General features: G+C 42.4%; 1 protein-coding gene across 4 annotated transcripts; it reads left to right on the top strand.

Moving 5' to 3' along the window:
- The first annotated feature begins 22,818 nt into the window (after positions 1-22,818).
- LOC122557116 (2-Hydroxyacid oxidase 2-like) lies at positions 22,819-69,840 on the top strand. Of its 4 annotated transcripts, XM_087992172.1 has the most exons (9): positions 22,819-22,943; positions 26,989-27,137; positions 45,339-45,490; positions 51,192-51,469; positions 54,676-54,897; positions 56,155-56,313; positions 62,160-62,229; positions 62,344-62,443; positions 67,764-69,840. In XM_087992172.1, exons 1-8 carry the CDS (start codon positions 22,851-22,853, stop codon positions 62,397-62,399), a joined length of 1,179 nt encoding a protein of 392 aa, XP_087848298.1. In that variant the 5' UTR covers positions 22,819-22,850; the 3' UTR covers positions 62,400-62,443; positions 67,764-69,840. The 4 variants fall into 4 exon arrangements, with proteins under 4 accessions (XP_087848298.1, XP_043560375.2, XP_087848299.1 ...); XM_043704440.2 differs by lacking the exon at positions 67,764-69,840 and having other exon boundaries at positions 62,344-62,519; XM_043704439.2 differs by lacking the exons at positions 22,819-22,943; positions 67,764-69,840 and adding an exon at positions 24,544-24,621 and having other exon boundaries at positions 62,344-62,519.
- Positions 69,841-72,089: the final 2,249 nt, after the last annotated feature.

The raw sequence follows: 72,089 nt of genomic DNA, 5'->3' as shown, positions 1-72,089 counted from the left end.
GAAGGATTCTTCTTCTCAACCTTCCCCCTTGCGTGAAGTATGACGACCTTGGGTTAAGTCACTACATGTTGCCTTTCTCTAATGTGAGAGCAGCCATGTGGTGAAATAACTCCACAGAGGCCAGTATCCCAATACATGTGCACAGTCCTTGACACTGATCCAGCTCCCTCAGAGCCAGCTCTCAGAATGAACAGAACCCGACATTTCTGTTTATATCTGTCAGCCAGGCCGCCCTAACTGGACCAGACTAACAGCCACAATTAGGGAACTCATATTCTGTGAGGTCCATCTGGCTGACCTCATTACAATCACTACATATGGTCTGCGAGAACTATGGCAACTTTACTTTTTACTGATATTACACTGCATTTTTCCACTTTCGACTTTGCTGCCAAGGTTATGAAGAGAGCAACATATGGCTATCGAGCCACTTGATAAAAGAAATTTGTGCAATTTTAATTCAAGACACAGTCAAGAACAGGCTCTTGGAAAACACACTCTGTAATGCCTCACCAGTTGGCACTGCTGAAGGAAGTAAACACAGAAAAAACCAGTAGGAAAATGTACTGTGATTCCTCGGAATAAAAAGCAGCATGAAAGGGTTAAAAATGTATGCTGTCTGTCTAAATATTTATGCTCCAGCTTAAAAGGTAATGTTTCAACTAGCAATGAGCCTTCAGCGGTGCCTACCACATGCATTTGATTTCCTTTCTTTCTTTGTTTAGTTTCAATAGGGCTGCACTTTAATTGCCAATGTCCTTTAGATTCCACTGCTTTTCAGATACAGTAGAGCCCTCCTAAGGGACCATTCAGCCTGAGTCAATAATAATTACCCTACCCCTGCGCTACTGTTAGCATTCAGCATGGTTTAACTGGGTGACGTGTGCAGAGTTTTGATTGTATCGTATTCACTGAGGGTAACCACTCAGATTGACCATAAAAAGGAATGGATGTGGAGGACCAGGCTATCCTCACTGACCCACAATACCAAGTAAACTAGTGAAAGAAATAAACTTTTCTGTAAACATATTGTCTTTGTATCATCTCCTTATTCTATGTTGTTCAGATCCTGCAAAATGTTCCACACATTTTTTGAGGCGAGCTATGTTGACACACTTGCTCAGTCCAATGCTACCTGTTGCTGCCTTCCTTCATTTTCCTGATATTGTTATGACTGGGCGAGGAGGTGTGATCAACTCCCTTTTCTTCAATCACCTTCTCCAAGTTGATTGCAACAAATGATTTTTGTTTTTTCTTCTGGAAATAGTTATCAGGCTTTAATTGCATGTAGTTAGTCAAGTCACAAATGAGGAAAGCCAATTCCAAACATTTCTTGAATGAAAGAGGCTGGAGTTCCATTATCTATTAAACTTGTGAAAAATAAGAAAATGCAACATCTAACGGATATCCGTAAATACAGATAGTAAGCTTAAAAAAACGATAGGAGAGGAGGGTGTGTATACAGACTGGGAGGCAAAGACAATATCAGTTTTAAGTTTTTAAAGTCCTTGAGTTGTGAATAAAACTTAAGTTTCAACTATTTAACTGTTTCCTCAGGAGTGATAAAGGTTTGCAAATATCCTAAAACTCTCAGAATGTGGTTTGTTTTTTTTAACCCCAGGCACTGTCATTTTAGTGTGATGTGAGAGGGAGAGAGAGAGAGAGAGAGAGACAGGAAGAAGCAGTGTCTTCCAGTTCTTTCTAACAACTCTTTTTCCTTTTCTCTGCCCTGCTACTTAGACCAGCTCATGTTATAGGACCATCTTCATATTCTTCAATCTGGTCATTGTTCTTCCAAGCTGAATACTCTATTGATAACATTTTATTTCAATGAGTAACTTCCACAAACGTGTAAATCACCTGAGATGTACAGAAAAAAAATTCTGTAATTTTCTTTCATAACAACATTAATTTCAGCTCTGACCAATTTGCTTTTCCCGATCGTTTCATGAGTCAGGTGATCACAGCAGCTATTATAGATCAGCATTTGTCCACATAAAACTATTTATGTCCACAACAGGTTTCAAGTACTAGATTCAGATGATGGAAGTTGAATATTTAACTAAGACTGTAACAATATGGACAACTACAGCAGGGATCCTTGATTAACATCCCTCAGAGCATGACGAAATAAAGAGACACTCTAAATTCTCATTTCAATGAGAGAGATGTTGGGAAAACAAATCAGCAATCTTAAAACCAAGTGTCAATCTGCACAACTTGTTTAGCTACAAGGCAAAAATGATATTAGATTAGATTACTTACAGTGTGGAAACAGGCCCTTCGGCCCAACAAGTCCACACCGCCCCGCCGAAGCGCAACCCACCCATACCCCTACGTTTACCCCTTACCTAACACTACGGGCAATTTAGCATGGCCAATTCACCTGACCTGCACATCTTTGGATTATGGGAGGAAACCGGAGCACCCAGAGGAAACCCATGCAGACACGGGGAGAATGTGCAAACTCCACACAGTCAGTCGCCTGAGGTGGGAATTGAACCCGGGTCTCTGGCGCTGTGAGGCAGCAGTGCTAACCACTGTGCCACCGTGCCGCCCCAAAGCATAGGCTAAAAGCAAATGAATCCAAATAAGCTGAAGAATTAAAATAAAAACTGAAAGAACTGCAGTAAATCAGAAACAAAAACAGAAATTGCTGGAAAAACCTCAACAGCTCCAACAGCATCTGTGAAGAGAAATCAGAGTTAACGTTTTGTGTCCGATGACCCTTGCTCAGAACTAAGAAAGTTTTTTCTTCACAAAGATTTCTGATTTCTCTTCACAGACGCTGCCAGACCTGTTGAGTTTTTCCTGCAACTTCTCTTTCTGCAAGCTGAAGAAACATTAGGTAAGTTCAAAACCTTTTTAATAGCTGCTGAATTAGTTAAAATTTCACACAATATTTCACTGAGTGAGTGGGTCAATATATAATATAAACAGATTCCTAGAGGCGAGAGTGGACATAGTTACGACAGGAGAAAGTCAAGACTGCAGATGCTGGAGGTCAGAGTCGAAAAGTGTGGAGCTGGAACAGCACAGCAGGTCCGGTAGCATCTGAGGAGCAGGAGAGTTGACATTTCAGAGATAAACCTTTCATCAGGAATATAAAGGGGGAAAGGGGGCTGAGCGATAAATAGGAGGGTGGGGGTGGGGCTGGGGGGGGAGGTAGCTGGGAAGATGATAGGTAGATGCAGGTGGGGGTGATGGTGATAGGTCAGAGGGAAGGGTGGAGGGGATAGGTGGGAAAGAAGACAGACACTTAGGCAGTTCAAGAGGGTGGTGCCAAGTTGGAGGATTGGATCTGGAATGAGGTGGGGGGAGGGGAGATGAGGAAACTACTGAAGTCGATGCTGATGCCACGTGGTTGAAAGGTCCCAAGATGGAAGATGAGGCATTTTTCCTCCAGGTTTCAAGTGGCTTGAATTTGGCGGTGGGGAAGGCCCAGGACCTGCATGTCCTTAGTGGAATGTGAGAGGGGGTTGAAGTGGTTGGCCACAGGATGGTCCCAGAGATGCGGAAATCAGGCACCAACTCACGGACACCTCCTCTTACTGCTCCCTCAACCACAGCCTCACCTCCATCATCTCCCAGACCATCCACAACTTTATCACCTCAGGGACCTCCCATTCACAGCCTCCAACCTCATTGTCCCAGAATCCTGCATCACCCGGTGCTACTTCCTACCCAAAATCCAAAAAACAGACTGCCCTGGTCAACCCTGCTCCTGCCCCACCCAACGTATCTCGTCATATCTTTGATACCGTCCTGTTCCCCCTTGGTCCATGAACTCCCCACATACTTCAAGGATTCCACTCATGCCCTCCACCTCCTCCATGACTTGCGCTTCCTCGGCCCTCAACATCTCATCTTCACCAGGGACATCCAGTCCCTGTATACATCCATCCACCATGGCAAAGGCCTCCAAGCCCTCCCTTTCATCCTGTCCTGCTGACCCAATCAGTACCTCTCCACCGACACACTCAGTTGATTGGTGGAACTGGTTCTCACCCTCAACAAATTCTCCTTTGAATCCTCCCACTTCGTCAGACCAAAGGGGTAGCCATGGACACATGCATGGACCCCAGCTATGCCTGCCTCTTCGTAGCATACATGGAACAGTCCATCTTCCGCAGTTACACTGGCACCATCCCTTTCCTGGACTTCTCCGTCTCCATCTTCAGCGACCGACTCAACACAGACATCTATTTCAAACCCAACGATTCCCACAGCTACCTGGTCTACACCTCCTCCAACACTTCCTCCCCCCCACCCCCACCTCCACCCCCAGTAAAAATCCGATCCCTTACACCCAATCTCTCTGCCTCCACCGTATCTGATCCCAGGAGGAGCAATTCTGTTCCAGAACATCCCAGATGGTCTCCTCTTCAAAGACGGCAATTTCCCTGCCCACATGGTCAGCAATGCCCTCCAGCGCATCTCCTCCACTTCCCGCACCTCCATCCTTGAACCCCACCCCTCCAATCACAACAAGGCTAGAATCCCCCTGGTCCTCATTTTCCACTCCACTAATCTCTGGATACACTGCATTATCCTCCACCATTTCCACCACATACTATAAGACCCCACCATTCAGAGATTATTTCTCTCCCCAACCCTATCTGCGTTCTGCTGAGACCATTCCCTCCATGATTCCCTCGTTAGGTCCATGCCCCCATCAAGCCACCCTCCACAACCAACACCTTCTCTTGCCATTGCAAGAAGTATAAAACTTGCACCCACCCCTCCCCTTTACACATCCAGCAGAGAGTTTCCTGCACATCCACCCACCACATCTACTGCTCTCAATGTGGTCTCCTCTACACTGGGGAATGTTTCAGGGAATATCTCTGGGACACGTGCATCAACAACCCCACCACCCTGTGGCCGAACATTACAACTCCCCCTCCCACTCCACCAAGGACATGTAAGTCCTGGGCTACTCCACCAACAAATCCAAACCTCATCTTCTGCCTTGGGACCATTCGACCACACGGTATCAATGTTGACTTCAAAAGTTTCCTCATCTCCCCCCCCCCACCCCATCCACCCCCCATCCCAGATCTGACCCTCCAACTCGGCACAGCCCTGTTAACCTGTTCTACCTATCCATCCTTGTTCCCACCTATCCATTCCACCCTCCACTCCGACCTATTACTGTCACCCCCAACTACACCTACCCAGGGCAGCATGGTGGCTCAGTGGTTAGCACTACTGCCTCACAGTGCTAGAGACCCAGGTTCAATTCCTACCTTGGGTGACTGTGTGGAGCTTGTACATTTACTCTGTGTCTGTGTGGGTTTCCTCTCACTCTCCAAAGATGTGCAGGTTAGGTGAATTGGCCATGCTAAATTGCCCACAGTCAGGGGTAAATGTAGGGGAATGGGTCTGGGTGGGTTAATCTTTAGAGGGTCAGTGTGGACTTGTTGGGCCTGTTTCCGTACTGTAGAGAATCTAATCTATTGTCTTCCTGACTCCCTTTCCCCAGCCTCACTCTCAGCCCCCCTTCTAGCCCCCCCAACATTCCTGATGAAGGGCTTATGTCCGAAACACCGACTCTCCTGATCCTCGGATGCTGCCTGATCTGCTGTGCCTTTCTTTTCGACACAGTTAAGACGTACTAACAAATCACAAGGGTAGGCCATTTGGCCCTTTGAGCTTGCTCTGCCACTCAAAAAGAATGTGGCTGATCTGATTTTAATCTCATCTCTGCATTCTTGCATATCCTGATAATCTCTCATTGATTCCCTACAGCACAGAAAGAGGCTATTCAGTCCACTGAGTCTGCACTAACCCTCCAAAGAGTATCCCAACCAGATCCACCACCTTATCCCTGTGTATATCATGTCCAATTCGGCTAACTAGTCTACACATCCTTGGACACTATGAGTCAATTTAGTATAGCCAATCCAGCTAACCTGTGGGAGAACTGTGAAAGCAAACTGGAGCACCCGAAGGAAACCCATACAGATACGGGGAGAATGTGCAAACTCCACACAGACAGTCACCCGAGGCTAGAATCAAACCAATGTTGCTGACACTGAGTCACCATGCCACCCATGGTAATGGATCTACTTCTGCCTGAAAAATATTTAAATATTCTGCATACATCACCTTTTGTGGAATGAAACTCCAAAGACACTCAATCCTTTGAGAGTAATGTTTTTTCCTCATTTCTGTCTTAAGTGGGTGACCCCCTAGTTCTAGATTCTCCCACCTGAGGAAACATCCTTTTAAATCCCCCCTGTCAAATCTGCTCTGGGTCTAATATATTTCAATTAAGTCCATGTTGGTTAATTCAAATACAACTTAATTTTAGGTCTTCCAGCAATAGTATATCAGGAAACAGTATCTGAATAGCATATGAATGTGGTCATGTAATGGGAGAAAGAGGTGAACATTGATCTACTTTTCTCAAAGCTCTCTACAATGGAGATTCATTTCTGGATTTGTTAAGAACTAATTGATGTACATCAATTACTACATCCTGAGTTCCTTTATTTTTGCAGCATGAAGCTAACAAAAAGTATAGATGGAACTTGGCGTTTTTTCATCTGACATTTCCTATGTTCCCATGCCAAATGCAACTATTTTCATTTAAATGCCCTCTGGGTATCAAATTCAAATATACCAACCTGAAATCTGTTTTCTCTTTTGATATTTATTCACAGTGCCAAACACCACTGGGAAATAGAAATCAGTGTCTTGGAGTAATAGAAAGTAACCTGATGTTGGAATAAAAGTAGAATAGTTTTCATGGACCAATCAACCCCTTGAAGTGGATCACAAGGTATAAGCACATCTTCGAAATCGGTGGCACATGTCTCAGGCATGCGGATATGTCCTGAAGTTAAACCACATGACATAAAGCAGGCGAGTCAAACAGGCATATAAAATCCACTGACGCCAGATTACAGTGTGCTCTACCAGAGGCAAGCCAGAGTCAATACTAGTTGACCCCAAATCCTTTCTTGACTCCCGTTTCCTTCCCCCTCACTGGCAATCAGGATTTGGGGCCTTGTCTGTCCCTCCCCAACTCTTTTTCTTACCTGAAAAGACAAAAAACATTTTTTATTAACTAGATCTGCTCCTTGGTACATTTCAATGGTCATTTGCGTTAATTACTCTTCCAAATTATCAGTTTTTACATTTTGGAATTTTTTTTGTCTGAAATTCATGGTCCCTGTTGTGGTAAAACTTATCTTTACCAAACTTGTTCACAATTATCCTGAGTGAGAGAAAGATTGAAATGTACCTTTCCCCACCACCCCTCCACTCGCTACCAGACAATATCCCTCACCCCCTGCCCCACCCCTCACGATCACATAACACCCCTCACCCCCTGCCCGATCCCTCATGACCACACAATACCCCTCACCCCCCTGCCCACGCCTCACGACCACAAAACACCCCTCACCCCCTGCCCTATCCCTCATGACCATACAACACCCCTTACCCACTGCCCCACCCCTCACGACCACACAACACCCCTCATCCACTGCCCCACTTATCACAACCACACAACGCCCCTCACCCCCTGGCCCACTCCTCACGACCACACAACACCCCTCACTCCTCGCCCCACCCCTTGTGACCACACAACACCCCTCACACCCTGCCTCACCCCTCATGACCATACAACACCCCTCAACCCCGTCCCACCCCTCGCGACCATACAACACCTCTCACCCCCTACCCCACCCCTCGCGACCACACATCCCTCACCCCTGCACCACCCCTCGTGACCACACAGCACCCCTCACCCCCTGCCCCAGCTCTTGTGACTACATGGCACCCCTCACCCCCTGCCCCACCCCTCGCGACTATACAACACCCCTCACCCCTTGCCCCACCCCTCGTGATCACACAGCACCCCTCACCCCTGTCCCACCCCTCGTGACCACACAGCACCCCTCACCCCTGCCCCACCCCTCGTGACCATACAACACCCCTCACCCCTGCCCCACCCCTCGTGACCATACAACACCCCTCACCCCTGTCCCACCCCTCGTGACCACACAGCACCCCTCACCCCCTGCCCCACCTCTTGTGACTACACGGCACCCCTCACCCCCTGCCCCACCCCTCGCGACCATACAACGCCCCTCACCCCCTGCCCCACCCCTCGTGATCACACAGCACCCCTCACCCCTGTCCCACCCCTCGTGACCATACAACATCCCTCACCCCTGTCCCACCCCTCATGATCTCACAACACCCCTCACCCCCTGCCCCACCTCTCGCGACCATACAACGCCCCTCACCCCCTGCCCCACCCCTCGTGATCACACAGCACCCCTCACCCCTGTCCCAGCCCTCGTGACCATACAACGCCCCTCACCCCCTGCCCCACCCCTCGTGATCACACAGCACCCCTCACCCCTGCCCCACCCCTCGTGACCATACAACACCCCTCACCCCTGTCCCACCCCTCGTGACCACACGGCACCCCTCACCCCTGCCCCACCCCTCATGACCATACAACAACCCTCACCCCTGCCCCACCCCTCGTGACCATACAACACCCCTCACCCCTGTCCCACCCCTCGTGAGCACACGGCACCCCTCACCCCTGCCCCACCCCTCGTGACCATACAACACCCCTCACCCCCTGCCCCACCCCTCGTGACCACACGGCACCCCTCACCCCTGCCCCACCCCTCATGACCATACAACAACCCTCACCCCTGCCCCACCCCTCGTGACCATACAACACCCCTCACCCCTGTCCCACCTCTCGTGACCATACAACACCCCTCACCCCCTGCCCCACCCCTCGTGACCACACGGCACCCCTCACCCCTGCCCCACCCCTCGTGACCATACAACACCCCTCACCCCCTGCCCCACCCCTCGTGACCATACAACGCCCCTCACCCCTGCCACACCCCTCGTGACCATACAACACCCCTCACCCGTGCCCCACCCCTCGTGACCACACAGCATCCCTCACCCCTGCCCCACCCCTCGTGACCATACAACACCCCTCACCCCTGTCCCACCCCTCGTGACCACACAGCATCCCTCACCCCCCTGCCCCACCCCTTGCGACTACTCACGAACACGTGGCGCTTTTCAGTTTCTAAATAAATAATTTAGAGTGAAAGGCTACGTTTCAGAAGAAAATGCAGCAAATGAACAATAGTAATTGGAGTGAGCCAATTTTTCAATCTACTGGCAATATTAAGATACAAACACAAAGTCAATGGGCAGTTATTGTCAAAGCTGTTTTTGAGAGGTGTTAGTGGAACTGGGATACACTGAGGTGGTGGGGGTAGCGGCTGGGGAATGTGGTGATATGATGGCCATGTAATTGGGCTAGTAACCGCGAGGTCCAGGATAATGCTTTTCGAGACATGAGTCATATCCCACCATAGCAGTGGGTAGGTTTTAATTAATAAATATTTGATTAAAAAGTAACCTAATAGTTCCATGAAGTCCTTAACATCTTTACTTGCTCCGGACTATATATAACACCCCAACTCCAGCAATGTAGCTACCTCAGAAATGACTAAGTCACTGAGTTGTAACAAATCACTATGAGCCTAAAGAAAAGCATGAAACTAATTGGACTACCCAGCATTGACCTATCACCAATAATATTGAAGATTTGTGCTCAAAGCCAAACTGTTCCAGTTGATTTTGACCTGAGCATTTACCGAGGAGTATGGAAAATTGACCAGGTATGGCTTGGCCTCAAGAAGTAAGACAAAGCCAATTGTAATGCCAACTATAACCAATTATAAAAGTAATGGATGGGCTCATTGATGGTCTCAACAAATTATCCTTTCTCGGTCATAACCTAGTCACTGTTGCTTAGTTTGGGTTTTTCCAGGATCATTCAGCTCCTGGTCCCATTACAACCTCATTCCAAACATGGACAACAAAGCTGAACTAGTGAGGAGAGGGTGACTGCTCTTGATCTTAACGTGGCTTGTGACTCAGTGATGCATCAAAGTGGCCTATCTCTGAACAGTAGACTGAGTACAAGCACTTACTGTGTATATGAAAGCATTTATTTTGTGATTTGCCGTTAATTGAATGGATGTCAATCCTTTCTACACTTTCAATGATTTTTAATCAGCCTATTCAGACATGCCTCAAAGCACCACAACAGTTCTGTTGTGACATAATAATAGCGTGTTAACCTCTAAGCCAGCAAGACACAGCCCATTTGTCAAGAAGATGCATCATATTAAAGTTAATTAATCTTGAGGGCTCTTGTGATACAGACATAGCATCACTACTTATCAGGCTATCTGTGGACCTGGTGAGACACCAACTCTGACCTTCTCGTCCAGAAGGGTGTCATAAAATATCTACAGAACTGAAGTAATTGCAAACTTTGGTTTACTTTGGATGGTTGAGCTCTTGCGGTGCTTTGGGTGTATCCCTGTTTCTAAGCCAAACAGCTTAGTTTCAAATCTGAACAGGTGGATATAAAACTATCTTTAAAAAGCAACTGTGAAGAAAAGCCAGTTAATTTTGGGGGGTTGTAGTGTCCCTGCGTTTGCTTTTTGACTTTTAGTCAAGCAGCAATTCATGCCTAATGTGTAAAATGTACATTCCTGCATTGCATTCATTTCTCTGATTTAAATCTGGTGATGAAACAGGGAGCTGGCAGTCTTCCATTGGTCAGCAGGAATTGCTGAAAGAGGAGGCCTCTGGTAAACTCACACCAAATCTATTCTAGTGTTAGTTAACAAGGAAAGAGCCAACAATAGCAGGACACAATTTGGCTGAATCCTTGAGGATCAATGTCACAACACATTGTTCTCACAGGGCTCCATACAATCTTAGGCAGTGAGTACAGCAACATGCATTTACGGTACATCCTTAACATAGTAAAAACATCTTGTTAGAACAGGTGACCAGAATCTTGGTCAAAAAGATTGCTTTTGAGATACTTCTTAAAAGAAGGAAAGAGTGGTAGAAAATTAAAAATTACAAGGAAGGAATTCCAGAGTCAGAACCTTGGTTTATGAAAGCACCTGGTTTAGAAACGATGTGAAGAAAATGGAGGAAGAGTAAAGGGTAGAATTGAAGGAGCGCGATGCTTTTGATAAATTATAGGGTTGGATATGGTTAATAAGGTAGAGACAGACAAAGACGTGCAGAGATTTCAAAGCCATGTTGTGATATTACTCTGTTTGGGAGATAGTAAAATAAGTGTTGAATGATTTAGAGGGAAAAAAGAAAGCACTCTAATGGGATATTTTAATAAAACAGACAAGTATCAGTTGCTTGGAAATTATTTTCTGCTTTTGATTTCTGTGGTTATAAACATATTATATTATTAAAGCAGATTATCATGATGGTTAATGGACTCCTTTTGTGCCATAATCTGTTCCAGGTGTGATAGTGGTTACGATGGAGCTGGGAGGCAATAATGGTCTTACAGAAACCTAACTATACCAGATGTATAGAAAAAGCATAAGCATTCAGTAGAGTTCAAGAATGTAGTGCTTTAGAATCGAAAAGTTTTTAGACACACAGAAATGCCAATGCATAGCATTTCTGTGTGTTTCCAGCATCTCTTCTCCCGTAGTACATCATCTCAAAATTACTTTTTGCAATATAAATACACAACTTCATAGCGTCACCCTTCCCTACCTCATTTAGCTCCTGCAGTGTGACAATTCTCTGTGAGCCCTGGATTCCTTTAACACTGGCCTCTAGTACTTTGCTGTCATTCTAGCAGTTCTGTCTTCAGATATTTAGGTGTTGAATGTTGGAAATCACTCCCTACAACTCTCTACCTCTTTCTTTTCCTTTTAAGATGCTACTCATAACCAATTTTTTTACAAAAGTGTTGGTAACTGATCCAAATGCTTCTTTCTTACTGTGAATTCCTACCTGATTATGTTCATTTGAGGCAAGTTGGAATTACATTAAAGGCACTCTGTAAGTACAACGTTGTTAAATAATCACATTCTTATGATGCTCCTCTGAGTATCATAATGTCTTACTTTCAATAAAAAAAACGAAGACAGAGTGTATCATATGATAACATTAGCAATGTACTCATATCGCACACAGATAATTTCTGGAAAGCTATTACCACTATGTTATGACTGGTCCATGGGCAAGTGTCCCCAATTTGTCACAATCCCAGGTGAGGAAGGATGAATGGCTTCCCTTCTTTATTCAACTCCTCCTTTATTTAAGAAAAACTTCCCTCATGGAAAGCTTTTCTTGGCACAACATATTTATGTTTAAAAGGTACTGAATTAAACAGGTTTCCTTGAGCTGAGGAATAAAATGAGTTTATTAGCTTCTAAAACATGAGAAAATAAAACATAATGTGACACACCTACACTCAGATCGGGAAATGAGACATGAGTCCAAAAAGTAAAAGTATAAAAGACCAAACAACCTTTAGTTGTCCATGACAAATAGGTTGTGAAACTTTGTGGCTATTGTGACGATGCTGCTCCTTTAACAAGATTATGTTGTCCTTGGCTTTTTTTTCAGAGAGAGAGAGTAAAAGACACAGACTCCAAAAAGTCTAAGTTGAAGGGTTTTTGGGCCAGTTTGATTATAACTAACAGGTCAGTGCCTCAGGCAACACGCTTTCAAGTTTAAAAATAACACTTGTACAATGAAGAGGGAGTGGCCAGTTCTCCCAGCTCAGTTTTTCTCTGGTTTGGTTTGGTTTTAGTAGTCTGGCTGTTCAGAGCTGCTGGGTTAGGTATTAGCTGGGAATCCAATAGAAACAGCTGCATGGAAGAAGGTGTTCCATGCTGAATCTCTCTATCATTTCTCTCTCCCGTAAGAACCTGTGTTTGATTTTACCTTTTTTGCCAAGGGGAGTTTATGGGGATTGTTGCAGGAATTTGGACCAACATCATTAATTTGGGATAGTCTGTTGGGTTTTGAGATAGGTTAAGTTATTCTGTAATCTGTTTTCTTTTGTTTGTGTTTTATTCAATGCTCTATAAATAAATTCTGTTTTGTTTGAAACTAAGTGGTTTGACCAGCTACATCACTCCTGGAATATCCACTGTATATCTGCTTGAAACAACCAGCAAAGCTATGGGCCGAGCTACTTTCTTGAAATGTTTTGAGGGGATCTGGCCTGGTCCATAACACTATTAAGGTGGATGGTTCTAATAACACTGTCTTTGGCAAGTGAACGGTGATTTGGAGATAAAAATAGAGATTGATGAACAAGCTCAGCAGGTCTGGCAGCATCTGTGGAGAGAGCTCAGAGTTAACGTTTCGGATTGTGTGATCCTTCCTCAGAATGGTTTTGTTTCTGATTTTTGTGCATTAAAAACCGAAAGAACTGTGGATGCTGTAAGTAAGAAACAAAAACTTTTGAAATTGCTGGAAAGGCTCAGCAGGTCTGGAAGCATCTGTGCAGAGAAATCAGAGTCCATGTTTCTGGTCAAATGACCTTTTCTTGGAATGATTCTGAGGAAGGGTCACTGGACCCGAAACATTCACCCTGGTTTCTCTCCACAGATGCTGCCAGACCTGCTGAGCCTTTCCAGCAATTTGTGTTTATGTTACATATTTGTGATGTTTCTCTCAAATGATTCAGCCTAATTTTAAATATGAATCGGGGGAGACATAAGGTTGCAACTGAGCACAATTAGCAGGAACACCTCAGGGATGATAAATTCATCTTGGAGACTGAATCAGTTTTGTGGAGGGAACTTATGTATAGAATGTTTTATTAACATTAGTACAAAAGAGCATAGAATCTCTATTTGCCACAGACGATATTTGTGCTTAAAATTTCGTAACCTTTTGCAGCAGTTATGACAATTTCAGATGAGTCATGCTGAGAGAAATAGGTAAATCCAGCAAAATTTCTGGAGTTTTACTGATGTACTTTTCCTTTAACATTCTGTTCTGCAGTATAACAAGAATCATTCCTTCACTGTTGCTTCTCAAACTTTTGGAACATCCTCTCTCACAGCATTGTGGATGTGCATGCACAAAATGGATTGCAGTGATCCTAGAAGGCAGCTCATCACTACATCCTCAAAGGCAATTAGGGAACTGCAATAATTACTGGCCCAGCCAATGAAGATTACAGCTCATGAATTTATAAAAAGAAAAATGACACCCTCAAAAGTTAATATTATTGTGTACAACATGCTTCCGGACATTTCTGGTTAGCAATAAAACACCAAAGTGTACAAGGCTTTTATTTTGTCTTTTTCTATTTTTCCTCTTTCGTGTAAGCAGGAAAAGAACCAAAGATATTTGCTAAGTATATGGGAGTAGAGTGTGATTATAATCTGGGAATGGTAAATTTCTGAGCAAATGAAATTATCTCACAAGTTACAGGATATTTGGGGAAATTAAAGTATTTCAACTTAGCCCACACATATTCAAGCAGAAAGAAGAACTAACTGACATAAGCTAATGTTTATAGAGTAACCGACCTTCAAACTGCAGATAACATTACAGGAATTGTTTTTGTTTCATCCGGATGTGATTGAGCACTTTCTTATGATATTCCAACAAGTTAATGTTTGATGTCGTATTGCTATGACATAGGAGAGGAATTTCAAAACACTCGGATGGCAAGCACCCCCAGTCAACGTTCAGTGTATCCCAGAAGGTCTGCATTTACATGGTGAAAGTGCTTTAATCAAAATTAATTTTCTCCCTTACTGAGAAACTGGAGCATTTCCTGAGACTCTCTCAGTTCTTTCATGGGGTGAATCACCAAATTACATGGAAGTTTCGGGAAAAGAGTCCAATCATTGTGAATCATTACAATAAGTTATCTTTGACCCTTTTGCTGCTGTGCACAGATGTTAGCAAATTCCATTATTTTCCTTGAGACTTCAGAACCAATATATCCACTTCCAGTGAGTGTAAGATGGTAAATGAGGGAATGAGAAAGCAAAACACATTTTACATTAGAAATGAAAACCAACGTTAGTTGCACCTTATATTAGTGTCCCGAGACCATAGGATCATGAAGTAATGCTGACATACCTATTGTTTTTCATAGATCCAGAGATATTACTACAATCTCATAGAAAGGAAGCACTCTAGCTTGGGAGTCAGTTTATTGGCAAAATTAAAGGAAGCGAGGACACAAAGCCTGAGGAAATTCAGGGCAACGTTCCTATGCCAATTTTCCTGTGATCAAGCTGAAGGGAAATTAGCCAAAATACATCAAATGTTAGAGCTGTGCAGATAATTTAGTTTAAATTTAGTGACCTAGATCTGCTCAGCATATAGTAAAGTTTCATGTCAATTGGTCCATCAATTTGATCAAATTAAATTAAATCATTGCCTGTTTGAACAAACATCTTGGATTCATTAGAATAAGTCTATCCAAATATTTCTTCTCTGTCAAAAATGAAGATCATAGAAGTAATTTTCCAAGTTGATGCTGATGGCTGGTGCACCTGGGAAATCTTTCTTCTCACATACCTTAAAACTTTTAAACATCATTATTTATAGATGACATATGTAACTAGAATGGTCATGTCCACAGTAGTCTTGCTATGTAAGACCACACTGAGCATGTGTGATTTGATATGGTCACCGTTTTGCAAGAAGGATAGAATATACCCAGCAGGAGGCATGTATTATCTAGAAAAAGAAGATCCACAAACTTCAAAGAGCTCTAACATCCTCAGGGAAGGCTGAGCAGGAGACTGAGAACAATAGTTTTGAAAGGATTAGGACAGAGATGGTAATGGCTATGGAGCTGAGTTGTGAGAGGAGGGGGCCGAAGGGGCCTTCATAAATAAGAAAAAACTGAGCTGAGGGAGCGATAAATATAATGCTGGGAAATGATTAAGTAGAGAAATCCTCTCCTCCTGTAACTCGTCACTTCATTCTTATATTTGTTACCATTGTGAATCTGCTACTCCATCCACCCCTTTCAAGAATTGTTGTTGCAACCCCTGTTCTCAATAAATGAAGCCTAAGCCCTTCATGCTTTCCAGTTATGGCCCATATCTAACATTGTCTTCTAGTCCAACATTCTGGCATGGGTGGTGCCTTGCAATTACACATTCACCCAATTTTATTTTTCATTCAAGTCCTCTAACCTTACTCCTCCTTGTCATCTTGACTGGGACCATGCTGGCCAAAGCCAAAAGGAATCCAGTGTAACTTTGACCAGTATGGTCTCACAATTCCTCATTATCTCTCTCAGTCTCCTTACTGCTTTTTGCCCAGTAACCATTATTTCTCCTTCATAACCCCTGTCACTCCATTACAATCAATCTCCAAGGCAGTGCTCTCTTCTCATTTCTGTCTTACTTTTGTCAAGACAAACATTATATTGTATCCAGTAGCCTGTCCCCTTCCACTTACTTATATTTTAATGTTCCTCACTGATTCATCCTTAACCCTTTTTCTTCCTGTTACTGTGATGTTCTTCATTGACATAATCCAGGAGTGGCAATTAAGCTTTCATATGTTACACTGACAGTACGAAGTGTTCTGATCCAAGTTAATACTGGCTAAGTCAGATCCTAGCTGAAACCTGGCTTGATAGATCATATTTGATTTGCTTTGGTTTTAACAAAGTATTAGCTTATTAAAATTAAACATGCAATGCTACAGAGTTTGCTTTAACAATAAAACAGAAGTTTATTGACAAATAAAAGATAAAATAGAACAAATCAAACTATCTATTTATGACTAAATTAAAAGATTTTTAAACATACAGTAGAAGTATAATCCCAAAACACTCCTTTATAATTTGAAAAGGGAAGAAATAGATTTGTATCATGCCAAAGACACATCCCAGGTGCAGTTCCTCAAAATACAGCTTACACAGCACCCAAAAACACTACTGACACATTATTCACATCAGAGTCCCTGTTTCTAACATCTTAGTAGATTTAAGTCACTTGTGACTTTAGTTTATAGACAGGTACTACAGATAGCTACTTCTGGGAACTATTCACACACCTGAGCTTAAATGCGCTCAGCTTCCGGTAACCTCTTCAGAGTTTATTCCTAACAATTCTGGTCTGGGAAAAACATTAACATTTGACTCTAAGGTAATCTAGTTTCAATTCCTTCTCAGGAGCACAAGTCTATACAAAGATTTTACAGGATGAAAACTCAAAATAAAACACAATAAAAATTTTCTTTCTCAAGAAAACTCTTAAGAAAATAAACATATAACAGGATATGTAATCAACATGCTCTATCTTTTGTTTTGCAAAAAAAACCTTGAACTTGTGGAAGTCACATGATGAGGAAGCCATTTTGATGTCTGTTTTTAAATGAGCAAGCAACTCTTGCAGACGGAGTTCCTTGAGAAAGCTAACAAACCAATTGCCAGTCATCCAAGCATGAATACATTAAAAGTAGAAGATCCTGAGAGAAAGGAAATGCTAAAACTCTGTTCCAATGTCAAGTTCCAAGAATTAACATGCCAAAATTTAACTACAATGACTGTCACAGCCTGCTCAGTGTTTTGCTTTACAAGAGTCTTACCTTAACCTTAAAGGATTGAAACCATCTAAGAAACTACAGGCCTGAATAATAAAGATTGAGTTAATTATAAGCTGTAACAGAATATCTTCATCATTTGTATCTAGTCTTCCTCTGCATGTTGTGTTATTTTCAGAAAAAGTGAGTAAGATTAAGTACACTTTTTTGTTTTTAAACTCACAAAAGCTTGCTGGTAAAATATTTTGAATCCATATTCTGATAGTAGTTAGATGCATCTGCCTTTACCAATGAGTGTACTGATCATGGGTATTAAAGTGAATGTATAATTTCTATAATTTTATGAACAATTTTCATCAATGATAAAATAACAACTTACGAGCCACTAATTAAATTATGCAAATATATTATTTTGAAGCACTTGTCTCTGGAGAATGTGGTTTTACTAATGGTACAGATGAACAATTTATCATAACTGTCACATAATTGCTCAGAGCAAATTATGCACCTCAATGCATTTAAATGTTAGGATGTTGATTGATCTGACTGTGAAGGTACAATTATTTTAATGAGAAATAGCTTGAGGAAAACTGAGAAAAATCAGTTGTTTTCAGAATGATCGGATCATTGAAAACAGCTATATGCATGATCTAAACCCTATTCGCGCTTTCTGGTGACATGATTATACTTTTTACCCACTATTACATTTTTATTAAATTTACTGATTATAGCAAAATCAGACGTTATGGGGGTTAAATTTAAGGTGAAACTGGGGAGGGGTTGGGGGGTGCTGTACATGCCTGCTGGTGATTATGAGGAATAATCTAACAGAGGACCAAATGATATCATAAATCATGAAAGATAAGAGACCTGAAATCTGTTGTTACTTATGATTTGTTTGGTTACAATTTTGTTGTAATGGAGAAGCTGGGGGGGGGGGGGTTGGGGGTTGGGGGTTGGTGGGGGTGCGGGGGTGTGGTGGTATGTAGGCAAGATGCTCTTAGCCAATTCCTTTCCTGACTGCAGCTTTCCTGAAGTGATTACTATTATTGCTGCCATATTATTACTGCTTTATCTTGTTAACCTTGGCACTAATTACCAGAAAATCTCTACCAAATGACTACTGTATTCTCTACTGAACAACGTTCTGAACTTTTCAAAAGTAATTCATTCTACATTTCAGGATATGTCTGAAAGATGTGATAAGAGACTGCATAGATTTAAGTTATTCTTTCTTATTATATAAACAACAACAGATGCTTGGGAGTGTGCTTTTTGGGCTCCAAATGACTTTCAAATTCAAATGCGAAACAATTGAGTCTCTTTCTTTTTACAGACTTTTTCAGGTTGTACCAAGTATGTAAAAAATGTTGACTCACTCTTTAAGGATTGAAAGGCTTTGATCATTCACTGTCATATTCTAAAGCACTAACTTTATGAAAGCAGGAGAGTTAAGGTAGTCCACACATGCTGGTTCCTCTGAATTAGAAATGAGAATTTACAAATGCCAGTCTGCAACCGTTCTCTCAGTGAGCAGAATTAAACCTCTCACCCAGTTACAGTAACTAGGACTGTAGGGTGTAATCTTAAAGGGGTCTGAATCAATTTCCATCCTGCCTTCACCTTCATGTGGTCTATCTCTGACTCCTCCCCTTCTTTGATATCTCTGTTTCCATTTCTGGGGATAGGTTGGCCTATCCACTACAAACCGACTGATTCCCACAGTTACCCTGACTATTCATTGTCACATCCCGCTTCTGAAAAATACTCCATTTCATTCTCCCAGTTTCTCTGACTCCCTCTCATCTGTTCTGAAGATGGTACCTTCTGCAGGGGGACCCAGCATGTTCACTTTTTTCTACAACTGGAAATTCCTGCCACCATGGTTGACAGAGGCCTTAGCCTTGTCTGAGCCATCTCCTGAGCTTTTGCCCTCACCCCTTTCTCTTCCATCCAACAACATTAATAGACTTCTTTGGATCTCACTTATCGATCCTCATCTGCATCCATACCCAAGTGAGATGCCATAGACATATATTCCCCTCCCACCACATTTTCAGTCATCTGCAGGAACCATTTCCTCCATTGGTCCATTCCTCCATTCCCAACAGCTCCCCACACCCATAATCGCAGAAGATGTAAACCTGCCCATTTTACCTCCTCCTCCTCACTATCCAAGGCCCCAGACACACTTTCGAGGTGAAACAGTAATTCGTCTACACTCAATTTAGTCTATTGTATTCACCACTCAGTGAGGTGAGATGAATATATGCTGTCCATCTACTGTGTTCATTTTTTACCCTCACTCACTCTCATTGTCTCCCTCTCTCCAAGACACAATGGGGCTGGTTGCAACCGATTCCCCTTGAGCCTTTGTAACCTGTTTGATATCGGTTTCCACTGTTCTCTGTCACCCATAGCTACCGGCTGCTGTTTAATTTCTGTCGGGCTTGATTGTGGTCACTTGACCACACTCCCTTCATTCTCCCATGCTGCCTTGCTGCCTACCTGGATGCTCACAGTATCAGATTCCTGATGAAGGACTTTTGTCCAAAACATCGATTTTCCTGCTCCTCGTATACTGCTTGACCTGCTGTGCTTTTCCAGCACCACTTGGCCCCACTGCTCACAGCATCAGTGCAGTCACACAGCCAGGCAGCTTGCTTTGCTGCTCAGCGGTCAACAGTCAAGGGAACGATGTACAGTGTGCTGCATCAATCTCATAACTGCACCATCCGACAGCTAATGGGTAAGTATACCTCACATGCAGCAAGCAAGCAGCCATGTCTCAGAGTCTTCGGGGAGTAATCCTCACCAAAATCCAAGGAGGCATCAGTCAGTCAGGTGTCCTTGGCACAATAAGTTAAGGGCAGCTTCCCGCACCAGTCCAGGGGATTGGCCATGATTTGGGTGTCCTTGGTCAGGGATCCATGCTTCCACAGTGTAAGGAGTGTTCACAGTCAGTTCTGTGGCTCAAAAGTGGCCATTTTGTGGGGGATGGGCTAGTGAGGTCAGGGATATATGCAGCCACCAGTCAGGGGTCTTGAAATTTCTTTTCGGAGTCTGTTTGGTTAGCTGGTGGGCCCCAGTCAGTTTATTTGGTCCATCCACAGAAACCAAGGCAGTGGTGGTGGGGGATTGGGAGGTTTACTGCTACAAAAAGGAGACTTGGGAACTGTTCTTCGTGATTGGGCTCTGAAGCTGGACGGAAGACAGATAACAATTGTGAAGGGAACAGCTGTTATTATAGGTGGGGTACAGTAAAGCATGGATGGGCATAGGGTAAAGTGGGAGGAGGGACCATCCACTGTCAGGAGTACTCTGGCTTCAAAGATTGGGGGCAGTGAAGGATTACACTTGGCATGGTTACCTCAGATGTCAGGAGCAGGGGAGGATAGATGGTCTGGTGCAGGTTCATGTAGATGGTTGTCCGTGGACGTGAGGAGGCATGAAGCCTAAGGGTAGCAGGAAGGGGATCTGGATGTTGGGGGCCCAGGCAACATGCAGAGGTGGAGGTTGTAAACCCATGCGGAAGGTCATTGATTTTCTTGAGGCAATACTGGCCATTCCTGTGCAGACTACACTGATCCAGGTAGCAACCTTGGATCACAACGCCAAGGTCTGTTGGCAAGGCCTCCTTGGGAATGAGTATTTCTCTTCATTACGACCTCGACCAGGACCTCCAGGTTCCTGTCGGTGAATCATGGCTTCAACTTCCCTTTCTCCCTAGTCTTTGTCACTGAGCAGGACAACTTCAGAATGCAATTGCACGTCTGAGCACACAACGCGCTTGTAATTATACTGCGGGACACCAGGGCTGCTGGTCTTTCAGTGGATATCTGTTGATTGGTGAGTTGTTCCAGAATGACACATGGCAAAATGGGGCTAGAATTGGATGAAAGGGATGCAGTAGGAGCAGGGCAGGTAGTTGATCTGGCGAGTTTGGTACGACATCATGGTGAGACACACTGCACAGCCTCAGATTAAAATACCCCAAAAACATGACACGACTGGCATTTATCCACAAGAAAATCAGCTTCAGTGCATAGGAACAGGAGTAAGCCATTCATTCCCTCAATCTGTTCCATTCAGTAGGATATAAATACAGTCAGTGCTGGAGAAACTTAACAGGTTTGGCAGCATCTGTGTTGATGTTGTGAGTCCTGTGACCTTTCTTCTGAAAAACCCATCCGTGTAACTGCTTGCCTAGCAGAATTCTGCTCATCATGATAAGTGAGACATACAGCAGGGATCAGACATGTCATATGGAAAACTGACTGTTCATTAACAGGAGATCAATTATTTTTACCCAATACTAGAAAATTGGTGAGCCTTGATTCAATACATCCTTGCACCGCTGTAGAGAGGGCTGGTTTCCAATTCTCAGGTGTTCACATTAGCTCTCACAGCTGAGGACAGCTGATGTCAAGTAACTTCTTATCAATGGTGAACTTTGTCCTCTTTATTTCTAACTGAGACACAGCGATAACTCCAGGTGTTACACATATCAAGGAATGATGATTTCAACATTGGGTTAAGCATTAATAAATGACCTCATGCATTACTGACAACTTGCATGAATAACCAGGCTGACTGAAAGATTCCAGTCCTTGCGTAATCTTGCTAATGCTGGTGAATAATGTACAAAAACTGTACCTGGTGGCATGGAAGTCAACCTTTGTAACATTCTTCCCAAAATGAGTTGATTTGTAGAGTGTAAAATGTGAACTGTTGAAATAGGGGCAGGAGAAGTTACTTTGTGCAACAGTCACCACACTTGGCTGTAGTGAATAGATGTGACTTAAACCCATGTACGTTGTCTTGGTAACATGGGCCTAATGACCTGCTTGATTCCCTGTGTCAACTTATGAGGCCTATATAACTGCAAATTTGCATCTCTGAGCTGCAAAATTGAGACTGATTCCTAATGAAAGCTTTGCCCTAAACACGCATTTGTTAACTGAAACATCAGCATCAATTTATTAGTGGAACATAGCCCTCAAGGTGCAATTTGGCACCAAAACAAATTGGGTCATCTTTAGTGTCGGGTCACCACGTACAATAGTTGAAGTATTTGAAGCATTATCCTGTCTACAATGAATCTGTTAATACAATATTTAAAACAGCACAGCAAACAGATAAAGACAAACAAGTCATTTATAATTTGAAGGTGAAGTCATTTATAGGACTGGAACATTCAAAGTCACTGTTGAGTCTGTACACTATACAGCCAATAGCATAGCTGATGAAGGAATTAAAGATATTTCAAATTCTCATCACGTCTGTCTTTTGGCATCTCAAACATTGTGTACATCATTTGCTTGCTCCTAAATGTTAAATATTACTGAATTGGAAACTGTTCATTGGTTAGAAATGAAAAATTCAGTCCTTTGCAGCAAATGTTTATTTTAGGAATGGTATTATTTAACTACTAACTCAATCTATAACTCAGTTCTAAATTAATGAGTAACTTCCTGGTAAAGATATCAGACCGTTGCAACATTCACATTTACAGCAAAACTGATAATTGTGAAAGAACACACTGGTTTTTTGAGGTAAGAATTTTCACTGTTTAATCATGGATCTGCTGCAGATAAGTCAGAGAATGTATTATCCTAGCCTGTATAATGTAGAATATAAAATAAGGGGCACCAATTTGCAATAATTCAATAAGGCAAAGCTTAGTTGTATGATCAAATGCAAAACATGCGTGAAATTCAGACCTCCAGATTCATGTATATTTTCAGAGAAAAAGATGTCAATCAGTGGTTTTTCCCTCATAATATTGTTTAATTATAATATTGTTCTTAAAGGCTTAGAACAGAGAGGTAGATGATGCGGAAGCTCTTTCTGATTTCATAAGGGAAGTAGAGAGTTAAACTTGGATAGCATCTTTACTTCCTTTCTTTCCTATGTTCTAAAGGGCTTCAAGTTCAATGAAGTACAGTACTTCTGAAATGTCATCTTAGTTGTAATGCTGGCAAACACAAGAATGAATATATATTCAGCAAGCTGTCGTGTGTAAAAAGGTTGGATATTCTGGCCATGATTTACCATTTTGAAGTTGTAGTAAGGCAACAAGCATCGTTGATGGCATCATATCCACTACTGTTCAGGATGAGTGATCACAGACGATCGCACAATTCTCAGCTGATTACCTATGCAAACGAGATCACCACACCTTGGTACCTCTCTCATAATCAGCAAAGTGGTGACTGGAGATCCCCTCATCTATCAGGGGACCACACACCTATAAGCTGTGGATTGCAGTCAAGGTGCTATTGATAAATCTCTGGGACAGTGAGGGTGACAGTTAGGACAGTTGAGGGTGGTGGAGGTGTCCAATTTGCCAATTGTCCTGATGAATGCAAGGCAAAAAGCTTCGGCAAAACCTGTCTCTTTTCAGCAATACTCAAGTTCTGTGTTACCAAACAACTATTTGTCTAATCAAGCCTTAAGGCAGAGGATTGAAAAGGTCAACAACTGATCTCATGCCATGATTGTATGGTTGAGGGACCACATAGGGAAACTAAGTTTAACCAATGAGTGTCGTGCTGGAAAAGCACAGCCGGTCAGGCAGCATCCAAGGAGCAGGAGATTTGACATTTCAAGCACAAGCTTTCCATCAGGAATCATTCTTGATGAAGACCTTATGTTTGAAACGTCGAGTCCCCTGCTCCTCGGATGCTGCCTGACTGGCTGTGCTTTTCCAGCACCACACTCCTTGACTCTGATCGCCAGCATCTGCAGTCCTCACTTTCTCCTAAGTTTATCCAAACCTCAAAAATTATTTTATGTGCTGTATGCAAAGGAATCTTAACAATGAATATTCAGGTCATGCAGTAGGTTGTAATTGAGGACAACATTCTGATCCAAACACCTGGTTAGCAGTCTAGTGCTTTAATCAAGATGTCTGCCTTCAATTGCATTCTAATGTACCCTCATATGTCCACTGTTATCAGCATAATTTGAAAATGGACAACAGAAATTACACCAGCAGTTTTAAATTCCACTGAAATTCAAAAGAGTAACGAAATGCAATACGATGCCTGTGTTCCTTTCTAACTGATGGAGGTTAATGTGTGTAATTGTACACAGAAAAGATTATCAATAATTGATTAAATGTTCTCTGCTGGTTGTTAACAGCAGTCTGATTTTGTCCAGACACAGCTGTAACGCTCTGTTTTTTCTATTGGATGATACATTACATTGAGGCCTGAGCTTAATTTTCAGGTGAGCATCAAAACATGCATGACGATTTGAAAAAGGGAAATTCAACAAGGTAGGGCTCTGGAACTCACTGCCTGAAAGGCATCAACCCTGGATTCCTTTAAAAAGTATCAGGAATGCTGCTCAAGTGGCATAACCTGCAGGTCTATGGACTAAATGCTGGACAGCAGGATTAGTCTGCTCGATTCATTTCAGGTTGATATAGACCTGATGGACCAAGTTGCCTTTTTCTCAGCCATAACATTTTATGATTTTATGATCAACATCTCTTAAAAAAGATTATTGATCTCTTATCATTCTTTGTGGGACTTAACTATACATAAACTGCTATTATCACAACAATAACAATGCTTTGCAGTAACCAGGCAGAGATTGGAGTCCTGCCTGCTTCATTTTGGGCTTCCCAACAGAAGAGAAAATTCAGTCCTTTGCATTTTCTTTATTTGGGTAATTTGATAGAGTCAGTTCTATTCTTTTTGACATGTCATAGCTAAACATTTCTAGTTTGTACATACTTAGTGAGTAGGTCTTATGGTATAGCAACAGTTTTCCGACCTCTGGCCAGAAATTCCTGGTTCAAGTCCTACTGCAGGCCATATTGACCACTGAAATTGTAATAAGGTCAAATAGTTTGATTTTCAGCCTGTAAATCTTTCTAATAAGACTGATGGCAAGTGATAATTGGGAAACTCTTCTGGTTTGCCAGACTTTAGATTAGATTAGATTACTTATAGTGTGGAAACAGGCCCTTTGGCCCAACAAGTCCACACCAGCCATCCGAAGAGCAACCCACACAGACCCATTCCCCTACATCTACCACCATGGGCAATTTAGCACGGCCAATTCACTGAACCTGCACATTTTTTTTTGGACTGTGAGAGGAAACTGGAGCACCCGGAGGAAACCCACGCAGACATGGGGAGAATGTGCAAACTCCACACAGTTGCCCAAGGCGGGAATTGAACCCGGGTCTCTGGCACTGTGAGGCAGCAGTGCTAACCACTGAGCCACCTTGCCACCCATTCCCTTTAGAAGGGAATGACTAATTACTGCAGTACTATGTGCATACGTGTGGATTAATCCAGTGGCACTCCGTAGTCAGACCCTCAGAAATGAGGCTTTGTTAAAGGCAAGTGGATTCAAATGGTATTCTAGAGCACCATTTCAAATTATACCACTGAAAACATACGCCTTATTGTGACTGATGTCAATAAGTTGTGTCAAGTGTTTTAAGAGCTGTTGCTGAATAAATGCATTATATGAACATTCCACCCTGCAAAAATCTCTGTAAAAGAAATGTTCAGGTTGTTCTACTCGGCCTAAACTGTCTATTCTGAGTCTCTCTCCAGACCTCCCGGATTTGCTGGATAACATTAAAGCTCTCATTATTGGCAGTAACCCAGAAAAAAAATCCTTTCAACCATGACTGATGATGTTCTGGAAACTCATAATCAAAAAAGACCTGATTTATATTCTTCTTGGATGTATGAGTCCAACTCATGAGATTATATAGTTTAGAATAGCTCCAAGGAAATCCAACACCTCATTAACTTTTCCATGGGATTTCAAATTTATTTTCCCCATGAAGCAGCTACACGTGGATGGGATACATGGTCAAACTTTGAATTATATTCTGGATATGAATACAACTTCCTAGCTTTGTTTGAATATTAACTGGGCCCAATTTTATCACAACATCAATGTGAGGAGCCTGGGTGAGCAAAAAGCCAAGGCCTAGAGAGATTTTAACTCCTTGCCCTGAATTCCATACTGAGGCCTGACTCCCGCTTGAATCCAGCAGGAATCATTGCTTAGTTAATGGGCAGGAGCAGGAATTGGCATGGAATGGTGACTCAGTGGTTAGCACTGCCGTCTGATGGTGCCAGGGACCAAGGTTCGATTCCAGCCTCAGCAGACTGTCTGTGTGGAGTTTGCACATTCTCCCCGTGTCCGCATGAGTTTCCACCGGGTGCTCCAGTTTCCTCCCACAGTGCAAAGATGTGCAGGTTAAGTGGGTTGGTCATGCTAAATTGCCCCATGATGTACAAGCTAGGTAGACTAGCCATGGGAAATGGGGGGGAGGTGCTGGGATTTGGTGGGATGGGGATGCTGTTTGGAGGGTTGGTGTGGGCTCAATGAGCCTGAGGGGCACTGTCCACATTGTAGAGATTCTATGAACCTAGCCCATTAGTTAAACCACCATATAGGTCTTATCAGAGACCAACTAACACACTGACAGAACATTGTTCCATCTTGCATTGTGTGTTCTTATAGAATTAAACAATATATTTATGAATTTGGGATGAAATTGCAGCTGTAAGTTTCTAACACTGTTTCATCAAATGAAAGATTTTATATTTTATTCTTCAGGATTCACCCCATCTAGTAATGTCTATGATTTGCTTGGATGACTTTGAGGCCTATGCTGAACGTTTTCTCCCTTCAGCAGTATGGGATTTCTATGCTGGAGGTGCAGATGACTGTGAATCAAGAGACAGGAACCTGCTAGCCTTTAAAAGGTTTGTGTAATGTTTTGCACTCTGAATATGTGCCATGTTTTATTAAAGCAGTGTACCACATTATCCTTAAACCACAAACACAATAACAACATGACTGAACACTCCTAACTTGAACAAAGACAGAGTGCTGGAGAAACTCACCAGGTCTGGCAGCATCGGCAGAGACAAAAACAGAGTAAATGTCTCAAGTCCAATGACCCTTCATCAGACTGGAAAGGATAGTAATTATTATGCTGATAATGGTGAGGGAGTGAATAGAGTAAATAAAGATAGAGGCCAGAGAGCGCGAAAGACAGAGAGAGAAAAATATAAAGGGGCAGGTAAACAAAGAGAGATCTGATGATAATCCAAGAGAGAGAGAGGAAAACTAAGCAGGGTTCTCATGCGAAGTGTGAGTCATTGAAAATGGGTCGACTATGCAGGGAACAAGGCGAAAGTAAGGACTGCACATGCTGGAGATTAGAGTCAACATTAAAGTGATGCTGAAAAAGCACAGCAGGTCAGGCAGCTTCCGAGGAGCAGGAAATTCAACGTTTCAGGCAGGAGCCCGTCATCAGGAATGAGGCTGGAAGCCTCGGGGATGGAGACATAAATGGGAGGGGGGTGGGGCTGGGGAGAAGGTAGCTGGGAGTACAATAGGTGGATGGAGAAAGGGGTAAAGGTGTTGAGGGATATATTTCCCTCCCCACCCCCATTCACTTTCTGCAAAGACCATTCCCTCCGTGACTATCTGGTCAGGTCCACGCCTCCCCAACAACCCACCCTCCCCTCCTGGCACCTTCCCCTGCCACCGCAGGAATTGCAAAACCTGCATCCACACCTCCCCCCTCACCTCCATCCAAGGCCCAAAGGAGCCTTCCACATCCATCAAAGTTTCACTTGCACATCCAACAATGTCATTTATTGCATCCATTGCTCCCGATGCGGTCTCCTCTACACAGGGGAGACTGGATGTCTTCTCGCAGAGCGCTTCAGGGAACACCTCCGGGACACCCACACCAATCAACCCCACTGCCCCATGGCCCAACATTTCAACACCCCTCCCACTCTGCCGACGACATGCAGGTTCTGGGCCTCCTCCACCGCCACTCCCTCACCACCCAACGCCCGGCGGAAGAACGCCTCATTTTCCGCCTCAGAACACTTCAACCCCAGGGCATCAATGTAGATTTCACCAGTTTCCTCATTTACCCTCCCCCCACCTTACCTCAGTTTCAAGCTTCCAGCTTAGCACCATCCTCATGTCCTGTCCCATCTGCCAATCTTCCTTCCCACCTATTCGCTCCACCCTCCTCTCCGACGTATCACCTTTACCCCCACCTCCATCCACCTATTGCACGCACAGCTACCTTCTCCCCAGCCCCACCCCCCTCTGACTTATCTATCCACCACCAAGGCTTCCAGCCTCATTCCTGATGAAGAGCTCCTGCCCGAAACATGGATTTTCCTGTTCCTCGGATGCTGCCTGACCTGCTGTGCATTTCCAGCACCACTCTAATCTATGAGAGGAACAACTCACACACAACAGGATTTAGGGATATGGGGATGGATAAATGATGTGGAGGAGAGTGATTGCATTTTGAAATTGTTAAACTTAGTACTGAGTCCTGAAGGCTGTGAGGTTCCTGGGTAGAAGATGAGATGCTGTTCTTCCAGCTTGCATTGAACCTCACTGGAACACTGTAACAGGTTTGACACACAAATGTTGGTGTGGGAATGTGGTGGTATATTGAAGGGGCAGGCAATTGGAAGCTTGGGGTCATTTTTATGGATCAAGTGGTCACCAAGTCTGCATTTCATCTTCCCATAATATAGGAGACTGTATTGCGAGCAGAAAGTACAGTCGACTTGATTAAATGAAGTGCAGGTGAATCGTTGCTGCACCTGCAAGGTGTGTCTAGAGCCTTGGATAGTGAGGAGGAGGGAGGTAAATGGGCATATGTTACACCTTCTGTGATTGCTTAGGAAGGTACCATGGGGGTGTGGGGAGGTGTTGGAAATGGAGAAGGAGTGGATCGGGTCCCAGAGGGACTATCCCGTGTAGAAGGTTGACTAGGGAGGGGAGGCGAATGTATAGCTAGTAGTGGTGGAAATGGTAGGTTGTGATTCTTTGGATACAAATGCAGGTGGGGTGGAAAGAAGGACCAAGAGACCACATCGCTGGTGTGGGAGGGAAGTGAAGGACTGAGAACAGAAGTATGGGAGATGGGTTGGACTCAGCTGAAGGTCCTGTCAACTACAGTAGCACAGAATCCTCGGTTGTGGAAAAAGGTGGACATTTCTGGGGCTCTGCTGCAAAGGTGGCGTCATCGGAATAGATGTGGCAGAGACAGCGAAACTGGGAGAATGGAAGAGAGACCTTACTGGAAGCAAGGTGTGGGAATGTATAGTCCAGGTAACTGTGGGATTCGGTGGCTTTGTAATGGAAATCAGTGGGCAGCCTATCCCCAGAAATGGAAAGAGAGGAAGGGAAGGGAGAAATCAGAGATGGACCAGGTGAAGGTGAGGGCAGAGTGGAAATTGGAAATGAAATTGATAAATTATTACAATTCCACACGAGAGAGGGAAACAGCACCAATTAACACTCCTAATTCCTCTGACAAGAAAGGGCTTTCAAAAGTTATGTTATGCATGAATCATTCTCTCTTAGAAAAAAATTCCAATATCACTTATCAAATCAGACTGTGATTGACACAATTTTTTGCCAGTTTTTAATTATTAGGTGGATCGTCAGTCGAATGGCCAGATTCTGAAATAACATGCACAGCTATTATCATTAACCTGGACTGTTCCAGTGACCATTTGGGATGTTTTCCTATTTAAGATGCTAGTATGTGAATTTCAACATTATTCACCTAAACAATAAATTTTAAAAAATACAGTTGTCTTAGTTTCCCATTGGCTAAGTTTATTCTTCAAAACGTTTCAGCTTTCCTAGCAGTGACTTGGACAATATTTTCCCGGGATGGGGAAGGTAAGAAGGATGCTGTTTATCATCCAATTAGGGGAGGTGGCAAACTCTGAAAGCTGGAGGGTACATGCAGAGGCTTTTGCAGCAGGCTGCACTAGTGGATCAATAAGGGAGAAAATTCTTCAAAGTGTCTTGTTCCTATCTCCCCCACCCCAGCATTTCAAGACAAAAAGAATTCCTTTGGCTGTATTGCCACCACTGCTGGGTTATGGCTGACCCAGGACCTGACAGTTGGATTAAATAGCCAGTAAGCAGACAACAAGGCAATGATCACAAATCCACATAGTGGGGAGACTACTGGTATAGTTAAGATAGTTAACAATCTGCAAGCTAATAAATGCAACTAATAAATGTACCATTGGTAACTCAGACAGCACAGGCTGTCAGATACCTGACAAATGAAAGTTGCTGGTGTTGCAGTGGAAATTTCAAAGCTGTGTTCCACAGAAGGATGGAAGAACTTTATAAAATTGCAGATCAGAGCATGGGCCAGCAGCCAATTACCTATTTTGTCATTTTAACCTCCGTACAGAACAAACTTGTTGACTTTGAAATCTTGGTTGAGTGAAGCACATGACAAGAGCAGCCCAATCTGGCATCACGAAATATAAGCAGTACATAATTCCTTGTCCCTGTTACTCCTTTAAAGTCTATTGCTTCTGCATTCATTAAATTAGCAAATTGGATTAACTTACCTACTTTCTGAGTCTGTGTTGGTACAAGCAATATCACTTGGATTTAAAAAAAAATGTCTTGAATAACAAGGGAATTGGAGTGCACCATAAACCTGTCTATCTACTGCTTGGGAAAATGTAATCATCATCGAATCCCTGCAGTGTGGAAACAGGCCAAACAAGTCCACACTGAACCTCCAAAGAGTACCCCACCCAGACCCATTCTGCTACTACTCATGCACTTAACCTCTACATCCCTGAACACCATGGGCAATTTAGCATGGCCAATTCACCTAACCTACACATCTTTGAACTATGTTAGGAAACTGGAGCACCCAGAGGAAACCCACGCAGAGTATGTGCAAACTCCACACGGACAGTCACCTGAGACTGTAATCAAACCTGGGTCCCTGGTGCTGTAAGGCAGCAGTGCTAACCACTGAGCCACTGTGCCAGCCCTGAATACTTATTATAAGATGCTCTTAAGACAAGGAATATTTCAGAAAAATAATTCAATTTAAACTTGCACCAAAAAAATCAGCTAGCCAGCGTATTATTCTGGAGTTAACCTGGAATAGAACAAGGTTAATGCTTATCTGTCTCTAGATAGTGTAATTAAGCCTTCATCAGTTTTCAATGAAGTTCAAGAAGTTGAATTCTTGAGCAGAGCAATGCCAAGGGAGGCGTCTGTAGGCACCAGACAAGCCATAGCATTACCAGTGACTGCAGTAAAAAGACTAGTCTTGCCACAAAATCAGACAAGGCCCATGTGCCACATTCCCTCATGATTAGCCATGGTGTGATTGCTCTTTTCCACCCCCTCAGGAATCCTGCTGACTTCCAGCTATGTTCCCATCTAAACTCCATCACAAATGCCTTTAATTAGATTGGAATACGTTAACTTTCCTTGCGTTTCTCTATTTTTTTAATGGGGTTTCTATTATTATTGATCGGTTTACTTTATAATTTTACACCCTTCCTCCACAACCTGAACAAAAAGGGGGATGGTGTTGTACCCACTCACTCCTTTTCAATGTAATGTACAGTGCCAGAATAGTGAAAACGTGATGCTTTTCTTTCTATGATGGAGAACATCCAATGTTGCTCTCCAATGCTTTTAGTGGTAGTGCTAACTCATTCGTTGAATAGGGTTGTGTCTCCTTTCAAATAATCATTTTTGCTGGTTTAATTTCAAGGTTTTGGATTTGTGAAATATCTTTAATGTATCTGAGGCCTGTGAGGCATTCACTACCATTAGATATAGGTATCCAGCCACAAGTGATCTTTACTGAAAAATGTGTTGCTGGAAAAGCGCAGCAGGTCAGGCAGCATCCAAGGAGCAGGAGAATCGACGTTTCGGGCATAAGCCCTTCTTCAGCCCGAACCCGAGAATGCAACTTTAAAAAAAAGGTTTTGTGATTTACACATAAAAGAAGTGAAACTATCATGGTTTTCTAACAGATGAAAGGCTTAACAGACAATCAACTTTTCAATGTATAATTTCAGTTACATCACACTGTAAATTTTTGCTATAAATTCTGTGTTACGATCGAGCCCTCCACTATCACCTGGTGAAGGAGCGTCGCTCCAAAAGCTAGTGTGCTTCCAATTAAACCTGTTGGACTATAACCTGGTGTTATGTCCTTTTCACAAGTGATCATTACACAAATACAGAATAAAGAAAGAAGCAAAGTCAGACCAGTTACATGAATTCATATTTTAGATAACTCACAAAAATAAAATAGGGGCATTAAGTGGCTTGTGGTTTCAAGGAATGAAGAAAATGGATCAGGAAGAATTAAACACGGAGTAGAGTGAAAAGAGCATATGAAGTTTGACATTGGGAACATCTTGAGAAAATATTATATAATAATGAAAGAAACATGGGAGGGTGGGCATCGGAAGGCTTGTATTCAGTCAGAGATTGGAGTTAATATTTTAACTGCTAGGCCAGAAAATTTATAATGTGACTAAGTAATAACGCCATTCAGTTTAAATATCAAATTTCATCCAATGCAGTAACCTAGAAAGATTCTGGCATACGGAGGCTGGATTTATGCACAATGCTTATAATAACATACATCTGGGATGTAGGTCTGACTATAATTCAAGCTATCTGATGTCAGACTCTGCATGAGTAGAGTTGAACTGTTTAAAATACCATGAGAACTTGGAATTGTAGCCTTCACCACCTGCCTTGGGAGTTTTTGTTAAATGGGTGATCAGCATCATTAAATTGCTGAGAGAGGAATTTGATACAAGTGTGTTAACTATTTATGGAATAACATTGCACAGGAATTTCCACATTTATATTTCCACTCGGCCTTGATCCAGAACAAGACTGCTTCCTTTCTTACTGCTGCTACCTTTTATGTATTGGTAATTCTGAATGTGCAGTGAGATTTACGTTTTGTTTGTTTGACAAAGTAGGACCATGTTTATTGGTCATCCCCTCATTGCCTGGAGATAATGATAGTGGGCCTTGGTCTTGAACCATTACAGCTCTTGTGTTGATGTCAGTCCCACACCAGAGCACATTCTGGGATTTTGACACAACAGAGAGAAAGGATAGCAATACATGTCCAAGTTGGGTGTCTGACTTGGGGTAATTTGATGCACCGTTATTCCCATAAATGGCCGCTGTCATTATTCTTGATGGTAAAGGATGGACAATGGACAATGCACGGTTAAAATGTTTGCTGTAATATACCCCAAAGAGAGTTTAACACAATCGTTACACGAGGAAAGGGATTCCCGCTGATTGACATCATTAATTGAGGCCTTGTCTGAGATAATGCCAAATGTGTCTTTTCATTTTTCTGTATTTTTGATGATGGACTGAAATGGGAGAACTGTTTTGAAAACCAAGGCTGTGGAAAGGATTGCTGCACTATTTTAAAGTTACTTGACACTCCTTAAAGGTGCTGTTTACAGTCTGTTCCAGCAGTGGGGGACGTTACTACAGACCAACTGCAGCCTGGGGTATGTACAAAGTGAGATTCAGATGGCAATAATTATCTGACTGGTCTTTGGAATGGTAACCAGTTGTCAATGACAAAGGCCATTTGCCTGCCAACAGCTATGTGATTTGGTTCTCAGATAACTGAATGTTTGGTCAGAAGCTATTGGCTGTTTGAAAAGGAAGGGGCTGTATTTTCCTTTGTGGTAAAAAAACACTTCAAGCCTGAAGAAAACCAACTTATTGCCTCCATTGGTTGCTGTGAGTTGTGGCCTTTAACTATAAGCCAGGGACATTCTAAATGCAAACCAGTCACCTCATACAAACAAGTGAAAGTACCTGCAGAAGGAAGATCAAGGAACAGCAAGTCCTCACAAACTAAAAGGATCATCTCAGTGAACCCTATGGACAGGGACCATCGAACTATCTTCTCAGTCTTTTCCACCACCCATAACACCCATTTCATTAGTGTCTGACTGTATGTGAGTATAGGGGAGTTTTGTAAGGAGGTTCGGGTTTTAATAAGTAGGGTTATATGTCAATAGTGCACAATGGTTTATCTGTAGTGAGAATCTATTTACAAACAGATTTGTAAGTCTGTACAAATCTGGTCTGTGCTTTCTGTCAACGTATATCAAAAAAACAGAAATAATAGGGGATTTTGTGTAGTTTTGTAAAACCATGAACTTCTGTGATGACTCTGAGAACAGCGGAGCTTCAGTTCGAGTACAGTACCCCAGTGATGCATAAGGTAATCTTCGTGAGCAACCTGCCCAGAAGGCAGCCCATTATTAGTGGAAGAGACATGGTCAGCGATTGAAGCAGTGAGAAGTGCAACACAAGTGGTTTCCCTCAACCGAGGTGCAAACTGAGCTCTCAGGTTGGAAACGGCAAAGGATTTCAGAAGAGACTGACTGGAAAGAGGGGCAGTAAAGTCAGGCTGGCATATTTGGTGGAGTTGGAAGAAGAGTTGAGGTGCTGAGGAGTTGAGTGAGGGCAGGATAAGGATCGGGCTTCTGGGGTTAGAATGAGAGTCAGTCTACTGCTTTGTGGGAATGAAAGTTGGGTCTCCTTGGGTCATGGTAGAGGAGGGGGAACGAGAGTTTCGTAAAAAGCAGCTTTTTATAATTTTACAATTAGTTGCCATTCCAAAAATGCAGCTTTGTTGCTTGACATTTCTAAATGGCAATTTTATTGGTTACTTATTTAAATTACCAACATGTTGCTTTGCAACTGTTTTTTTCAATTATTTAGAGTGTGGCAAAACCTTTTCATCTTTATTGGAATGTGCTCACTGGCCCAGTGTGTGAGAGTAATGGGGCCCTCCCTGTCTGTGAAAGGTATAGTCAATCCTGTTCTAGAGATATAAAGCTGCATTCACACATCCATTAAGTATCCATCACACTGCTGGCTTGAGTCATAGAGTCATAGAGATGTACAGCACGGAAACAGTCCCTTCGGTCCAACTTGTCCATGCTGACCAGATATTCCAACCCAATCTAGTCCTACTTGCCAGCACTTGGCCCATATCTCTCCAAACGCTTCCTATTCATATACCCATCCAAATGCCTTTTAAATGTTGCAATTGTACTAGCCTCCACCACTTCCTTTGGCAGCTCATTCCATACACGTACCACCCTCTGAGAGAAAAAGTTGCCCCGTAGGTGTCTTTTATATCTTTTCCCTCTCACCCTAAACCCCGGCCCCAGGGAAAAGACTTTGTCTATTTATTCTATCCATGCCCCCCATAATTTTGTAAACCTCCATAAGGTCACCCCTCAGCCTCCGACGCTCCAGGGAAAAAAGCCCCTGCCTGTTCAACCTCTCCCTATAGCTCAAATCCTCCAACCCTGGCAAAATCCTTGTAAATCTTTTCTGAACCCTTTCAAGTTTCACAACATCTTTCTGATATCTGGTTGAAAGTAACATTATGCATGAAAAACATTCCTTTGAGGTTCTGCTCAAAGGAATTTCAGCAGTAATATCCCAGAGCTGTGAGGACTGCCTCTGTCAATCATGATTATCTTCTTTGATACCAGCCATGGGATGGATATCCGATTGGACTAACACATCTTTAACCTTTGTTTTGCTGGACTCCCTGACTTCCTTTTGTGGTAACAAATTGTTCACTCCATTAGCTAGTTAAGAAATGCAGAATGGAATGCTCTGTTTGTGGGATGTCTGAAGTTGTCGATGGTGACTGTTCCTCAATTTGAGGATAAAGTTTACTCCTTTTCATTGGTATCTACAACAGGTGTTCATGTGACTGATACTTGACTCACAGATCCCAGCCAAATGGGACAGAATAAGATTGTGGGATCCAAGATGTGCTTTGTTTTCTTTACTTCTCTGGCAGCACTCTGCCTCGTCATTAAGACGTGGGGTGGAATCTCACAGGGGCCAGAATGTCATGGCTCTCTCTGGATCAATGCCAATGAACACAATGATTACAGCACTGTTACTGCAATCTACTTCTTTATTTATCACTCAGCCAGTGTAAAATTGCATCAAGTTATAACACAAAGCTGTCTTAGACTCACTACTGAGACTTAAGTTTTACCCACACTGATGAAGGATAGTTGGTCAGCTGAAGTCACTCAGTTGGGTCTGTCCTCTGAGCTCCAAGCTCAGGGTCCTAATTCTGTGATGGTTGTTCCTAGGTTATCAGCCCCAGATGTCTTCAATACTTTTACTTCTATTTATTTTTCTTAGTCTTCCAAAATGTTCAATCACTTCTCCTACCCAGGACACTCATGACTCTGGGATTATCCATCCAAGGGATGGGATGCATCTGTTTCATTGTCCTCTCCTCTGTCTTTGATATCGTAGCCTCCATAACCAAGAAGGTTGAGTACCCCTTCTCATCAGATGCCTGTTTAATCAGCACTGTCTGGTACCACCTTGCACAGGAAGCTTTTGTTCCTGGGAATATGGCTTCTTTTTCCATCATGTTTGTAGAGACTTAGCTGTTAACTATACTGGTACAGTATAGGAATTTAGATGCTGCCATTCAGTTAGATGGGCCATTGTGGGAATCTAGGAACATAGCATCTGACATCGAAAAAGGCCTATCTCAATGTTGGGTGAAACTAGTTTTTATATCCCAACACAATTTTGCATGTCAAGACAAGATTAGTGCGAGACAGAGACAAGATTAAAGGGAATTCTTGATTGTTGACAGCCTAATGAAGTGCAGATCTGGCTTCAATAATATGTATTCTCTTATTCACTACAAACAAGCTAGATACCAAGAAGTCGTAACATGGAGGATTGAGAGGTTGCCTGGTACTTACTAGTAAAGATCTCCATCTGGGCACTAGATACCAGCATCTCAGGCTATAATCCATGGGCACCAACAAGTCCAAGGACTTTGACATCCGAAGGTTGCCAACAGGACACATCCTAACCCACTCACAGTATGTATCTGCATATTAAAGTTGCATTTTAGGGCACACCATTAACTACTATTCAAATGCTGTTGCAAAAACCCAGCACTTATGCAGAGAGACATGAACCTAGCTCACAGATCGGAATAGGCTGCATCTCATGGCTACGCACTTGCTTCTTAGTACTCAAGTAGTACACTTTCGGCCTACTTGGATACTCACAGTATTCCTGCTTTGCCTTGACTTTGTGCGCTTTCCCTCCAGAGCCACCATGTCACTTCTATTTGCTTTGCTGTTTAGTACTAATGCAAATTCAGGGACTTGACATGGTTGTTCTCAGTCACATCTAGAGAGATAGCCTTTACTTGGTGGGTGCGAGGGGTCCCAGCACAGTAAATCAAGGACAACCTTTGATAGCAGTCCAGAGGATTGGACATAGAGATCAGCCCCCTACTTACTGTCGGGGTTGGGATCTTCTCCTTGAAGGGGGTCAGGAGCCAAATGATAGGCAGCCTACCACCTGTCTTGTCTCTTTCTGCCCTATTGGCTCCTTGGATGAGAGCAAAGGAGGATTGAGTGAGATGAAAGTGTTGGCACAGCTGTTAGTGCTGGTGCAGGTGCCGTTAAAATGGTGACATGTGAAGAGCGAATGAGTAGGTAGCGCAGAGGGATTTTTGCCTGAATTCTTGTCTTCAATATGGTTGCTCGACAGTCCTTTATTTGAATAAGAAAATGGCAAAGACATTTCAAACAGAATTTCTCTATCCCTGTGTCTTGCTGATACAATGCAATCCAGCTCTCACTGCAGTACAGGAGTGTGGTGATGACGCAACCCTGTGTATTAGACCAATAATGAGTACAGGCAGTCTTCATGGCCTGTTCCTGAGCCTGTTCACAACTGCTCGTAAGTTAGACATTCATAAATCAGTGACCCCAGTACAGTGGTTCTGCTATAACGTGTGTTTTGTCAGCATGAGTTAGCCATAACGCGAATGACAAATTGTGGCCGTTGTTTGGATAATGTGTACATTTTCTGTCAGTGATCTTCTACAGTGTGATTTTCTGTAGCAGTTTTCCATAGTATGATTTCCTATAGCACGAAGTCACATAGGAACACAACAGTCGCGTTACAGCAGAATGATCTGCAGCTAGATTTGCCATTCTAAAGTGACATGCTGGAAACACTAGGTGGCATTATACTGGCACAAACTGACAAGCTGTAAACTAGCTTCTACTACAGTCCCCTAATGTCAGGTCACAAACTACAACATTAATACACAACATTCTATTGAAAATCTTAGTGAAACTAAGGAGATAAATGACTACTCCTGATTTGAACATATAACATAGAAACGTACAGCACAGGAACAGACCTTTCAGCACACAATGTTGTGCCGAACATGACACCAAACTAATCCTTTCTGCCTGCTCTCTGATCTTTGCATATCCCTCTGATCTTTGCATATTCCTCTGCTTATCTAAAAATCTCATAGATGCCCCTATTGTATCTATATCCACTACCACCCCGGCAGTGCGTTCCAGACTCCTACCACTCTCTGTGTAAAAAACCTGCCCCTGACATCTCTTTTGAACTTTTCCTCTCTCACCTTAAATGCATGTTCCCTCATTTTAGATAATTCAGCTCTGGGAAAATGATTCTAGGAACCACTCTCCACATTGACACCAACAGGCACATGGCTGCTTGTTTAGTTATTACAAAAGCAACAACTTTTAGCAAAACCTACCAGCAAAGGTCTGTCAATACTCCTGATCCAAATGACATATGAGTATGCCAACTCCCCATCAAGATTGCTATAGCCTTGTAATTTATGGTTTTTGTAACAAACCAACAAACCTGATTTTAGTCCAGCAATTCACCGTCTTCCATTCTGATAATAGCTGAAATTCAAAATTAATACTTTTATTAAGTGACTCTTGATCAGATGTTTTTTCTATTAGAGTGGAAAGAAAGCAAATTTCACATTATATCTCTTACACACAGCATTGAACATTACATGAGGGGGCGCGCGATATGTACTGCTCTTGTCTAATGAAGGTTTTCCATTGAATTGCACATTGCTCTGGGGAACATTTAACCTTCGACTGCTCACAGCTTTTAATCCCTGTTGACTTAATTTTCAGACTTAAATATAAAATGTTCTTTTTTAACTGCTATGTAATAAGCACATTAAGGAAATTTGAGACAATCTCACTGAGAATGTTAGAGTTTAATTATTGAATAACCTGCAGGATTAAGTGTCCTGTATTATGGGAACATTTGGTGATTTTCTGCAGCTGCTATGTGCATGTGCACAAATGAGGAAATTAATGTTTGGAAAGTTAATGAGAAGTGGATTGTTCCACAAGATTATATAATAAGCAGCTTTCTGCTTTGTATTGTACATATAATTAAGGATGTATCGTTGTCCTCAGATGGCTTAACTTCTTTTTAAACCATTTGTCAGATGCAGCTATGAATGGTTCAGGTCAGCTAGAAAAAGCCTATCAAGTCTGTCATTTGCATGGTGGTTTGGTGGAAACTATCCAGGTATTCTATGGACAGACACACAACAGAATTCTACTAAAGTTGCATTTAAAGCTACCTGACTGAGATTAGCTATTAGCCAGTCCAATTCAGGCAAAATAGATATAGCCTTGAACATGGTGCTTAAGAAGAGTGTTGTGATTTCAGTTCTGACATTTGCTTTGCAATTAAAACAAAAAAAAAGTCATAAACCTTAATAATGCATGGTTCCTCATCATGCTACAGAGCAGCAAATGGAAGACATGTGACTTACTAAAGGACTGGCTTTTGTGTGGGTCTGGTTTACGTTTCGGAAACTTGCAGATAAATGATCTCCAGACTGTCACAGCCAAATCCAGACAAGTAACAAACCTCATTCGCCTGCCATCTGGGGACTGGAGTTCAGCTGTACATGGGAGAGACCACATTGCTGTTGTCTGCCCACTCCCACTCTCATTCAACACCCAACCTTGGACTTTAAGTTCTATTTATAATTCAAAAAGAAACAACCAATAGCTTTCTGCTGATGTCATTATGTTATTATATTTTACTGGCACTTAGAGTGAGACTTAACTCGTACAGTCATAGAGGTCAACTGCACAGAAAAAGGGCCTTTGCCCTATTGAGTCTGCGTCAGTCAAACCACCTAAATATATTAATCCTGTTTTCCAGCACTGGTCAACAATCAAAATCCACCCACAAATGCTGAGTTAAACGTGAATATAACCAGCCTTTAAGGAACTGCCTAAACTGCCTAAGGGTGGCACAGTGGTTCAGTGGTTAGCCCTGCTACTTCACAGCTGCAGGGACCTGGGTTCAATTTCTCTCTCGGGCGACTGTCTGTATCATAGTGTCCAGGAATGTGCAGACTAGGTGGGTTAACCATGGAAAATGCTGGGTTACAGGGATGAGGTGGGTCTGGATGGGATGTGTTTTGGAGGAGTGGACCTGATGGGCTGAATGTCAAGCTTCCATGCTGTAAGGATTCTATGAGATCAGGCAATTAATGTTATACACCCTGGACTACTGCTACACAACGATCAAAGACGCCTACTGCTCCATCCTCCATTTACACTTTGGAAAATCAGATCGCAATGCCGTGTTCCTCCTTCCAGCTTACAAGCAGAAGCGAAACAGGAGGATCCTTCACAGAAAGTAATACAGTGCTGGTCCCAGGCAGTGGAATAACATCTCTGGGACTGCTTAGAATCAGTGGACTGGACCATATTCAAGTACTCAGCAGAAACCATAGACAAGTACATCACCACTGCCACAGACTTCTTTAGCAAATGTGTGGAGGACTGTGAGACAATGAAGTCATTGTGGGTGTTTCCCAACCAGAAGCCTTGGATGAACCTGGAAATCTACTACCTACTGAAGATCACACATGCAGCATTCAAGTTGTTTGGCCCAGACCTATATAGAAATTTCACATATGACCTCTGCAAAGCCATCAGGGGTGCTAAGAGGCAGTACCAGACCAATTTAGAGGCCCAAAGCAACCACATGGACACTCGCCATCTTTGGCGAGGCCTAACCAACAAAATAGGATACAAAATGAAGCAGAGCAAGATAGCAGACAAAGACACATCCCTCCATGATGTATTCAGTGTTTTCTATGCTCGGTTCAAGCACAATGCCAGTGGTGTGGTGTCACTTGTCCCAACAGCCCCAGACACACTGGTCCCCTCCATCACCAATGCAGTTTGGTCTTCCTGAGAATCAACACAAGGAAAGTGACAGGCCTGGACAGTGTCCCCAGCTGTGCACTTAGATCCTGTGCAGACCAGCTGGCGGAGATATTCACTGACATCTTCAACCACACCTTCCTACCAGGTGAAGTCCCCAACTGCTTCAAGAAGGCCACCATCATCCCCGTACCTAAGAAAGCACATGCAGCATGCCTTAATGACTACCACCTAGTGGCTCTGACCTCCATTGTAATGAAGTGCTTCGAGAGGCTGGTCCTGGCCCACATCAACTCCAGCCTCCCAGCCTGCTTTGATCCCTACAATTGGCCCACTGGTGTAACAATTCCACAGTGGATACCATTTCCCTCGCCCTGCACTCATCCCTGGAACATCAGGACAACTCCTGCTCATCAACTATAACTCCACTTTCAACACCATTATCCCCTCCAGACTGATCTAAAGCTCCGTGACCTAGGTCTCAGCTCCACCTTATACAACTGGATCCTCAGTTTGCTGACCCATAGACTACAATCAGTGAAGATGGACAACTGCACCTCCTCCACAATAACCCTCAACACTGGAGCCTCCCCTCCCCCAAGGATGCATTCTCAGCCCCCATATTGTACTCTGTGTACAGCCACAACTGTGTAGCCAAACTCTGAATGAACACCACTTCCAAGTTTGCTGATGACAACATGGTGATAAGACAGATATCTAACAATGACAAGTCACAATACGGAAAGAAGACAGAGGGATTGGTGACCAGGTGCAATGAGAACAACCTGTCTCTCAGTGTCAGCAAAACAAAAGAACTGATTATTGACTTCAGAAAGAAAGAAGGAGAACGCACTCCCATCTACATCAATGGAGAGGGTTGAGATGGTCTAGTTTCGAGGAGTGACAATAAACAACAACCTGTCCTGCCGTCCCACGTAGATGCAACGGTCAAAACAGCACAACAAAACCTCTCCTTCCTCAGGCGGCTTACGAAATTTGGCATGTTCATAACGACCCTCACCAGCTTCTACAGAAGCACCACAGAAAGCATACTATCCAGGTCAATAACGGCCTGGTACAGTAACTGCGCTGCCCAGGACCATAAGAAACTCCAGAAGGTTGTGTGCACAGTCCAGACCATCACTGAAGCCAACTTCTCATCGCCACGGAAAGGCTGCCAACATCATCAAAGACCCCTCCCACTCCGGTAATGCCATTCTACAACCTCCTCCATCAGGCAGAAGATACAGAACACACACATCAACAACTTCCTTCCTGTTGTTATTAAACTGAGAAATGGACTCTCGAACTTCAAATAATGTTGATCTTGCTTCACACATCTCCTGTGCGGTGTAATCTGTATGCCTCACACTGTCTAAGCACCCTATGACCTGTATGTCCTTGGTTACTTTGACCTGCCTGTACTGCTCGCAAAACAAAGCTTTTCACTGTAGTTAGGTACTTGTGACTACAATAAATCAAATCAAATCAAATTCATTTACCATTCATATAGGTGTCAATATAGGACTAATTATAATAATGACACTAATAAAGAAAGATCAAGTTACAATGTTATTTATACAGGATAGGTAACACAGGCATTTTCATTGAATCCTTCTTCAAACACACTTTCTTCAGTAACTTCAGGTCATTGTTCCTCATCCTTTGATAGATTTCTAATAATTCCTTGAGTTTGTTTGGCTTCCTTTTCTCCTTTAAATATTATCCAGTACTCTCCCAATCGGTTAGGTCAAAATTCAGGGCAATAGTCCTGTGAAGGCAAATTGTTATCTGCCTCCCTTCTGTGTGTTTTATCATCTGTCACATAAATGAGCAAATAAAGTGAACTATGTGGTCATAAATGGAGGGGACTGAATTTAAAATAGTGACAATAGTAACTGAAGGAGCTGTAGCCACCAATAAATAGAGAGAAAGCTTTGTGTCACCCCGGCTTCAATTTTTGATCTCTTGCCTCTGAGCTAGCAATTATCCATTCTTACAATAAAACATAGAACTACGAATGCCAGAAATCTGAAACAAAAGCAGAAATTGGTGGAGAAACTCAGCAGGTCTGGCAACATCTGTGGAGAGGAAAAAGAGTCAACATGTTGAGTCCATCTTCAGACTAATAGTAGCTAGGAAATGGTGGTATATATGCTGAAGATGGGCAGAGATGGTGGGGAGGGTGGTGGCAGTGGGAGTGAGTGGATAGTTGGAGATGAAGTCCAGAGAAAGAGAGAGAGAGAGACAAAGACAGTTAGGCAGACAAAGAGATGGATAATAGGAAGGGATAATAGGGAGAATGAAAGCAGATAATGGGGACGATAAGTAGGTGAAAATAAGTTGAAAATACTGAAGCCAGATTTCTCCAGCGTTTCTGTTTTTGGTTGTATGTTCATGTTCCACTCCAGATCTTGAGAACGACTATCTAGGCTGACATTCCAGTGCTGCTCTAACTCAAATGCTACCTGGTTTATGAGATGTTAATCTGGGGCCATGTCTGCCCTTTCAGAATGAACATAAGAGATTTTGTCCTACTGTCAAGAAGGGCAGCTGAGTTATCCCAGTATTGTGGTCAATGTATAACCCTCTAGCAACATGACAAAAACTCAGCATTGCTATTCACAAATCAATAGTCACATTTGATGCATTGTGGCATTGACCATACTTCAAAAACACTTTATTAGTTGTGAGAACACTTTGAAACATTCAGTGATCATAAAAGGTACTCTATAAGTCTTTCTTTCTTCTCTGGAATCCTGAGTAAATGGGAACATTTGTGGATAGGTGTGTTGTCAGGTGGACGTGACAGTGTTCTTTTTCCAGGGGCCCTCAGTAAGACTGTGAGTGATGGAGAGGTCAGCAATATAACACAATAGAATTCAATACAGCAAGAAACAGACCCTTCGGTCCACCAAGCCTGTGGTGATTCCTCGTCCTTATTTAGACCCACTATTTACTGACCAGGTGCAGTTTCTATCCCTCTGTTTGCCTCCCTTTCATGTGTCAATTAAGGTGTGCCTTAAAGGTTGCTAACATGTCTTCCACCACCTCTAGTGGCATTGTATTCCAGGTACTCATCACCCACTGTGTGAAAAATGTTCCTCACACTTCTCCCCCAACCTTTCTCCTTGCCTCGAACCTGTGTAAATGACTGGCAGAGCATTTTAAGACCTAAGAGCCTGGTGCAGCACTTTATGGCCAATAAGTTACATTTGAATTATTGCCACTGCTGTAATGTAGGAAACAATGTAACTAATTTATAATTGAAATGTCCCAGGAACAACAATGAGATTAAGACCACGAGTTGATTTTTATTCTTGCTGGATGTGGCTTAAATATGGGCCGAGGATACTGGAGAGAAACCTACCATTACTTCATTTTGCAACTGAACATTGTTGTACGTTGCAAAATTTCACCAAGTGCCTCACTGTTAGAGAGGGAATTTGTCTGCAGGGAATTAATGGTGCAGAAGCTCCCCTTGAAACTGAATATCCGACAGGCAGCTAAGAGGAGAGTGAGCCTTTCTTTCATTTTACTCCTCTTGGTTTCAAGATGGATGATCCAAAGGACAAACTAGAAAATGTGATCAGACCTTTAGTTACCACTCTTAGCATCCATCCCCTCCAATCATTGCTGCATGTTGCCTGTCATGACTTCAAGGTGGACAGCAGCACATAGCGAAAGCTTCTTTGATGATGCCTTCTAAATTTAAGAGCTCTACACCCAGCAGGAGAAGGATAGTACATGCATGGAGACAGCATCATCAGGTTTCCCTCAGGGCAAACCTCACAGCTGGTTTACTGTCCACTTTTACCTGTTCTCTGACTCTATATGTTCTGTACTCAGTCATAATCATCTGCTGTGCCATACTGAATTGAATTTCTGACAATGATCTTTGTTAATTTCTTTAAAATTATCAAGTGATTCTTCTCTTCTTTTCATTCATATTAGATCCATGGTATCTTTTGGGTTTCTTTCATGTGTTTTTTTGTGCAGGATACAACTACGCCCTCGAGTCCTAAGAGGTGTTTCAGCAATAGATATGAGAACCAATATTCAGGGCACTGGGATTAGCTTTCCTGTAGGGATTGCTCCAACTGGCATTCCCAGTATGGCCTGGCCTGATGGGGAAATCTGTATTGCCAAAGGTAAGTGTTGGCAAGTTGTATCATATGGTAATTATGTTCCCTCTCTGGTACTTGCATACTTTGAGGAGAAAGTGAGGTCTGCAGATGCTGGAGATCAAAGTTGAAACTTTATTGCTGGAACAGCACAGCAGGTCAGGCAGCATCCAGGGAACAGGACATTCGACGTTTCGGGCACAGGCCCTTCTTCAGGAATGAGCAGAGAGTGTTCAGCAGGAGAAGATAAAAGGTAGGGAGGAGGGACTTGGAGGAGGGGAGTTGGAAATGTGATAGGTGGAAAGAGGTCAAGGTGAGGGTGATAGGTCGGAGTAGGGTGGAGTCGGAGAGGTCAAGAAGAAGACTGCAGGTCAGGAAGGCGGTGCCGGGCTGGAAGGATCCGGCTGAGACAAGGTGAGGGGAGGGGGGATGAAGAAACTGGTGAAGTCCAAGTTCATCCCCTGCGGTTGGAGGGTTCCCAGTCGGAAGATAAGACGCTCCTCCTCCGACCGTCGGGTTGTTGTGGTTTGGCGGTGGATGAGTCCAATGACCTGCATATCCTCGGTGGAGTGGGAGGGGGAGTTGAAATGCTGTGCCACAGGTTGGTTGGGTTGGTTCGTCCGGGTGGCCCAGAGGTGCTCCCTGAATCGCTCCGCAAGTAGGCGGCCTGTCTCCCCAATATAGAGGAGGCCACACCGGCTGCAGCGGATGCAGTAGATGATGTGGGTGGAGGTGCAGGTGCAGTACCCTTCCACCGACACCCTCCTTCGACTGACCGAACTGGTCCTCACCCTGAACAACTTTTCTTTCCAATCCTCCCACTTTCTCCAAACAAAAGGAGTAGCCATGGGCACCCGCATGGGCCCCAGCTATGCCTGCCTCTTCGTAGGGTATGTGGAACAATCCATCTTCCGCAACTACACTGGCCCCACCCCCCATCTTTTTCTTCGCTACATTGATGACTGTATCGGCGCTACCTCGTGCTCCCACGAGGAGGTTGAACAGTTTATCCACTACACCAACACCTTCCACCCCGACCTCAAATTCACCTGGACAGTCTCGGACTCCTCCCTCCCCTTCCTAGACCTTTCTGTTTCTATCTCAGGCGACCGAATCAACACGGACATCTACTACAAACCTACCGACTCCCACAGCTACCTGGACTACACCTCCTCCCATCCTGCCCCCTGTAAAAACGCCATCCCATTCTCCCAATTCCTTCGTCTCCGCCGCATCTGCTCCCAGGAGGACCAGTTCAAAATACGTACAACACAGATGGCCTCCTTCTTCAAGGACCGCAATTTCCCCCCCGACGTGGTCGACGGTGCCCTCCACCGCATCTCCTCCACTTCCCGCTCCTCCGCCCTTGAGCCCCGCCCCTCCAACCGCCACCAGGACAGAACCCCACTGGTCCTCACCTACCACCCCACCAATCTCCATGTACAGCGCATCATCCGCCGTCACTTCCGCCACCTCCAAACAGACCCCAGCACCAAGGATATATTTCCCTCCCCTCCCCTATCAGCTTTCCGTAGAGACCACTCCCTCCGCGACTCCCTTGTCAGATCCACACCCCCCACCGACCCAACCACCACTCCCGGCACCTTCCCTTGCAACCGCAGGAGGTGCAACACTTGCGCCCACACCTCCCCCCTCACTTCTCTCCAAGGCCCCAAGGGAAACTTCCATATCCGCCACAGATTCACCTGCACCTCCACCCACATCATCTACTGCATCCGCTGCAGCCGGTGTGGCCTCCTCTATATTGGGGAGACAGGCCGCCTACTTGCGGAGCGATTCAGGGAGCACCTCTGGGCCACCCGGACGAACCAACCCAACCAACCTGTGGCACAGCATTTCAACTCCCCATCCCACTCCACCGAGGATATGCAGGTCATTGGACTCATCCACCGCCAAACCACAACAACCCGACGGTCGGAGGAGGAGCGTCTTATCTTCCGACTGGGAACCCTCCAACCGCAGGGGATGAACTTGGACTTCACCAGTTTCTTCATCCCCCCTCCCCCCACCTTGTCTCAGCCGGATCCTTCCAGCCCGGCACCGCCTTCCTGACCTGCAGTCTTCTTCTTGACCTCTCCGCCTCCACCCTACTCCGACCTATCACCCTCACCTTGACCTCTTTCCACCTATCACATTTCCAACTCCCCTCCTCCAAGTCCCTCCTCCCTACCTTTTATCTTCTCCTGCTGAACACTCTCTGCTCATTCCTGAAGAAGGGCCTGTGCCCGAAACGTCGAATCTCCTGTTCCCTGGATGCTGCCTGACCTGCTGTGCTGTTCCAGCAATAAAGTTTCAACTACTTGCATACTTTCCACTTCAGATTTCAAACTTGATGAGAGGGCTTCCCAACCTTGAGATATATCAAGACATTTTCAAGCTATTTAAATACAGTACTCCTGAAATATAGTTACTATTGTAATTTATGTAGTGCAGCCAATTTGCACATCGCAAACTCCTATAACGAGTCATAATGACCAGATAGTCTATCTCTGGTGTTCATTGAAATGAATAATAATTGACTGGGACTTTAGAAATAACTCATCTGCTCTTACCTCCTGAGAGAATGTCTCATTTGACAGTGCTGCACTCTTTCAGTACTGCACTGCAATATTAATTTACATTTTGTGCCTCTTAAGTAAGACTTGAACTCACGTCTGACTCAGAAGCAGAAGTGTATCACTGAACCAAAGCTAGCACTGTCATATTTCTGGATTTTGTGTGAAGTGACTTTTTAGCAATCCCAAAGCATTGTTACATTCAGTCTTCAGCAGTCTACAAGCATGTCTGACGAATTGACAAATTTACATCTTTGGCTCTATCACTGAATATCTGTCTTAATGTGCAAAGCAGAAATCTGATCCCTTATATTGAAACCATAGAAAATACCTGAACTTGCGAAGAGGTGAACATGTAAAAACAATCAGAGGTAAAGGGCATTCCAATCTAACTAAAATGGGTGGTCATCCTTCCATGTTCTTAATTCCAGTGGTTTTGCATAAATGTTTACTTATTTCCAACCATTTTTTTTGTTTCTGTTTTATAGATTTGTCCAGTTTCCTGTCATCAAAGCACACCTTAGGCACACTACTTTAAAACCATCTGATCAAATAGCCTTATGTTACTGGGTCTACTTTGGTTTTTAATGTCTAACCTGATTCACATGTTTATAATACCATTCCTTTGAAGTTGGTGTGCTCTAGCTTCATAATACATAATGCAAATCCAGAATACTGTATTTTTCCATGAAACAATTTTTCAGATCAATTGACAACACATTTTAACCTTACTTGAGTCTGATGGCTAAAGAAATTTCCTGTCATATGATACAAAGTCCACGTGCTGTAGTTCAGGGAAAAATAAAGATATTTTTGATTTTTATTTCAGACTAGACAAAAATCAAATATCATACTGAAATCTTGAGCTAAAAACCCTGGAATCTTATTGGAGAAGACAGAATTTAGTTTAGAATGCCTACAGTTTAGAAGCAGGCCATTCAGCCCATTGAGTTCACACCACCACTCTGAAGAGCAGCCCACCCAGACCCACTGCACCCCTGTAATCCTGCATTTCCCACTTAGCCTACAGGCAATTTCACACGGCCAATCCTCCTAACTAGCACATCTTTAGACTTTGGGAGGAAACTGGAGCACCCACAGACAGTCACCCGATGCTAGAATCAAAATTGAGTCTCTGGCACTGTGAAGCAGCAGTGCTAACCACTGAGCCACTACATCAACTGTGTTTCTTTTTTGGTTATCAGAGGTGACTTGATAAAGTAGCAGTCCTTTCTGTATTGGGGCCCTACTTTTCATTGCTGGTTCTGGAGTGCAAAGCCGTAACATTTTCTTGTGCCACGTGTCCAACTCAGTGTGGGGATGAAAGTGCACCAGAAGATTGAATCTACAGGGTTCCTTGGGAGGTGAGCCAAGTGACCTCTAAGCGAGATTGGAGGCTCTGGATACAGCCTTGAATACAAGGTGGCACTGGGACTGTACTGCAGTTCGAAGTAAATAAAGAATTACACTTATAGCGTCCTCCAGCCCTCACCCTCACAACCCACCCCCATATCCATGCTATCTCTCAATGTCTTATACCCTCCATTCTACCCTGTGCCCCTTACTACCCTCATGGCTCCTCTTACCCTCATACCACCCCATGCTCCTCTGTACAACCACCCTCCAAGTTCTCATATACCCCGTGAACATGTGATCCTGTGCCCATCGCCTTTCGTCTGAGTACCTCCAATGACAATTTATTGCTAGCTTATACCAACCTAAGCCCTCCACATCACCTCCCCCCCCACCAACCTTTGGCCTGCATATCTAGTATCAAACATGGGCAATGATGTTATTGTTTTAAAAAAATCTTATTGATTAAAAATCACATTGAAAATCTTTCAAATAATTGCCTGATGAAAACAAACATTTGCATTTGAAGTTCTTTGAATACATGGACCATTCTTTTACAGTTTTGACATTTCCAATGGTTCAATCTACTATTATGCACCTTCCTATTTATTTCCACCCTTCAAAGGCATCCGACCCCTCCCTGCAAGGGCATCTGATACCCCTAAGGGTGTCTAACCCTTCACCCACTGAGCAGTCCTGAGACTATATCCAAAGTCTTACCTCTGGTGGGTTTCCATAACAGATTTGCTCTGGCCTGGACTGCTCTGCTTACTCTGGGTTAGGCATCTAGGATACCAAAGACTATTTATAATGGAGTCATGCACATATGAAGCCCAAGGCAACCAGAAACATGCCTGCTAAAGATTGGACTTAATACATGCAGGGACAGGAATTCTTATTCTTATTATCAGCATTTTCGCGGCTGGGCTTTATTTACAGTTTCAGTAGAAAGAAAAGGAACAGAATATTCACAGTTTCAGCTTTTCCCTGGACTGCAGGACAGATTTCAGGCTATGCCCCCTATTACTGCAGTAAAAGGACTGCCAGTACAATTTTCCAAGAGGTGTCCAATTGGTTGGAAAGCACTTTTGGATTTGTTCGGATATAAAAGGCCACTACATAAATTAAAGTGCTTGCTCCTGTCGCATGCTGAAAACAATGATGACCTGTGTCTTTTTTTGCTGGTCTATTCAATGCTATAACAAAATATGGGTATCTATTGCATGTGAGATAATATGCAACACAGCAACCTTCAGTTGCTGATGAAACTATAGTGTTCAGTCTCTTGATATTTCCCTTTACAATTCCCGGAAAATATAATGCGTTGCTTGTTACATTTGGTGTCAATAGAACATCTGAAGTATGAGTAGCCTAAACCATACAGCCTCCTCAGACCTGCTCCATTCAGACAGAATAGAGATGATCTTCTAGCACAGTTCCACTTTTCTGACTTTGGTGTCAATTTGATATGTTCCCAGCCAGGGATGGAATCGTGTAAGGAGAGGGCATGGTGTGGGCAGAAGGGAGGAGGTTTGGTCTTTAAATTGAACCAGGAGACTTGGCAATTCTTTTCTCACACCAATCTGACTGAGTCCAATTTTAAGGCAAGTGCACATCCAATTTGAAGTTGCAGGAGACAAGTGCACAGGTCCTAGCAGCCATAGGATTCTCTGATCATTCTCCAATATTGGGGCCCAGTCTACTGTTTTAACATCTAGCCTGTGCCACAGCAATGAGTTAAAATCAGACCCTCGCCATTTCTGCCAATGTTGAAGTTAAAATGGAACTATTCCTTACAGCTGCCGATGCCATGAAGACATGTTATATTGCTGGTACATATGCAACGTGCTCCCCGGAAGATATTGTCGCAGTCTCCTCAGGTTGCTGCTGGTTTCAGCTCTATGTTTTCAAAAGGCGTGATGTTACTGAGAGGCTGGTGCAACGGATCAAGAGCCTGGGGTACAAGGCTCTTGTGGTGACAGTTGACGTGCCTTACATAGGCAAGAGAAGAAAAGACACAGTGAATGACTTCAAGATACCTGACCATTTAAAATTGAAGAACTTTGAAATATTTAAGGCAAGTGATACAATAATGATGATATTCCATAGGTGAAACACTGGATAGCTGTTCTGAATACATAAAGTGCTAGTAGTTGTTTCAGTTTCTTAAAAGTAATTGGTTTCATTAAAAGTGTCTGTGAAGTTGTCAGATTGTTATAATGATTCATTAATGTCCTTTGGAAAGAAAACTTGCTGTCCTTATCCAGTCTGGTCTATGCATATGCCAAGGCAGTTGACACCTTTAATGTAGGCTACCAAATGCTTAATTTACCAAACTGCATCCAAGGAGGTATTCTCAGGGCAAATAAGATGGCCAATTAGTGCCAATCTTTGCAACAATGCCCTCATCCCAAGAATGACTTTTTAAAAATTCACTCATGAGAGTCAGTGGCTCAGCCAATTTCCTGAGATAATGTTGACAGTTAGCCAAAGGGCTTTAAATGAATAGGAAAATAATCAAAGGATATTGACATTACCACACTGCAGGCAGCCTAGACATCTGGAAACACTGGGACTACTGCTTGGGCTCTGACACAATTTCATAATGTGATGGGTGCTCCCAGGGTCTGAATGCACTTGGAGATGGAGCCGGGTTCTAGGTACAGATGTCAGATATTTTTCATTGGACATGGGTTCAAAGATTGTGAGGAAGTCGAGGAAAAGGACCTTGTGTTGGCCTCTTGATGTGAGTATCTGAGTTGTATACGTGCGATTCTGCTGGGTAAAGACGTCCGTTGATTGGAAAAAATTTAGATAGCCCTTTGTGGTTAAATGTTTGGATCTTTTTATGTGAGAATTTTGTGTCATGTGGACCTTGAAATATAATTCTAGATGGCTGTAATAGTGGTTTGACCCATTTCAAATGGTCAACCAAGACGATACCACCTGTACCAATGTTAAGTTTAAACTTTCTTTTTAGTTCTTTAGCATATGAATTAACTGACCAAAATCTTTGTTCTTGATTCGTCATTCCATCAAAGAAATTTGTATTCTTCTGTGTTTCTTCATTTCCAATTACTTGAACATTTTCTTGAGTTCTTCTCTTACTTACGTGTTTCAATTTGTAGAATTCTTTGAAGGGTTTGTCTATCTGAAGTAGAAACACTCCTATGCTCCCTACTCAGCACTCTCGTCTTCGATGCTACTTTCTGGCTCCATAATGGTTCCAGTTTTACTATGGTTGGCGAAATTTTGAGTGAGTCAGACATTGGTTTTACCCATCTAACAGACTCATTCAAAGTCTTGGCCTCTCCATGGATATTGGTCCATTTTTGAGTCCTCAGTTCAGTCTGCAAATTGATCTATTTGCTCGAGTGTTGTGTCTTTTCTCTGCAAATTATGTGACAGCATTTCCATTTGCACTCCAATCACAATTCAGTCATAAATGAGCCTGTCTTTTCATGCATCACATTCACAACAACTGGCTTTACTATTTGGAGCAGCAGGTTCATGTATGCACCAAATGCTGTTAGGATAGCTTCAAAATCTGCAGAGATCTCAGTAATCCCCTGGCATTTACAAAGGACCCCACAGCATTCAGAAACATCCAAACTTGATGCTTCTGCTTTTTGGCAAGCAAACCCAATGCTGTTCAGTTTTTCCAAAATTTGCTTTTTCCACAACTCTCAGCGCAGGCCTCTGTGGACCACTGAGGTTTTCAGAAGGCTGAAGAATGGCCTGATGTCACTACCAACTGTCAGTGTACTTCTCACCAAAGTCAGTCACTGATTCATTCTTTGTCAAAGTCTTCCTTCAATTTCACCTGATGATTCCCATCGACCAACATAATTTTCTTGTATTGATGTCACCACCATTGATACCTCAGCTTAGGGTTTGATTCCAAATATGGTGGGATGGGGACATGAAAGTGGAAATAGCTTCAGTGTGGAGAGCCCATTGCCTTTCTGATCAACACCCTCACCATCATTCAACTCTGGAAATAGATCTGGGGGGCCAAAAGATTTGAGAATAGTGTCCTGTCCAGATGCCAATTTAAACCCTTAGTTATCCACATAAGGAGCTTATCACTGAACAGGCTGCTAGATAACTCCTGGCTGATGTCGACAGCCTGGAGGGTTTTTTCCCTTCTCCTTGGGTATCCTGTGCATAATTATAAAAGTACTTGCAGTGCCAAGGAAGAGCTGGGGGAAAGTAATACCTTAGCATTTACAACAACTTACTCCTTCCACCTGCTTACCAGAACCACTTGAGGATGCCCCACTTACTTTGATCCAGGGATAGTCCATAGCCAGTAACGGCAAGCTGAAGTCCTGAAGAAGGGTTACACCTGAAATATCGACATCTCCACCTCCTGATGCTGCCTGGCTTGCTGTGTTCTACCTGCTTGTCTATCTAGTAGCTGCCAGCCTCCAATTAGTGAGCATATGGAGATGGATCAGGCACCACCCCTTTCTGAGGAAGAGAGTTCCACAGATTGACAACCTTCTGAGAGAAAAATAAAAATCTCCTCACCTCCTCCTTAAAAGGGAGACCTCTTATTTTGGAACTGTGTCTCCTAGCTTTACTTAGCAGGTCATAACCCATTGCAAAATAGACAAACAAATTATTGTGTAAAGGTGATACGTAAGGAATTAGTGTATGTGCATTAATTGTTGGTGAGATTTAATGGAAAATATTTCATCTTTAAAGAGTATCTGAGGGCGAGAGAGGAGGCTAGTTTGGTACATCATACAGTGTATTTATTAGCTCTATCTGAAAGAAGAACATTTAATTTTAGACAATAATATCCAAATGAAAAATAACTCTTTTTTTAAGATGTCAAACACGTATTTCAATTTTTCAAGTGGTACAATGCAGTACCTGTAGATTAGCTTTGGAGCCAGTGTCATGCTTCAAGACATGAGGAATCTGGTTTGAATTTCTTCACGTGTGGTGTAGCATTTGAGAATAATAAAAATGTCTGGGCAGCAGAGTCATAGGTAACCGTTCCCTAGGAAACTTGAGCAACTGCAGTATTGGCAAAAAAGCTAATGTTGAAATGAATTTAATTGATATATTGGTGCAATGTTTTGGTTATTGGCATCAATAACCTGCATAAACATGTGCAGATAATTATAATTTAGATTTTCAAAATAACTACCCACAATCAATGTAAATTTCTGATCACAATATTGTTGTGCTGATATTTTCACAGAATATCAGAAATAACCAATTTATTCCCATAATTAAGTAATGCATTCCTCACATCATTTTGTGATACAGAACGACCAAGATCGTGATGTCAATCTTCCTCTGTACAACGACGTCTTGGATCCAGCAATAACCTGGTCAGATATCCAATGGCTACGATCTCAGACTAATCTCCCAATCATTCTGAAGGGCATCCTGACAAAAGAGGATGCTGAGCTTGCGGTTAGGCACGGTGTCCAAGGAATCATTGTGTCCAATCATGGAGGAAGACAGCTTGATGGAGTTTCAGCAACCGTAATTATAGACACAAATCGCTTTAAGAATCCGCTTATTTCCTTCCAATTATACATCACCCAGATTAGGGAAAAGAGGCAATGATGCCTTGACCCATGGAATGACCATATTAAAACCCAAAACCTAAAATTAATAAACTCGGTTAATTTTTCAACTAAAGTAGCAAAGAGGGAAGCTTTAGAAAAAGAAAGTTTATCTCCTCATCCAAGACAACACACTATCCTGAGTCAGAAATATACTGCCATTTATCATGGCTCAGTGGTTAGCACTGCTGCCTCACAGCATCAGGTACCCAGGGTTGATTCTAGCTTTGGGCGACTGTGTGGAGTTCGAACGTTCTCCCAATGTCTATAAGAGTTCCCTCTGGGTGCTCTGATTTCCTCCCACAGTCCAAAGATGTGCAGGTTAGGTAGACTGGCCATGCTAAATTGTCTGTAGTGTCTAGGATGTGCAGACTAGGGGGATTTGCTGTGGTAAATATAGGGATAGAGTAAGGGATTTGTCTGGGTGAGATGCTCTTTGGAGAGGCGTTGAGGATTCAATGGACTGAATGACCTACTTCCAAACTGTGGGGAGGCTATGATTCTCTATTTTTGCTGGGCTAAAGGTCTAGAACACCCTCGCAGACAGCATCCATATCAGATGGACTTCACCAGTTCGGAGGCATTTCACCTGCACCTTTTGGAGAGCAATTAGAATGAGCAATAAATATTGACAAAATGATGTTTAAATAATGCACTCATATTAATTCCCAGGTTAAGTCTACACAAATATCCAACTTTCAAATGATTTTTTAAAAACTATTCAGCAGGTTAACTTTTATTCTTTCAAAAGAGATCAAGAGCTGTCTCTAGCTGGGCAGAGATCATAGTAAAAAGCGCAAAATATCATGAATAAAGTGTTTTTCAATTACCCAAATAAGTCAAACTAAATTTTCAGTTCTTTTCACTCCTGTCCCTCATAGTTGCGTGTTTGTTGCATGTATTGTCAGGTGTTGTATGGCATTTTTGTTTTAGCTGGTACCAGAAATGTTACATTTCAAAATCTTTTTCTGCTTAAAAGGGTTTTATTAAAAAAAAATCTCCAGCCTCAACATTTTTTAACTGGCATTGAAAATTAAATGCCCACTTAGTGAGGTGGTCATTATGGCACCTGAAAATTTGAAATAACACATGATACTCTTTGTTCCTTGTTATCAGTAACGTACTTGCAGAAGTGTTGATTTGACACTTAAGTAGGTGTACTGCACCATTGCAGATTGAAGTGCTGCCAGAGATTGTCGAAGCCGTGAGGAACCGTGTTGAAGTCTATGTGGATGGTGGAATTCGAAGGGGAACTGATGTCCTGAAAGCTTTAGCGCTTGGTGCCAAGTGTGTTTTCATCGGCCGTCCAGTGATTTGGGGATTAAGCTATAAGGTAAATGATCTTCAATGTGGTTTTATTTCTGTAATTCTCACTTTTAATGTTACGTATTGAGAGATAATGCTTCTACAAGCTCTTTAATGGGTTACTTAGTTTTTGCCTCTTCCTAACATACAACACAACACACACACACACCCTTTGTTAACATTTTGTCCTCAATTGTAACAGAAGCAGTGTAAACAGAAGAAGTGGGCAGTGAGCCAGATGAAACCAGGTATTCACTTAGCAAATAACTATAGGCATTCAACCCAAGTCCTGCATCCCAGTTAGGTGTTGCTGCATGGAAATAATAAAGAAGCCAGATGCTACTGCCATTTACCAATAAGCTTCTTGAATTTAATGCCTGTAAAATAACAAAATCAAGTAATTTCATACAAAGTCAATCAGTTGGAGGCTCAGGGGTGACCTTATAGAGGTTTACAAAATTATGAGTGGCATGGATAGAGTAAATAGGCAAAGTCTTTTCCCTGGGGTCGGGGAGTCCTGAACTAGAGGGCATAGGTTTAGGATGAGAGAGGAAAGATATAAAAGAGACCTAAGGGGCAACCTTTACACACAGAGGGTGGTACGGGTCTCGAGTGAGCTGCCAGAGGAAGTGGTGGAGGCTGGTACAATTACAACATTTAAGAGGCATTTGAATGGGTATATGAATAGGAAGGGTTTGGACGGATATGGGCCAGGTGCTGGCAGGTGGGACTAGATTGGGTTGGGATATCTGATTGGCATGGACAGGTTGGACTGAAGGGTCTGTTTCCATGCTGTACATCTCTATGACTCTAATATAACAGGATGTTGGGTGTTATAAGTAAACTCTCACAAGGTTAATTAAGAACTTCTCATTAAAATATATGTACAACAAATTCCTCTTTATATCAACGTCACTAAACCTATTTAACTCCTCTGAATTAGCTGCAATTGGAATCCAAAGATTCAGCTAGATTGAGATGGAGCGGGTGTGGATTACATTATCAAAATCTAGTGCAATTATGACCAGAAATCCAGGAGGTACAATTTAGAATTCAACAAAAGATAGCACAAAGATTGCTGATCAACACCACAAATACTGTTGTCAGGTTGCCTGATGGCAGTACCAATGGCAGGCAAGCATACCTTCTTCCACTTATGATATAAGTTCTGATTTTGTGGTCTTGCTATTATTCCCAAATATCACTGTCTGCAGATTCATTAGAATGTAACCTGAACATTATGGACAGAACAAGCAGAAATTGCATAAATAACTATTCTATGGAAAAGAGAGGGGGATTTATTTGAGGTATTCTGGTTTTCAAAGTAATTGATGGGGTAGATCACGAGTAACTTGCCCAGTAGTGGAGGGTTTTAAGGCAGAGCTGAACTATTCAGGAGAGAGGTTTGTAAACACATTGTGTTGGAAAGGATGCTGAGTGGTGCTGTGTCCAACAAAAAATACAGTAGTTTCTAGCTCAATTAATAATTTATAATGCAAAATTGATAGCTTTTTACAGGAATATTAAGGGATATAGATACAAGGTGTGCGAATGAAATTAAGTTACAGATTAACCATGATCTCACTGAACAGGGAAACAGATTTGAAGGGATTGAATGGCCTTTGTATTCTGGGTGATACAGTTTGGAATATCTCTCTCTGAAGTTGATTGTCTTCTATTAAAGCTCTTTTGTGAATTATGGGCCATGAATTGAGAACAATAAATACTTATTTGATACATTTTTGTTTTCATTTTGGCAGTTTGGTTTCACTTGGAATCTTGTACTTTATGAAGATTCTGCTCATCTCCTGTGCATTGTTTTGAAAAGAGAAATTTACATCTACATTCACTCAATGATTCAGAAACGAATTACAATCCAATCAAGTTGAAACAAATTTGTATTGTCATAATTTTTTTCAGCAATCCTATGAACCTTACAAATTTCAGCTGACCATTAGGAAGCAGAATTAATTTGCATAAGTGTAAATTTAATAAGCAAACAAATACATAATTGCTGAATATTTATTGAATAACTAATAATTTAATACACTTCAGCTTCAATCTTGTCCATTAGTCAATTTGAACAATTATAATACAATTATTGTATTCATAAGAGATACTAACACAATGTAATAGTTGTAAAAGTCTAAATTGAGAATGATGCACTCTGATGCTATATTGATTTTAGAGACTGAAGCATTTCTAAATTAATTCATGGGATATGAGCTTCACTGATAGGCCAGCAGTTATTGCCTATCCCTAACTGTCCTCAGAAGGTGGTGGTAAATAGCCTTCTTGAACTGCTGCAATCCTTGAGGTGTACATACACCCACAGTGCTGTTAGGGAGGGAGATCCAGGATTTTGATCCAACAACAGTGAGGAAAGTGATATTATTCCAAGTCCTGGAGCAGCTTGTAGTTGATGATGACCCCATGCATCTACGACCCATGTTGTTCTCGTTTATAGTCACGCAATTGGAAGGTGCTGATCAAGGGTGATTTGCTGCTGTGTTGAGTCTCAATATTAGTAATTTAGGGTGGCTGTGTATAAATACTTAACAAGCTGCAGAGTCCATTAATCAATCATGCACTTCATGACCAAATTTTAAGGGAATAAAGGAAATACTTATGAACTGATATTGTGAAACAATGCAGTGTAATATATTACGACACGTGTAAACCCTCCTGCTTAATTTAAACCAGCAACACAGCAATGATTTATCCCCATGCAGTAATCTGTGAAAATTCGAGAGGCCAAGAATTATTTAAAGTAAAAATTAACTTTCCTAAAGCATAACAGAGAATAATTAACTTTACAACTCCTTCCTCAAACTATCTTTTACTTTTCCCTCTACGATACTGGTCCGATAAAAATCCCGATTAAGATTTATAAAACAAAACTTCTTATCTCAAAACCAGGCAGCTTTTGATTCTTCTCTGTATTCCTGTCTTCTTTTCTTCTTCTTGGGGATTCTGCATCACAGATTGCTGATCAATATTTTTTTTCAGGCAATCTCTACATGCTGGTGGCGTGGCAGTTCTCCTCTCAACTGTGCAATTCCCCCCCCCCATCACCCCGTCTTTTACCTCCAAAGCATCCGATTGTGTCATTGGCTTGTAAGATTGCCAATATACTAAATTCACACTGGATTGGTATTTTCTGGGGTACAATTTAAACTGATTGGCCTAATTCAAATCTGTTTTTGTCTCCAGGCAACTAGCTACCCTAACTGCTTGACCAAAAGTTTACATTATATCTTTTTTTTCAGAACACTTGGTGCTGTCAGGTAGTTCTGTTGCTTTTAACTCTCTTAAAGGTACAGTATACCCACATCTTCATAACATATAACTTTCAGCGGAAAATGCTGACAGCTATTCATTTACATTATGAGAACAGACTTCAAGGAGATTTGAACAGGCTAAGTGAATGGGCAAGAATGTGGCACATGGAAGAAACACGAATAGGCGTGAAGGCAGAAAGGCAGAATATTTCTTAAATGGTGAGAGATTAGAAAATGTTGTTGTCCAATGGGACCTGAGTATCCTTGTTCATGACTCACTAAAAGCTAGCATGCAGATGCAGCAAGCAATTAGGAATGTTTGAGTTTCTTTACATGGAGATTTCAGGACAGGAATGGACGTTTTCTTGTAATTGCATAGAGCCTTAGTAAAGCTATAGCTGAGTATTATGCATAGTTTTGGTCTCTTATCCAAGTACGGATATACTTGCTATTAAGAGAGAGTGCAACAGAGGTTCACCAGATTAATCCATGGGATGGTGGGACTACCATGTGAGAAGAGATTAAGAAATCTCAGCCTGTATTCTCCACAGTTGCAAAACATGAGACCTTATCGAATTGCACAAAATTATTACTGGCTAGCACTGTTTCCAGCATCAGCATTTCAAAAACAAATGAAGTTGTAATGACCTTAAGTGATATGGGGATGGAAGAAAACAGTCATAGAGGTAGATGATCAGCCATAATCTGTTTGATTGTTGAACCAGGCTTGAATGGCCTACTGCTATTTCCTATGTAATCTAAAATTAACATCCTATTTTACCATGATGAGTTATACTAATAAATGTACATTAAAGATGAATTGTCCCATTCAACGTTCCATGAGACTGTTTTCAGACTATCAGATAACAACTAGAACAAGTATCTTGCACAAACTTCAACTTCAGTGAGCGTTGGAGCTTTTGGAAGAAGCCATTGTGGAGCAAGTCATTTGTTAATTTGTCAGCATTATTGAAAATTCTGACAATCATCAATTTAAATGCCACGATTTGAGACAAACTAGGCATAATGAACATGTTGTATCTTCTGGATTGAATGGGTATCTTGTCACACTTCGCCAAAGGTGCTCTTTCAAACAATAAAAAGGAAAGGATCAATATTGCTCTTCTCCTGAGCATAGGTGTTATTCTCGCAGTGTGTAATACATCTGTACATTTGTGTTCATATTGGTTTGATAACAGTAGTACTCCATCATAAACCAGTCCGTACACCTAGTAGCTGCATTGGCCATTAGCTTCAGGGCACTTTGGCCTGCTACCCAGCAGGAGTTGGGTGCCCTTCCAGCCCTATCAAGTTTGCTTTATCTGAGAAAAATGTAACCTTTGACTCGTTGTCCAGACCCTTCGCGAACCACCTGATCAGAACACGATCCACTATCATTGATTATTTAATAACAGCTTTGCAGATAAGCATTTATATGGTTAAGAAAGATAGTCATGAGAGACAAGAATTGATAATGCAGTAAGTATATTTATTTTTATTTATGTTACATAACATCCACTAGATCCTTAACATGTTATATAGCAAATGAGCTTCTCTTACTGATAAAATTTACGCTGATTTTTAATAAGTTAATCTATTGTTTGATCCATAGTTAACAATTCAATTCTCATGATCATATTGACAGTGCTCGTGTGCCCAGAAATCCCTTGTGGTTTCTAAGAAAGTGTTCTTTTATATTTTCATTCAGTATGTAATTCTCTTATTATCTTTGCACTGCTACACTGAGATGTGTCGCAACAAGTTAGTGATCCAATAAAGCAAAATCACAGATGTCCTGTCAGAGTTATGACAAGATGCAAAGTCTAGTCTGCTGAGAGGGCATGGGGCCTTTGATTTGATTCCATACTTCATTAACTCAGCCTTTCATCCTCCTGAGGTTGGGAAAATGAGGGCTACATCTTAAAATGTGATCAGGAATAGGCAAATGGAGGTCTGCGCTCTGCTTGTTATTCTGTTAAATGTGTCCTGGATCTTTGATAATAGAGAAGGAGATCACGTTGCAACCAACAACTGTTTCACTTGAAGCATACTGACCACTGAAGATAACATTTCTGTGAAGGACTAAGATATTTTTCCCTCTTCTATTTAATTTTCCATCTATTCCGCTGTGGGCTGTGGTGACAGGAGGATGGCAATAGTTTTGTTGAAATTATGAAATCGCTGGAGAACTGGGAGCAGGTGGATGAATATCCTTGAAATACAAATACTGATCCATAATTTTAGTGACCTGCATTTTCAACTGTGTACATTAATTCACCTTGATCGCGGAAAATAGGAGGTCCTCCAAGCCAACTTAAAAAATTAGTATTTCTTAAAACAAATCACTTCTTAAAAGCAGAAACAAAAGTTTCGTGAAATGAAATATAATATCACAACACTTGTTAAAGCATATATAAAGTTTCCATTTTCAATTCAATATACTTTATTTAAAAACTATTAGGAGGAGAGATATCTTTCTCCAATTCAGTTGCAACTTCACTTGTCTGCAATTCTGGTTCAGCCTGAAGACAAGACTGTTCAACAAAAGAGAGGCTACAGTAAAAGCTAATAATTTCTTGCATTTTAACAACAGGGTGAAGAAGGAGTTAAACGTGTGCTTCAAATATTAAAAAGCGAGCTTCATACAGCAATGGCTCTATCTGGTACGATATCTAAAAGCACTCACTTTACAAGATCAAGGTATTCTGAAAATATATTGATGTCTGCAATGTACAGCTTGATCTTAAGTCACTTTCAACTTTTTTTTTCCATTGCAGGATACAAAACTCTGTCTGAGATTGACAGGACACTGGTGAAATTTGCAAAGTTGTAGGAATGGATCAGCATTAATGATTAGAAACAAAACTTCAAAAATGAGTATGTTCCATGGTTTGCACAAAGTGATTAACTGTAGAGATTAGGACCTTTCACTGATTAAAATCATGTAACCCTTGTTTATTTTCTTTGCTCAGTTAATTGTTTAGATTAGATTAGATTCCCTACTGTATGGAAACAGGCACTTCGGCACCGAAACTCCAAAGAGTAACCCACCCCGACCCTATATTCACCCTTGCCTAATGCACCTAACATTATGAGCAATTTAGCATGGGAAGAAACTGGAGCACCCAGAGGAAACCCACACAGACACTGGGAGAATGTGCAAACTCCACACAGGCAGTTGCCCGAGGGTGGAATCGAACTTGGGTCCCTGGTGCCAAGAGGCAGCAGTGCTAACCACTGAGCCACCGTACCGCTCACAAAATTAATTGGGCATTTGTGCACAAAGCAACTTAAGAAGGGCTCGTCCGGGATTAGTTGGTGTCCAGCATTTGTTGTTTTCACACATGCAAACATTGACTATCTGTTAAAACCACAGGTCACTTGAATTATTTTGTATACAACATCATGTTCAATTATCCTTCGGACCGGATCATCTTTAATTTCTGGAAGGTTGGAGATGAAAGATGGACAGGATAGGGTGACTGCGTGAATTTATGATAGAATCTTGATCCACCATATTTCTGATCTATTTCTGATCTTGATCTGGGTGAAGGGCAGACTTGAGAGGGTGTTGCTGGAAAAGTACAGCAGGTCAGGCAGCATCCGGGGAGCAGGAAAATCGATGTTTCGGGACCGGAGCCCTTCGTCAGTCAAGGGCAGACTGCTTGCCCTCCCCATTATCCATTCTAATTATGTACAGAATAAAAGATTGTTTTACTCATACTGGCAGAAGAAAAAAAATTATCCTGAACCTCATTCTGTCAAAACAATCCCCACAATTCAACTGTCAGTTTGAGTACAACTGACAACCTACTTTCACACCAACAAGAAATTGTCTTTACATAGCAGCTTTAAGATAATGAAATACTCCAAGGTGATTCACAGGAGCTTAAGAAAGCAAACAAGAAGCTGTGAAGGACATACAATCATGTCACCTTATGAACAAGTAGCAGTAGTAGGCCATTCAGCTCCTTGAGCCTGCTTTGCTATTCTACAAGAACATGGTTGATCTGATTGTAACTACAAATCCATACTCCTACCAATCCTGATAACTTTTCACTCCGTTGTTTACCAAGAATCGATCCATCTTTGAACTTTAAAATATTGACATATTCTGCATCCACCACCTTTTCAGGGAAAGAGTTCCAAAGACTCACAACCTTTTGTGAGAAACAATTTTTCCACATCACTATTCAATGGGTGATCCCTTATTTTTAAATAGTGACTACTGGTTTTAAATTCTCCAACTACAGCAAACATCCATTCCACATCTTTCTTATCAAGATCCTTCAGAATCTTCTATGTTTCAATCAAGTTGCCTTTCACTTTTCTAAACTGCAATTGATACAAACCTAGCCTTTCCTTATAAGACAGTTCTTAAAGAAAAAAAAAGCAAGATATGTGAAAAGTGCAGGGAGGGAATTCCAAAGCTTGCAGTCGAGTGGCTGAAGACGCAATGATCATGGTGAACTAGTTAAAATTGAGATTATGCCAGAGACCAGAACTGAAGGAGAACAGTCATTCTGGAAGGTTTTGGGGTTGGATGAGATTACAAGGAAGAGTGACACTTTGGCAGGAATTAATAATAGGAATGAGAATTTTAACATCAAGTCGTCACTTGACTGGGAGGCAATGTAGATGAATCAGTACAGGGACGAAAAAGGAACAGGGCTTGCTGGGAATTAAGAGACAGGTAGTACAGATCTGTGGACATGAAGCTTACACATGGCAGAATGTGAGATCAGGAAGGACTGTGTTAGATTAGATGACTCTAGAGGTAACAAAAGAATTACCTGAGGATTTCAACAGTAGATGATCTGTAGTGGGGAAATCAGGTGATTTTACAGACAAAGAAGTTGGAAGACTAGTGGAAAATAGTGCAGAAGCTCAAGGCATCTGTACAGGCCCGACATTTCCTTGGCACCAATTCATCTTTTGTTCAGAGTCTGCACTCTGAATGGGGACAGAAAAAATAAATCACATAAAGTAACAAACAAACACATATGGTGAGGAAAATAATCATCCAAAGCTATTGCACAAAGAGAAAGGGAAAAATTGCTAATGAACCAACAAAGATGTTGAGTGAGGTGATCAAATACCTGGTCAAAGAAATGGGTGTTAAAAGCAGGTGGAGAAACAGAGTAATTCAGGGAAATTTGGAAACATGATTAAGCCCTAGGTACAGGTTACAGACTTTAATGATGAACAAAGGGAGAGAAGCAGCATAAGAGACCAGAGCCATTGGAACAGAATGATCAAAATGATTACAGCACTGGAGGAAATTACAGAGTTGGAGAGACATAAGGTCTTCGAGAAGTTCAAAAATCACAAAACCTAAGCACTCTTCCTGACTGAAGAGCAATGTGTCGAAAATAAACAACTGTGGAATTGTCATCTCTATCCCACAAGATGGTGCTGTGTAACTTTCTATTCTCGTCTGACAATGCCCACCTTCCCCAGTTGCCATTTTAAGAAGGAGGGATGCTGGAAAAGTGCTTATCCTGTTTACTGTAAAAAAAATTATAGACATTCATGTTCTTCATTTAGTTGAAAACTGCTTTCATAATTGTTAGCCAATGGCAGAAATTATTTTACAACTAATTCATAAAGTTGTACAAGCTGTTCTGAATGCATCAAAATGTTACAGAAGCTATTCTGAATGCATCAGCAAGACTTTATGTGAAAGAACATTCAGTATCACCACCATTCAGAGCGCTGTGTGATCAGCTTGGTTTATTGTAAGATCTGAAGACTTGGGCTGGAATTTACTATGCCGATGGGTTTGAAGATAGGTGGTGGAATAGGAACATATAAATGCAGCAGCCCACAGGGAAAGAAAGAGGAACACTTGTAGTGGTGATTCTGGACCTCCATTAGGAAGTATACGAGATGGCTTGGACCAGTATGCCTCTTTCAGATGTATTACAAGACTTTCCTTCTGTGAGGTGCCCTTCCCACCAACCCTCACCCAGGATTTGTCTGAAATTTTACAAGTGCCTGGGGAGGTCCTTATATTCTAGAATCTATGTTGCCTTAATTGGTCAATTAATGGCAACGTAAGGGGTTCATCCCAACCCTATCAAGTTTCACAAGAGCAGGGAGACCAGAAAATATGATAAGATTAGATGCGTGGGTCCATATCAGACAAGAAGGGGTGGACCTCCTTTGTGAATTCTCTGGACCTTTCAGAGACTCAGCTTCCACTTTGACCCTTCCCCTAGTCTCATGAATCCTACCCTCTACCAATCCATCTTAGCCCTACCACCACCACCTGCATCCATCCCCATCCCAACCCCCAAGATATAACCAAACTCCTCCTCTTGGTGGGACTGACTGTCGTCCCAGCAGTGACCAAAAACCCCTGATTCATAACACAGAGTCTAGAGAACTGTCAGCCAATCTGGTGGATTGCAACTATCTAGGTGGGACTTCCTCCAGAGAAACTGGCTGTAAAGCAATTAAAGCTGCTCCCAGTGTAGCTGCAGGGCAACTATTGGAATTGGGGGTCAGGGAATCCAGTGCACAATGTAATTCTATCCCTTATTACTGGGTTGGATACATCTGAGCCAGACATGTAATGTTTCTCTGATGTCAAGCTTAAATGCCTGGGCTAACAAAATTAATTCCTTTGTAAACATGCTCTAGCTATTTGTAACTCAATTTGCAACATCATATTACCTCAAAAAAATGCACTCAATGAAGTCTTTTTCATGAATGGGAGGAAAGTAGTTGAACCTTAATTCAGAATTTTTTTAAAAACTTCTGTTGTAGATGGCATATGAGAAAAAAGTTACAATGCAGGGTCCTATGTTTATATTTCATTATGGACTCATATTATAATATGTCTTGTAGCTCAGTTCATTTCCTGGATGTTGCCAATAGAAGAGTCCCTGTACAGTGCTGCTTTTAATTGCTGTTGCATTCAACAAGACTCGGGTGTGTGCACTTCACATCCTGAAATAATGAAGAACAACGCCTAATGTTAAAGTTCTTCAAAACTAAACCAAATTCTGCTGTTAGATTAGATTCCCTACAGTGTGGAAACACACCCTTTGGCCCAACAAGTCCACACCGACCCTCTGAAGAGTAACTCACCCAGACCCATTTCCCTCTGACTAATGCACCTAACACAATGGGCAATTTAGAACAGCCAATTCACCTGGCCTGCACATCTTTGTGACTGTGGGAGGAAACCAGTGCACCCAGAGGAAACCCACGCAAACATGGGGAGAACGTGCAAACTCCCACAGATGGTCGCCCAAGGCTGGAATCGAACCTGGGTCCCTGGTGCTGTAAGGCAGCAGTGCTAACCACTGTGCCACCGTGTGTTACAGTTTATCAGTAACATGTTCTTTTAACAAATGTATATTCAACCTGGTAACTCAGCCACGCAGCTCTCTTTTCTAGATATTTTCAACAATTACACATTCTGCTGAATAAATATGGATGAAATTTGTAGCTAAGACAAAGTGTACATTTGGATTATATGTCCAACCACGAAGAACATCGTCTTCCCTCTCAGATTGATGTTAAAAACATCATGGCACTATTCCAACACATCAGGTGCCTTCCTAATGCCCTGGTTACTATGTATCTCTATTTCAACATCAATAAAAATCAATTACATGGTCAGATATCTTATTATTGTGTATGGCACCTTGTTGTGAGCAGTAACTGTGATATAGTATCTTGCATTACAACAATGCCTACAAATTGGCTGAAGAACATTTTGTGAGGTCCTGATGACATGAAAGATGCTTAACAAATGTAGATTATTTTTCAACCTCTGAATTCTCACTGCCGCTTAAGGGCGGCACAGTGACTCAGTTACAGCACTGCTACCTCACAGCACCAGGGTCCCAGGTTCGATTCCATCCTCGGGTGACTGTCTGTGTGGAGTTTGCACATTCTCCACATGGGTTTCCTCCGGGTGCTCCAGTTTCCTCCCACTGCCCAAAGATGTGCAGGTTAGGTGAAGTGGCCATGCCCCATAGTGTTAGGTCAATTAGTCAGAGGGAAATGGGTCTGTGTGAGTTACTCTTTGGAGGGTCGGTGTGGACTGGTTGGGCTGAAGGGCCTGTTCCCACACTGTAGGTAATCTAATCATATAAAGTCAAAATGGATTTTAAGAGTGATTGCGGGAGTTTGCTGTTTGCAAATTGCTTGATGCTCCTCCTACAATATTGTTTCTACACAGATTGTCGCTTCCTAACTAGATTGCAAGAATATGGAGCAGAATCCCTGCAGTGTGGAAGCAGGCCATTCAGCCCATCGAGTCTATACTGATCCTCTGACAAGCAACCCACCCAGACCATCTCTGCATTTTCTATGGCTAATCCACCTAACCTGCACGTTCCTGGACTGCGGGAGGAAACCTGAGCACTCGGAGAAAACACACGCAGACACAAGGAGAATATGCAAACTCCACACAGTCACCCATGGGTAGAATGGAACCCAAGTCCCTGGCACTGTGTGCCATTGTGCCAATGTGGGCCTAATTTAGTTTGGAAAACCTGGTCGCCTTGGATGAACTAGACCAAGGGAACGTTTCTGTGCTGTATGACCTTCTGATTCAGAGATCTCACAACTTGCCACACCATCTCAGGTGAAACTTACTCTGAAAACAGGAGTTTTGCCCTGGCGGATAACTGCAAGATGGACCAGCCCACTGCCCCATTCACAGATCAGCAGCAGCCACAGGGGATGCTGAGTGCCAAGGCATGCTATTGAAAAGGCAGGTCTCAGTACTCTGGTATTACATTCCAATTGCTTTGTTAAAGATTTGACTCTGTAGCCCTCAGCTCTCGCACCCACCACCTAGTTCCCCTATCCTCTTCATCCACACCCAGGGCCTATTCATGCTAATTCACACCAACCCATTCTTCTTCAACATTTCATGATATCCTTTATAAATATTATTTCAAATTAATACCAACTCGTGGAAACTCACCCACCAGTGCCAGAGACCCAGGTTCAATTCCCGCCTCAGGCAACTGTCTGTGTGGTGTTTGCACATTCTCCCCGTGTCTGCGTGGGTTTCCTCCGGGTGCTCCAGTTTCCTCCAACAGTCCAAAAATGTGCAGGTTAGGTGAATTGGCCATGCTAAATTGCCCGTAGTGTCAGGTGAAGGGGTAAAGGTAGGGGAATAGGTCTGGATGGGTTGCTCTTTAGAGGGTCAGTGTGGACTTGTTGGGCCAAAGGGCCTGTTTCTACGCTGGAATCTAATCTAATCTAATCTAATCTTTTACCCTCCATGACAATTCTGCCAGTATCCACCAAGGGTTGACTTCAAGAATCATGTTGAAATGAAACAAACTAAAATTTTACCAATCTATTACATACTCCAGCCTTCACTCTAATAAAAAATACTTTATATCAATCTCCTCAAATACATAAGCTTTTCTAAAAACTAAAGACTTGTGTTCATAATTTACCAGAGACAGTTAATCCTTTAATAATCTTTTTAAAGTATAAATCAAACTGAGACATTTGTAGGCTGTGAAAATAGCCAATTAGTAACAACTAGATAAAGGGTAATGTCAACAAATAGCTATTGTAACTTCAAAAGCAGATTTATTTGAGCCCCCAGTGGTCCATTTACAACATTTTACAAAGCTGGAGATTTAAATGACCTTATAGCAGGAGATGTTTTCAACCCATCACTGACACAGGCAGCTATTTTTAACTGTTAAAGGTTTTTGGATTGAAATAATTTCACAACTTGACTGTTTGACAGTCTAATTGGATGACAAGGGCATTTATGACAACTGTAAAATTTCATAAGTCCTGGGTTAAGGACTTTGCTGAAAACAGGATATGTCTGAACTCGGCACTGAGCTAAAATGGCCCTGCTGTGCTTGGGTTTCACTCCTACAGCCCTTTCCACTATCAGAGAAAATGACTGCGATCGTAAATGGGGGTAGGACATCCCAATCTGCCGCCCATTCACCAATTTGGAGTCTTAGTGGTACCTCCACAACTTGGAAAAATTCTGGGACTAAATTTCCAAATCTCTTCGTTGGCTGTAACTTGATGTAGGATGTCTACTTTGATATGATTTTGTTTTCTGCTTTTTTGAATTGTACAAATATGCAACAAAGATTTGTCATGGTAGTACTTAAGGGTTAGGGTTAAGATTATGTTATGTCTAAATGAATTGGTAGTAACTTTATTGCCTTTAAACTTGGATTTTAGATTTCTTGCTTCCAAAGGATGTTCTGTTATGTCTCACAGTTAGTATGTATGACTTGAAGGTGCCAGTGTTGGACTGGAGTGGACAAAATTAAAAATCAGAGTCGAGAAAGTGGTGCTGGAAAAGCACAGCAGGTCAGGCAGCATCTGAGGAGCAGAAGAATAGAGCAGGAATGATTAAGGGCTTATGACCGAAATGTCAATTCTCCTGCTCCTCTGATGTTGCCTGACCTGCTGTGCTTTTCCAGCATCACACTCTCGACTCTGATCTCCAGCATCTGCAGTCCTCACTTCCTCAAATTAAAAATCACACAACACCAAGTTATAGTCCAATAGGTTTATCTGGAAACACTAGCTTTCGGAGCACTGCTCCTTCATCAGATGGTTCATCATGAAGGAGTGGTGTTCTGAAAGCTAGTGCTTCCAAATAAACCTGTTGGACTATAACCTGGTGTTGTGTGATTGTTTAGGTTAGCATGTAGTATACAGAGAGATGCACATGACATCATCATCGCCATAGATCATGTGACCTGAGAGTATAAAATTCTAAGACTCCAACGTAACTGGGGCTACATGAAGTATGACATATTGATGAAATATGTGACTGCTGAAAACCAAGTAGCTTAATATTATCCATGATACAGAAGCATTGCTGTATCAGGTAATAGCCTGCCAGCGGCGGAATCCACACCACAGTGGCAGAATAAAGGGGAAAAGTGAGCTAGGAGGCACTGTCTCCTGTCTCTCAAATCTGAAAGAACCAGGGTGAGAGGAGATCAGTTACCTGTAGCCAAATATTAAGCAATATCTGGAATGTCAGATTTTTGACCATATTTCTGTTGCCAGAAATTTGGGATGGGATATCAACAGAACTTCAAATCATATACCATCTCATCAAGGTGTGTAATGAATTCCTTAAGCACCTGAGTTTGGGTCCTATATGTTGTTGCAAAAACCTTAGTCCCTCATATGTGGCATTGATTTTCAGTTAGGCATTAGGATCTTGATGCCCAGGTAATTTTTGTATCACAATCCTGTGTCATACGTGTTGCTCAATAACATAGAACATAGAACAATACAGCGCAGAACAGGCCCTCCAGTCCGTCTACCAATAAAACCTAACACAGTATGCCTTCTTAACAGCACTATCCACCTGGGTGGCAACTTTCAGGGATCTATGTACATGGACACCAAGATCACTCTGCACATCCACACTACCAAGAATCTTTCCATTGACCCAGTATCCTGCCTTCCTGTTATTCTTCCCAAAGTGAATCACCTCACATTTATCTGCATTGTACTCCATTTGCCACGTTTTAGGCCAGTTCTGCAGTTTATCCAAGTCCTCCTGCAACCTGCAACATTCTTCCACACTGTCCACCACTCCACTGACTTTAGTATCATCTGCAAATGTACTAAGCCATTCACTTATGCCTGCGTCCAAGTCTTCTACAAAGAGGACAAACAGCAATGGTCCCAAAACAGATCCTTATGGCACACCACTAGTAACCGGACTCCAGGCTGAATATTTTCCATCAACCACCACTCGTTGTCTTCTTACAGAAAGCGAGTTTCTAATCCAAAACGCTAAATCACCATCAATTCCATGCCTCCACATTTTCTCCAGTAGTTTCCATGTGGAACCTTATCAAAGGCTTTGCTGAAGTCCATGTACACCACGTCAACTGCCCTACCCTCAGCCACATGCTTGCTCACTTTTTCAAAACACTCAATGAGGTTTGTGAGACACCATCTGCCTTTGATGAATCCAGGTTGATTATCTCCAATCAAATTGTTGCTTGCGAGATGATTATAAATCCGATTTCTCATAATCCTTTCAAAACTTTTCCTACAACAGACATAAGGCTCACTGGTCTATAATTACCTGGATCATCCGCTACTGCCATTCTTGAACAAGGGCACAATATTTGCAATCCTCCAGTTCTTTGGTACTAAACCTGTAGATAATGACAATTCAAAGATCAAGGCCAAAGACTCGGCCATCTCCTCCCTAGTTTCCCAGAGAATTTTCAGAAAGATCCCATCCGACCCAGGGGACTTATCTACTTTCACACCTTCTGGAATTGATAACACCTCCTTCTTACTAACCTCAATCCTTTCCAGTCTAATAGCCTTCTCAGTCTTCTCCTCTACAATATTCTCCTTTTCCTGAGTAAAAACAGATGAGAAATATTCATTTAGCACCTCTCTGATCTCCACAGGGTCCACACACAACTTCCCACTTCTGCCTTTGACAGGCCCTATTCCTACCCTCAACATCCTTTTATTCCTCACACACCCATAGAAAGATTTAGGGTTCTCCTTTATTCTA

Source organism: Chiloscyllium plagiosum, unplaced genomic scaffold (assembly GCF_037043375.1).
Source record: "Chiloscyllium plagiosum isolate Xiang-an unplaced genomic scaffold, Cpla_swu_hap1 HiC_scaffold_11, whole genome shotgun sequence".
NCBI classification, from domain to species: Eukaryota; Metazoa; Chordata; class Chondrichthyes; order Orectolobiformes; family Hemiscylliidae; genus Chiloscyllium; species Chiloscyllium plagiosum.
This window is presented reverse-complemented; position numbering and strand designations above follow the sequence as displayed.

Coding starts and splice junctions, on each gene's coding strand:
- LOC122557116 (XM_087992172.1), top strand. CDS start 22,851: ATGAGTAACTTCCTGGTAAAGATATCAGACCGTTGCAACATTCACATT. Junction 22,944..26,988: donor GAACACACTGGTTTTTTGAG/GTAAGAATTTTC, acceptor TTTATTCTTCAG/GATTCACCCCATCTAGTAAT. Junction 51,470..54,675: donor AGAACTTTGAAATATTTAAG/GCAAGTGATACA, acceptor TTTGTGATACAG/AACGACCAAGATCGTGATGT.